Genomic DNA, 72,089 nt, shown 5'->3' with positions numbered 1-72,089 from the left:
TCACTCTCCCCCACATCCTCACTCCCCCCCACATCCTCACTCCCCCCCACATCCTCACTCTCCCCCCACATCCTCACTCCCCCCCACATCCTCACTCCCCCCCACATCCTCACTCCCCCCCACATCCTCACTCTCCCCCACATCCTCACTCTCCCCCCACATCCTCACTCCCCCCCACATCCTCACTCCCCCCCACATCCTCACTCTCCCCCACATCCTCACTCTCCCCCCCACATCCTCACTCCCCCCCACATCCTCACTCCCCCCCACATCCTCACTCCCCCCCACATCCTCACTCTCCCCCCACATCCTCACTCCCCCCCACATCCTCACTCTCCCCCACATCCTCACTCTCCCCCACATCCTCACTCTCCCCCCACATCCTCACTCCCCCCCACATCCTCACTCCCCCCCACATCCTCACTCTCCCCCACATCCTCACTCCCCCCCACATCCTCACTCCCCCCCACATCCTCACTCCCCCCCACATCCTCACTCTCCCCCCACATCCTCACTCCCCCCCACATCCTCACTCCCCCCCACATCCTCACTCTCCCCCACATCCTCACTCTCCCCCCACATCCTCACTCCCCCCCACATCCTCACTCCCCCCCACATCCTCACTCTCCCCCACATCCTCACTCTCCCCCCCACATCCTCACTCCCCCCCACATCCTCACTCCCCCCCACATCCTCACTCCCCCCCACATCCTCACTCTCCCCCACATCCTCACTCTCCCCCCACATCCTCACTCCCCCCCACATCCTCACTCCCCCCCACATCCTCACTCTCCCCCACATCCTCACTCCCCCCCACATCCTCACTCCCCCCCACATCCTCACTCCCCCCCACATCCTCACTCTCCCCCACATCCTCACTCTCCCCCCACATCCTCACTCCCCCCCACATCCTCACTCCCCCCCACATCCTCACTCTCCCCCCACATCCTCACTCTCCCCCCACATCCTCACTCCCCCCCACATCCTCACTCCCCCCACATCCTCACTCCCCCCACATCCTCACTCCCCCCCACATCCTCACTCCCCCCACATCCTCACTCCCCCCCACATCCTCACTCCCCCCCACATCCTCACTCCCCCCCACATCCTCACTCTCCCCCACATCCTCACTCTCCCCCACATCCTCACTCTCCCCCCACATCCTCACTCCCCCCCACATCCTCACTCCCCCCCACATCCTCACTCCCCCCCACATCCTCACTCCCCCCCACATCCTCACTCCCCCCCACATCCTCACTCTCCCCCCACATCCTCACTCTCCCCCCCACATCCTCACTCCCCCCACATCCTCACTCCCCCCCACATCCTCACTCCCCCCCACATCCTCACTCTCCCCCACATCCTCACTCTCCCCCCACATCCTCACTCCCCCCCACATCCTCACTCTCCCCCACATCCTCACTCCCCCCCACATCCTCACTCCCCCCCACATCCTCACTCCCCCCCACATCCTCACTCTCCCCCCACATCCTCACTCTCCCCCCACATCCTCACTCCCCCCCACATCCTCACTCCCCCCCACATCCTCACTCCCCCCCACATCCTCACTCTCCCCCACATCCTCACTCTCCCCCACATCCTCACTCTCCCCCCACATCCTCACTCCCCCCCACATCCTCACTCCCCCCCACATCCTCACTCCCCCCCACATCCTCACTCTCCCCCATTCTCTCCTAGGTGGCTGACAGAGGGATAATTCCATAGAAAGAGAATGACTAGAAGAACGATGAGTACCTAGAGACTGTTGATTGGTGGGAGGGGATCGGGGCCTTTTAATCAATGGACAGCCAGAGGCTTCAATACACTTGACACTTTATCACCTCAGCAGGCTGAAGACAACACCAAACACCAAGCTTTTTACTCCCGTCTCCTCAGATCAGAGCCACGTGTGCGTGTGCGTGTGCGCGTTTGTGTATGCGTGTGTAGGGGTAGATTTACAGCGTCGGACACAGAACATGGGGGTGTAATTCCCTGTCAATCAGGTCATTAAAACAGTAACTCATCTTGCATCCTGTACAGAACATCAGTAATGGGATTCAAATGTTAAACGAGGACAGATTCCAGAGAGCAATAAAAAAAACAGTCTATATTTTTTTGCAAGTAGCGAGCAGGAACAATCTCAGCCGCTAAGTTCTCTACTAAGTTCCAGACCCAGGCTCTACTAATTTTCCAGCCTCTACAAAAGTTCCAGCCTCTACTAAGTTCCAGCCTCTACTAAGTTCCAGCCTCTACTAAGTTCCAGCCTCTACTAAGTTCCAGCCTCTACTAAGTTCCAGCCTCTACTAAGTTCCAGCCTCTACTAAGTTCCAGCCTCTACTAAGTTCCAGCCTCTACTAAGTTCCAGCCTCTACTAAGTTCCAGCCTCTACTAAGTTCCAGCCTCTACTAAGTTCCAGCCTCTACTAAGTTCCAGCCTCTACTAAGTTCCAGCCTCTACTAAGTTCCAGCCTCTACTAAGTTCCAGCCTCTACTAAGTTCCAGCCTCTACTAAGTTCCAGCCTCTACTAAGTTCCAGCCTCTACTAAGTTCCAGCCTCTACTAAGTTCCAGCCTCTACTAAGTTCCAGCCTCTACTAAGTTCCAGCCTCTACTAAGTTCCAGCCTCTACTAAGTTCCAGCCTCTACTAAGTTCCAGCCTCTACTAAGTTCCAGCCTCTACTAAGTTCCAGCCTCTACTAAGTTCCAGCCTCTACTAAGTTCCAGCCTCTACTAAGTTCCAGCCTCTACTAAGTTCCAGCCTCTACTAAGTTCCAGCCTCTACTAAGTTCCAGCCTCTACTAAGTTCCAGCCTCTACTAAGTTCCAGCCTCTACTAAGTTCCAGCCTCTACTAAGATCCAGCCTCTACTAAGATCCAGCCTCTACTAAGATCCAGCCTCTACTAAGATCCAGCCTCTACTAAGATCCAGCCTCTACTAAGATCCAGCCTCTACTAAGATCCAGCCTCTACTAAGATCCAGCCTCTACTAAGTTCCAGCCTGCACTAGGTTCCGAGCCTGACGACCCCAACATTATACACGTGGTTTAGGGCCGGGTGGCGTCTGCTTTTTCATCAATAACTAGGGCAGGGCTTTGGTATCACTGACATTTGGAAGCTGAGCCGTTTGCCAGTGCTCTGCTGCACAGTACAGTCATATCTGACTAAGATCATAATATGGCCAAGCCTTAAATTTGGCAGAAGCAAATCGGGCCTGGGTAAGGTAGGGCCTGAACGTCACGGCCTGGGTAAGGTAGGGCCTGAACGTCACGGCCTGGGTAAGGTAGGGCCTGAACGACACGGCCTGTGTAAGGTAAGGCATGAACGTCACGGCCTGGGTAAGGTAGGGCCTGAACGACACGGCCTGTGTAAGGTAGGGCCTGAACGTCACGGCCTGGGTAAGGTAGGGCCTGAACGACACGGCCTGTGTAAGGTAAGGCATGAACGTCACGGCCTGGGTAAGGTAGGGCCTGAACGACACGGCCTGTGTACGGTAGGGCCTGAACGTCACGGCCTGTGTAAGGTAGGGCCTGAACGTCACGGCCTGGGTAAGGTAGGGCCTGAACGTCACGGCCTGGGTACGGTAGGGCCTGAACGTCACGGCCTGGGTACGGTAGGGCCTGAACGTCACGGCCTGGGTAAGGTAGGGCCTGAACGTCACGGCCTGGGTAAGGTAGGGCCTGAACGTCACGGCCTGGGTAAGGTAGGGCCTGAACGTCACGGCCTGGGTAAGGTAGGGCCTGAACGTCACGGCCTGGGTAAGGTAGGGCCTGAACGTCACGGCCTGGGTACGGTAGGGCCTGAACGTCACGGCCTGGGTAAGGTAGGGCCTGAACGTCACGGCCTGGGTAAGGTAGGGCCTGAACGTCACGGCCTGGGTAAGGTAGGGCCTGAACGTCACAGCCTGGGTAAGGTAGGGCCTGAACGTCACGGCCTGTGTAAGGTAGGGCCTGAACGTCACGGCCTGTGTAAGGTAGGGCCTGAACGTCACGGCCTGGGTAAGGTAGGGCCTGAACGTCACGGCCTGGGTACGGTAGGGCCTGAACGTCACGGCCTGGGTACGGTAGGGCCTGAACGTCACGGCCTGGGTAAGGTAGGGCCTGAACGTCACGGCCTGGGTAAGGTAGGGCCTGAACGTCACGGCCTGGGTAAGGTAGGGCCTGAACGTCACGGCCTGGGTAAGGTAGGGCCTGAACGACACGGCCTGTGTAAGGTAAGGCATGAACGTCACGGCCTGGCTAAGGTTCGGGCTTAAAATTCATACCCGTGCAGGGATCTAATCCCCGGCCTCCAACCCATTCACCAGACCCAGTTTCGTGTCGGAACGAGGAAGCTGAAATTTCCCGACTTGCTAACTGGCTGTAGAAAGATGGTCCCAAGTTTCCCACCTGAAAAAAAGTCTCAGAATCAACCAATAGGAGGCTCTACGCTAATAACTTACGCTCATTTTAACTCCGAGGTTCTGAGTTTCTGACGCGAACACGGCATTAGCCCCAAACCTCAGCCCCCCCACACCTCAGCCCCCCCACACCTCAGCCCCCCCACACCTCAGCCCCCCCACACCTCAGCCCCCCCAAACCTCAGCCCCCCTCCCCAGCCTCAACCGCCATCACACGCACCATGTGGGTTCCCGAGTCTAAGGCACTGCATCTCTGTGCTACAGGCATCACTACAGTCCCTGGTTCGAAATCCAGGCTGTATCACATCCGGCCGTGATTGGGAGCCCCAATACTAATGAACAGTGGGACATACTACCTCCATCAAGACTAATGAACAGTGGGACATACTACCTCCATCAAGACTAACGAACAGTGGGACATACTACCTCCATCAAGACTAATGAACAGTGGGACATACTACCTCCATCAAGACTAATGAACAGTGGGACATACTACCTCCATCAAGACTAATGAACAGTGGGACATACTACCTCCATCAAGACTAATGAACAGTGGGACATACTACCTCCATCAAGACTAATGAACAGTGGGACATACTACCTCCATCAAGACTAATGAACAGTGGGACATACTACCTCCATCAAGACTAACGAACAGTGGGACATACTACCTCCAAGACTAATGAACAGTGGGACATACTACCTCCATCAAGACTAATGAACAGTGGGACATACTACCTCCAAGACTAATGAACAGTGGGACATACCACCTCCATGAAGACTAATGAACAGTGGGACATACTACCTCCATCAAGACTAATGAACAGTGGGACATACTACCTCCATCAAGGCTAATGAACAGTGGGACATACTACCTCCATCAAGACTAACGAACAGTGGGACATACTACCTCAATCAAGACTAATGAACAGTGGGACATACTACCTCCAAGACTAATGAACAGTGGGACATACTACCTCCATCAAGACTAATGAACAGTGGGACATACTACCTCCATCAAGACTAATGAACAGTGGGACATACTACCTCCAAGACTAATGAACAGTGGGACATACTACCTCCATCAAGACTAATGAACAGTGGGACATACTACCTCCAAGACTAATGAACAGTGGGACATACTACCTCCATGAAGACTAATGAACAGTGGGACATACTACCTCCATCAAGACTAATGAACAGTGGGACATACTACCTCCATGAAGACTAATGAACAGTGGGACATACTACCTCCATCAAGACTAATGAACAGTGGGACATACTACCTCCATCAAGACTAATGAACAGTGGGACATACTACCTCCAAGACTAATGAACAGTGGGACATACTACCTCCAAGACTAATGAACAGTGGGACATACTACCTCCATCAAGACTAATGAACAGTGGGACATACTACCTCCAAGATTAATGAACAGTGGGACATACTACCTCCATCAAGACTAATGAACAGTGGGACATACTACCTCCAAGACTAATGAACAGTGGGACATACTACCTCCAAGACTAATGAACAGTGGGACATACTACCTCCATCAAGACTAATGAACAGTGGGACATACTACCTCCATCAAGACTAATGAACAGTGGGACATACTACCTCCATCAAGACTAATGAACAGTGGGACATACCACCTCCATCAAGACTAATGAACAGTGGGACATACTACCTCCATCAAGACTAATGAACAGTGGGACATACTACCTCCATCAAGACTAATGAACAGTGGGACATACTACCTCCAAGACTAATGAACAGTGGGACATACTACCTCCAAGACTAATGAACAGTGGGACATACTACCTCCATCAAGACTAATGAACAGTGGGACATACTACCTCCATCAAGACTAATGAACAGTGGGACATACTACCTCCATCAAGACTAATGAACAGTGGGACATACCACCTCCATCAAGACTAATGAACAGTGGGACATACTACCTCCATCAAGACTAATGAACAGTGGGACATACTACCTCCATCAAGACTAATGAACAGTGGGACATACTACCTCCAAGACTAATGAACAGTGGGACATACTACCTCCAAGACTAATGAACAGTGGGACATACTACCTCCATCAAGACTAATGAACAGTGGGACATACTACCTCCATCAAGACTAATGAACAGTGGGACATACTACCTCCATCAAGACTAATGAACAGTGGGACATACTACCTCCATCAAGACTAATGAACAGTGGGACATACTACCTCCAAGACTAATGAACAGTGGGACATACTACCTCCATCAAGACTAATGAACAGTGGGACATACTACCTCCATCAAGACTAATGAACAGTGGGACATACTACCTCCATCAAGACTAATGAACAGTGGGACATACTACCTCCATCAAGACTAATGAACAGTGGGACATACTACCTCCAAGACTAATGAACAGTGGGACATACTACCTCCATCAAGACTAATGAACAGTGGGACATACTACCTCCATCAAGACTAATGAACAGTGGGACATACTACCTCCATCAAGACTAATGAACAGTGGGACATACTACCTCCATCAAGACTAATGAACAGTGGGACATACCACCTCCATCAAGACTAATGAACAGTGGGACATACTACCTCCATCAAGACTAATGAACAGTGGGACATACTACCTCCATCAAGACTAATGAACAGTGGGACATACTACCTCCATCAAGACTAATGAACAGTGGGACATACCACCTCCATCAAGACTAATGAACAGTGGGACATACTACCTCCAAGACTAATGAACAGTGGGACATACTACCTCCAAGACTAATGAACAGTGGGACATACCACCTCCACCAAGACTAAAAGTGTCCCAAATGGCACCCTATTCCCTATATAGTGCACTACATTTGACCAGAGCTATATGGGCATGCAAACAGTATCTGAGGAATAACACAACGCTACAGAATGAATCTAGTATGATTCAAATATATCTCCTGTTATACATCATGTACAGTACAGTATACATTATGTATGCCTTTTAATGATCACATGTACAGTACAGTATACATTATGTACGCCTATTCCTGATCACACGTACAGTACATTACTGATCACATGTACATTACTGATCACATGTACAGTACATTACTGGTCACATGTACAGTACTGATCACATGTACATTACTGATCACATGTACAGTACCTTACTGGTCACATGTACATTACTGATCACATGTACAGTACATTACTGGTCACATGTACAGTACTGATCACATGTACATTACTGATCACATGTACATTACTGATCACATGTACAGTACCTTACTGGTCACATGTACAGTACCTTACTGGTCACATGTACAGTACCTTACTGGTCACATGTACAGTACATTACTGGTCACATGTACAGTACTGATCACATGTACATTACTGATCACATGTACATTACTGGTCACATGTACAGTACCTTACTGGTCACATGTACAGTACCTTACTGGTCACATGTACAGTACCTTACTGGTCACATGTACAGTACCTTACTGGTCACATGTACAGTACTGATCACATGTACATTACTGATCACATGTACATTACTGATCACATGTACATTACTGATCACATGTACAGTACCTTACTGGTCACATGTACAGTACCTTACTGGTCACATGTACAGTACATTCCTGATCACATGTACAGTACCTTACTGGTCACATGTACAGTACCTTACTGGTCACATGTACAGTACCTTACTGGTCACATGTACAGTACTATACACGTGATCAGTAATGTACTGTACAAGATGGACTGTCATTTCCCGTTGCCTATTTGAGCTGTTCTTGCCATAATGTGGACTTGTTCTTTACCAAATAGGGCTCTTCTGTATACCCCCCTACCTTGTCACAACACAACTGATTGGCTCAAACACATTCAGAAGGTTAAGAAATTCCACAAATTAACTTTTAAGAAGGCACACCTGTTAATTGAAATGCATTCCAGGTGACTACCTCATGAAGCTGGTTGAGAGAATATTTTGATTTGGTTAACACTTTTTTGGTTACTACATGAGTTCATGTGTTACTTCATAGTTTTGATGTCTTCACTATTATTCTACAATGTACAAAAATAGTAAAAATAAAGAAAAACTCTTGAATGAGTAGGTGTGTCCAAACTTTTGACTGGTACTGTTTCTTAATAGACAGTTACTCAAGTAAAAGTGAGTCACCCAGTAAAATACTACTTGAGTAAATGTCTAAAAGTATTTGGTTTGAAATATACTTAAGTATTAAAAGTAAAATAAAACATTTAAAAAATCCTTATATATTAAAGAAAACCAGACGACACAATTTCCTAGTTTCTTATTTATTGACGGATAGCCAGGGTCACACTCCAACACTTAGACATAATTTACAAACGAAGCATGTGTGTTTAAGTGAGTCCACCCGGAACAGAGGCTGTAGGGATGACCAGGGATGTTCTCTTGATAAGGGTGTGAATCTGACCATTTTCCTGCCAAAATGTAACGAGTACTTTTGGGTGTCGGGGAAAATGTAATGGAGTGAAAAGTACATTATTTTCTTTAGGAATGTAGTGAAGTAAAAGTTGACAAAAATATAAATAGTAAAGTACAGACACCCCAGAAAACGAATTAAGTAGTACTTTAAAGTATTTTTACTTAAGTACTTTACACCACTCATATTCCTCTTATCTAGGTGAGGGCAATTGAGATTGCGTCGTCTATGCATCTGTTGGGGGCGGTATGCAAATTGGAGTGGAGAGCTACCATCCTGTAGGTTTTCAGTCCAACCCTGTTCCTGGAGAGCTACCATCCTGTAGGTTTTCAGTCCAACCCTGTTCCTGGAGAGCTACCATCCTGTAGGTTTTCAGTCCAACCCTGTTCCTGGAGAGCTACCGTCCTGTGGGTTTTCAGTCCAACCCTGTTCCTGGAGAGCTACCATCCTGTAGATTTTCACTCCAACCCTGTTCCTGGAGCGCTACCATCCTGTAGGTTTTCAGTCCAACCCTGTTCCTGGAGAGCTACCATCCTGTAGATTTTCACTCCAACCCTGTTCCTGGAGCGCTACCATCCTGTAGGTTTTCAGTCCAACCCTGATCTAGTTCCCCCCCGATTCTAATAATTAGCTGGTTAATAAGTTGAATCCGGTTAGTTACAACTGGGGTTGGAGGGAAAACGTACAGGATTGTAGCTCTCCAGGAACAGGGCTGGAGACCCCTGGTCTACGGTGTCTGGGATGATGGAAGTTGATGTGTGCCATAACCAGCCTCTCAAAGCACTTCCTGATTACAGATGTGACTGCTACAGGGTGGTCGTCATTGTGGCATTGAAGCCTTCAGAGTTGTTGGGAACATGAATGGTGGTGGTTATAAGACATGAGCGTGTTACAGACTGGGACAAGGAAAGGTTGAAAATAACCCTGAATAGGCCTTGCCAGTTGAACTGCGCATACTCTGAGAACGCTCCCTGGAATACCTTCTAGCTCCTCGTTAACCTGATTAAACACCTTAACCTCGCGCCGGGCCTCGGAGAGCGGGATCACCCAGTCCTCTGGGTCGGTGGGGGCACTCACGGCACTGTTATTGTCGAAGCATCAAATACATTGCCTTTTGTCTGGTAGAGAGGCATCGTTTGGCGGATCACGGCTGGGTCTTCCTTTGTAACCCGTAATAGAGACTGTAGCCCCTGACACATGGGCGAGCATCACAGCCTATGTAATATGATTCCACCTTATTCCTATATTGTCCTTTTGCTAGTTTGATGACTCCGCGGAGGTCGTAGCAGGACTTCCTGTACTTGTTCCTGTCCTCAGTCGTAGCCTCTTGGTAAGCAACTCCAGTGTATATTTGGTCTTGTGTTTCAGAAAGGTGAATTTGTCTCCCAGTGTCTGTTGGAAAGCAGACTGAACCAAGTTTTCCGCTAGGATTTTGCCTATCCTTAGCTGTATTCTGTTTCTTTTTATCCTAAAACTCCCTATTCCTTGCCAATGACAAGCATACCCATAACATGATGCAGCCACCACCATGCTGGTACTCAGTGATGTGTTGGATTTGCCCCAAACATAACGCTTTGTAGTCAGGACAAAAAGTGCATTTCTTTGTCACATTTTTTTGCAGTTTTACTTTAGTGCCTTGTTGCAAACAGGATGCAGTGGGGTTGCCACACTGATAAAAAAAAAAAAAAATGTTTTATCTAAAATACAAATACAGGTTATTGTATGGGACTATCAACTTTTTGAGAAAGATAATTAGAAAAATAAATTTAAAAAATAAATGTTTTTGTCAGGGGTTTTTATGTGTAGGTTAGGTGGGCTAATGCTGAGGGGGACTACTGTGAGGCTAATGTAAACTAACTTGCAAAAACAGAGAAAGGCAAAAAATGTACCGATTTCTCATTCCAAAGGAAAATTCAGCAGCGACACAAGAAACGCCAGTGGTACAATAAACTTTTCAACATAGGAGGGAAAATAAAATACCTTGATGTTTTCCTTGAATACGGATTTAACTCCGTCGAAGTAAGTGGTGGGGAGCAGAGGCCTCACTGTCTCATATGCTCAGTGACTCTGGTCAATGAGAGAATGTAGCCAACGAAATTACAGCGGCATTTGGGAAACCAAGCATGGGGCATCTGGTTGGCAAAACAAGATACTTTGTGGACTACAAATAACAGGGGATGGATTGTCAGGCGTGATATGGAATGTGGCCTGTATACCAACAAGTGTCCCATCTCACCTCCAAGCCGTACTCTATTGGGGAATAGCTTGTCCTGCAGGCTGCCATTGACATAGTTAGGACAGTGTATAGGAGACAGCGCAGTGTCAGATACGTCCAAAGATGTACACGAGCAGCCGATGTCCCGATTAAGGGAGGCCGAGTTTGCCATACATTTGGATGAGGCAACGGATGTGGTGAAGGAGGCCTAATTTTTGTTTGCTTTTGTGAGGTACACGCACAATGCTAAATCAGGAAAATGTTTTGTTCTGTAAATCAATCAAAAAGGGAGGGCAACTGGGTATGAGTTTTTTTTTTTTTATCCTGAATGATTTTTTTCCTTGAGAATGATTTGAAGTGGGATGCCTGCGGTGTTATCTACACAGATGGAGCCCCCGCTATTACTGGGGGCGCAGGGAGGATTAAAAGCAAAAATAATGACTCGTAATGTGCAGTGGAACCACTATATAATCCACCGGGAAGCACTTGCCACTCGGATAATGGAAGAAGAGATGATATCAGATATCTTTGAAAAGCTGAACTCCCTGAATCTGTCTCTGCAATTGTCAGAAGGGTTTTTTAAATGATCCCGAAAGATAGCCACTCTCAAGAAACAAAAGGTAGAGCTATGGAATACATCTCGCTAGTGAACGACGCCATTGGCGATATTGAGTGATTACTTGACAACCTTGAAGTCCAGTCTGGGAAAAAATACTTCCCAGAGAACAGCTCCCAAGATTCCGATCACTCACCCCTTTCTGGTGGACATCATCTCTCATCTCCCCGTGGAAATCCAGGAGCAGCTAGATCTGTGAACGTCGGTTGCAAAGACAACGAGTTCTGGTTGAAAGTTCTCCTGCCATTCGAATCATCCTGTGTGAGCTTTGGCTTCTAAATGTTTTGGCTGTGTTAAAAACCAAGTACAGATCCAGGCTTGAAGTGGAGGACAACCAGAGACTTCCTGTATCCAAAATATCTCCTCAAATCACCAAACTGTCTGCGCAATTGAACTCTAGTTTTTTAACATGATAATTGTCCCACCATTAGTAGTAGTAGTAACACCAATGAGACATTTTTGATATATGAGGATTTTCTGAATGAGGCCATACATGCTCAAATATGAGGTCATCAAACCTTTAAATTTAATTTACTAAAAGTGATATGATTAATCATTTTGCTCAAAATGCCAAGAGTGTGCAAAGCTGTCATCAAGGCAAAGGGTGGTTACTTTGAAGAATCTAAAATATATGTTGATTTGTTTAACACTTTTTTGGTTACTACATGATTCCATATGTGTTATTTCATAGTTTTGATGTCTTCACTATTATTCTACAGCGTAGAAAATAGTAAATATAAGAAAAACCCTTGAATGTGTAGGTGTGTCCAAACTTTTGACTGGTACTGTATTTGCTAACCACATCATGATATAGCCATCCGATGCCTGACTGCACAGTCGACGATGTGGCAGGAAACCATTGGTTGATACATCTAGTCGGGTAGGAACTCGGACCAGTGTGTGAGGTGTACCATTTCTGCTTCCATTTCCCCCAGAAAGTACCTGGCTTCCTCCTTCTTTTGGTTCATCTGAGGATCGTTATAACATTCATAACAGATCAAAACTGAATAAAATGAGTTTATTTTCAAAGGGACAAAGTTTCTAGACCATACATCCAAGTGGATAAATAAAAGAACACAACAATACTCTCCGTTTTCCATTTTATTTGGGTCTGATGTCCAACACACTCAAACCGACCACAGGACAGGAAGTAAGGTACAGTAGTCTCTATACCAGCCGTCGTCTGAACTCAGTTCTGGGGATCTCAACGTGTTTTTGGTCCTGGCACTAATATATACCATTTCAGCGGACGCTTTTATCCCGCGCGTGCATACATTTTACGTATGAGTGGTCCCGGGAATCGAACCCACTACCCTGGCGTTTACAAGCGTCACGCTCTACCAACTGAGCTACAGAGCACTACACACAGCTGATTCAAATAAGCAAAGCTTGATAATGTGTTGATTATTTGAAATAGTCTGTAATGCTAGGGCAACGACCAAAAGGTGGACCCCGTTGGGGTCCTCGGGACAGAGATTGTGATCCAGGGCCAGGTATGTTTTCATTCCCCTAAAAGGTTAAGATTGAGGGTTTACAGTCATCTTACTAGGCAAACAACGGGTTAATCAACGTTGTTTCAACAACAACTAAATCTATGTGATGACATTGAATCAACGATGTGGAAAATGACTTCCCTTCAGGGTTGGGGGCAAATTCCATATCAACTCCAGTCAAATCAGGAAGTACGTTGAAATTTCAATTCTTGCCAATGACAAACATTTGGAATTTGATTTACTTTCGGAATTGAAACGGAATTGAGGCCAACCCTGCTTCCCTACAGGTCGGTAAAGACTACAACCCTGCTTCCCTTCAGGTCAGTACAAAGACTACAACCCTGCTTCCCTACAGGTCGGTAAAGACTACAACCCTGCTTCCCTACAGGTCGGTACAAAGACTACAACCCTGCTTCCCTACAGGTCGGTAAAGACTACAACCCTGCTTCCTTTCAGGTCAGTAAAGACTACAACCCTGCTTCCTTTCAGGTCGGTAAAGACTACAACCCTGCTTCCCTACAGGTCGGTAAAGACTACAACCCTGCTTCCCTACAGGTCGGTAAAGACTACAACCCTGCTTCCCTACAGGTCGGTAAAGACTACAACCCTGCTTCCCTACAGGTCGGTAAAGACTACAACCCTGCTTCCCTACAGGTCGGTAAAGACTACAACCCTGCTTCCCTACAGGTCGGTAAAGACTACAACCCTGCTTCCCTACAGGTCGGTAAAGACTACAACCCTGCTTCCCTACAGGTCGGTAAAGACTACAACCCTGCTTCCCTACAGGTCGGTAAAGACTACAACCCTGCTTCCCTACAGGTCGGTAAAGACTACAACCCTGCTTCCCTACAGGTCGGTAAAGACTACAACCCTGCTTCCCTACAGGTCGGTAAAGACTACAACCCTGCTTCCCTACAGGTCGGTACAAAGACTACAACCCTGCTTCCCTACAGGTCGGTAAAGACTACAACCCTGCTTCCTTTCAGGTCAGTAAAGACTACAACCCTGCTTCCTTTCAGGACGGTAAAGACTACAACCCTGCTTCCCTACAGGTCGGTAAAGACTACAACCCTGCTTCCCTACAGGTCGGTAAAGACTACAACCCTGCTTCCCTACAGGTCGGTAAAGACTACAACCCTGCTTCCCTACAGGTCGGTAAAGACTACAACCCTGCTTCCCTACAGGTCGGTAAAGACTACAACCCTGCTTCCCTACAGGTCGGTAAAGACTACAACCCTGCTTCCCTACAGGTCGGTAAAGACTACAACCCTGCTTCCCTACAGGTCGGTAAAGACTACAACCCTGCTTCCCTACAGGTCGGTAAAGACTACAACCCTGCTTCCCTACAGGTCGGTAAAGACTACAACCCTGCTTCCCTACAGGTCGGTAAAGACTACAACCCTGCTTCCCTACAGGTCGGTAAAGACTACAACCCTGCTTCCCTTCAGGTCGGTAAAGACTACAACCCTGCTTCCCTACAGGTCGGTAAAGACTACAACCCTGCTTTCCTTCAGGTCGGTAAAGACTACAACCCTGCTTCCCTTCAGGTCGGTAAAGACTACAACCCTGCTTCCCTACAGGTCGGTAAAGACTACAACCCTGCTTCCCTACAGGTCGGTAAAGACTACAACCCTGCTTCCCTTCAGGTCGGTAAAGACTACAACCCTGCTTCCCTTCAGGTCGGTAAAGACTACAACCCTGCTTCCCTTCAGGTCGGTAAAGACTACAACCCTGCTTCCCTACAGGTCGGTAAAGACTACAACCCTGCTTCCCTACAGGTCGGTACAAAGACTACAACCCTGCTTCCCTACAGGTCGGTAAAGACTACAACCCTGCTTCCCTACAGGTCGGTAAAGACTACAACCCTGCTTCCCTACAGGTCGGTACAAAGACTACAACCCTGCTTCCCTTCAGGTCGGTAAAGACTACAACCCTGCTTCCCTACAGGTCGGTACAAAGACTACAACCCTGCTTCCCTACAGGTCGGTACAAAGACTACAACCCTGTTTCCCTTCAGGTCGATAAAGACTACAACCCTGCTTCCCTACAGGTCGGTAAAGACTACAACCCTGCTTCCCTACAGGTCGGTACAAAGACTACAACCCTGCTTCCCTACAGGTCGGTACAAAGACTACAACCCTGCTTCCCTACAGGTCGGTACAAAGACAGTATATGAGTGAGAGAAGACATGCAACACTTCTGATTTTATAAAACAGGCAAAAGGACAAAAATTGTTCAACACGGACTGTGTTGTAAGACAAACGCAAATGATTTAAGTTCGGACATACTCTTAACAATTATGATTTATTTTTTTGGTATCGTTCTCTCACTTTGCTACCTTGTATGAGAGGAGAGAAACACGTCATCGGTTAATACAAAACATAATTTGTAAATTCATGAGTTCTCTTTTCATAACAGTTTTAGGCAGATACGAGGCTAGTCCAGGCCAATAACAAAACTAAAAACGGCAACTGTCATTTACAGCAATACTGCTACCCAGTACATAAAAACACCTTCATCACGTACTGTCTAAGACAAACGATGAACAGAAATACTGAGGTCACATTGTCTCTTTCACTGACTGGTTAACGGCCTGCCTGTATGACACACAAAAAAACTGATTTGACATCACCAGAGACGGAGACGGAGAGAGAAACACATAAAAAGAGAGGTATAGGATGCATGCCGTGCAGCTGTTAAGTTTAGTAGATTTTTTTTTTTTGACCCAGGGTTTGGAGAATAACTATTGCTCTCGCCCTCCTCACTCCTCCTTACTCCTTCTTCTTCTTCTCCTCACTCCTTCTCCTCCTCACTCCTCCTCCTCCTCCTCCTCTCCTCCTTCTCCTCCTCCTCCTCACTCCTCCTCCTCCTCCTCACTCCTTCTTCTACTTCTTCTCCTCCTCTCCTTCTCCTCCTCCTCCTCCTCACTCCTTCTTCTTCACCTCCTCCTTACTTCAGCTCCACCACCTCTTGTTTGACCTCTGTTACGTAGTGGTGATCCTTCCCATGAGCCACTTCCATGATGGCGATCGCCTGGACAGGAAATCAGGAAGTGACACGTTACCTATCAACGTTTGTTGGTCGTCACTATCTGACCAAAATACAAAGACATAAACCCTGCCTATTTCTAAAAATTATATAAAAAAATTAAAAAAAAGATTTTAAACCTAACCTTACCCACACTATGGAAAATATTTTTTAGTTTTTCATAAATTTGTACGATTTAGCCAATTTTTAGTTTTCAGCTTGGACATCTAGTGGGAACCCTAGATCAGGGATATCTGACTATGCCAGAGAGCTACAGCAATGCAAACCCTGGGTATTCCATCTCTGCAGTAACACACCCGATTCAATTGATCAATGTGTGTGTGTGTGTGTGTGTGTGTGTGTGTGTGTGTGTGTGTGTGTGTACTTCCTGAATGCGCTGGTGAATGACAGGGCGTTACCTTCTTTAATGCCTTGACTCCCTGGGTCTTCCTCTCCAGTCCCAGGTAGAGACGGCCCAGTTTCAGGTACATGGAGGCCACGTTCAGAGAATAGGCCGGGTAGTGGACACTGAACACACAGGAGAGATGAACCAATCAGAGAACGGGCTGGGTAGTGGACACTGGACACACAGGAGAGATGAACCAATCAGAGAATAGGCCGGGTAGTGGACACTGAACACACAGGAGAGATGAACCAATCAGAGAACAGGCTGGGTAGTGGACACTGAACACACAGGAGAGATGAACCAATCAGAGAACAGGCTGGGTAGTGGACACTGGACACACAGGAGAGATGAACCAATCAGAGAACAGGCTGGGTAGTGGACACTGGACACACAGGAGAGATGAACCAATCAGAGAATAGGCTGGGTAGTGGACACTGGACACACAGGAGAGATGAACCAATCAGAGAACAGGCTGGGTAGTGGACACTGGACACACAGGAGAGATGAACCAATCAGAGAACAGGGTGGGTAGTGGACACTGGACACACAGGAGAGATGAACCAATCAGAGAATAAGCTGGGTAGTGGACACTGGACACACAGGAGAGATGAACCAATCAGAGAATAAGCTGGGTAGTGGACACTGGACACACAGGAGAGATGAACCAATCAGAGAACAGGCTGGGTAGTGGACACTGAACACACAGGAGAGATGAACCAATCAGAGAACAGGCTGGGTAGTGGACACTGGACACACAGGAGAGATGAACCAAACAGAGAACAGGCTGGGTAGTGGACACTGGACACACAGGAGAGATGAACCAATCAGAGAACAGGCTGGGTAGTGGACACTGGACACACAGGAGAGATGAACCAATCAGAGAACAGGCTGGGTAGTGGACACTGGACACACAGGAGAGATGAACCAATCAGAGAACAGGCTGGGTAGTGGACACTGGACACACAGGAGAGATGAACCAATCAGAGAACAGGCTGGGTAGTGGACACTGGACACACAGGAGAGATGAACCAATCAAAGAACAAGCTGGGTAGTGGACACACAGGAGAGATGAACCAATCAGAGAACAGGCTGGGTAGTGGACACTGAACACACAGGAGAGATGAACCAATCAGAGAACAGGCTGGGTAGTGGACACTGAACACACAGGAGAGATGAACCAATCAGAGAACAGGCTGGGTAGTGGACACTGGACACACAGGAGAGATGAACCAATCAGAGAACAGGCTGGGTAGTGGACACTGGACACACAGGAGAGATGAACCAATCAGAGAATAGGCTGGGTAGTGGACACTGGACACACAGGAGAGATGAACCAATCAGAGAACAGGCTGGGTAGTGGACACTGGACACACAGGAGAGATGAACCAATCAGAGAACAGGGTGGGTAGTGGACACTGGACACACAGGAGAGATGAACCAATCAGAGAATAAGCTGGGTAGTGGACACTGGACACACAGGAGAGATGAACCAATCAGAGAATAAGCTGGGTAGTGGACACTGGACACACAGGAGAGATGAACCAATCAGAGAACAGGCTGGGTAGTGGACACTGAACACACAGGAGAGATGAACCAATCAGAGAACAGGCTGGGTAGTGGACACTGGACACACAGGAGAGATGAACCAAACAGAGAACAGGCTGGGTAGTGGACACTGGACACACAGGAGAGATGAACCAATCAGAGAACAGGCTGGGTAGTGGACACTGGACACACAGGAGAGATGAACCAATCAGAGAACAGGCTGGGTAGTGGACACTGGACACACAGGAGAGATGAACCAATCAGAGAACAGGCTGGGTAGTGGACACTGGACACACAGGAGAGATGAACCAATCAGAGAACAGGCTGGGTAGTGGACACTGGACACACAGGAGAGATGAACCAATCAAAGAACAAGCTGGGTAGTGGACACACAGGAGAGATGAACCAATCAGAGAACAGGCTGGGTAGTGGACACTGAACACACAGGAGAGATGAACCAATCAGAGAACAGGCTGGGTAGTGGACACTGAACACACAGGAGAGATGAACCAATCAGAGAACAGGCTGGGTAGTGGACATTGGACACACAGGAGAGATGAACCAATCAGAGAACAGGCTGGGTAGTGGAATGTAAACGCTGTTTACGCACCTTTTTTTGGTGGGGGTGGGCGTGTTTACCCAGCTTTTGAGGAAAAATGCATTGAAAGTAAAGGGAGCCTTCCTTTACTCAGAGAGGGAGCTTTCCTTTACTCAGAGAGGGAGCGTTCCTTTACTCAGAGAGGGAGCCTTCCTTTACTCAGAGAGGGAGCGTTCCTTTACTCAGAGAGGGAGCGTTCCTTTACTCAGAGAGGGAGCCTTCCTTGTACACATGACTAAGTCTCTTTGGATAAAAGCGTCGTCTGTATGTTTTGGTCACCTGTATGGTTGAATGATCTTCTCTCCGTAGCTCATGGCTCCGTCCCAGTCCTGCATGTACAGACAGACTCCCATGGCCTGGTACATCATGTGAAGGATGTACACGTTAGTGTCGGCAAATATAGAGCTCATCTTCTCCTGGCTGAACTCGCAGATCTCCAGCAGGTCACTAGGGGGTGCTAGAGGGTCAAGGACTCAATACAACAGATTTTTATTTCACCTTTATTTAACCAGGTAGACCAGTTGAGAACAAGTTCTCATTTACAACTGCGACCTGGCCAAGATAAAGCAAAGCAGTGCGACACAAACAACAACACAGAGTTACACATGGAGTAAACAAAACATACAGTCAATAACACAATAGAAAAATCTATAATACAGTGTGTGCAGATGTAGTAAGGTTTGGGAGGTCAGGCAATAGGGGTGAAACAATTACAATTTAGCATTAACACTGGCGTGATAGATGTGCAGAAGATGAATGTGCAAGTAGAGATACTGGGGTGCAAAGGAGCAAAAAAACAAAATGGGGATGAGGAAGTTGGGAGTGCTATTTACAGATGGGCTGTGTACAGGTGCAGTGATCGGTAAGCTGCTCAGATAGCTGATGTTTAAAGTTAGTGAGGGAAATGTAAGTCTCCAGCTTCAGTGATTTTTGCAATTCGTTCCAGTCATTGGCAGCAGAGAACTGGAAGGAAAGGCGGCCAAAGGGGGAGTTGGCTTTGGGGGTGACCAGTGAGATATACCTACTGGAGCGCGTGCTACGGGTGGGTGTTGTTATGGTGACCAGTGAGCTGAGATAAGGCGGGGCTTTACCTAGCAGATACTTGTAGATAACCTGGAGCCAGTGGGTTTGGCGATGAATATGAAGCGAGGGCCAGCCAACGAGAGCATACAGGTCGCAGTGGTGGGTAGTATATGGGGCTTTGGTGACAAAACGGATGGCACTGTGATAGCAAATTGGATGCAGTCTGAGTAGAGTGTTGGAGGCTATTTTGTAAATGACATCACCGAAGTCGAGAATCGGCAGGATAGTCAGTTTTACGAGGGTATGTTTGGCAGCATGAGTGAAGAAGGCTTTGTTGCAAAAATAGAAAGCCGATTCAAGATATAATTTTGGATTGGAGATGTTTGATGTGAGTCTGGAAGGAGAGTTTACAGTCTAACCAGACATCTAGGTATTTGTAGTTGTCCACATATTCTGAGTCAGAACCGTCCAGAGTAGTGATGCTAGTCGGGCGGGCGGGCGGGTGCGGGCAGCGATCGGTTGAAGAGCATGCATTTAGTTTTACTAGTATTTAAGAGCAGTTGGAGGCCACGGAAGGAGAGTTGTATGGCATTGAAGCTCGTCTGGAGGTTTGTTAACACAGTGTCCAAAGAAGGGCCAGAAGTATACAGAATGGTGTCGTCTGCATAGAGGTGGATCAGAGAATCACCAGCAGCAAGAGCGACATCATTGATATATACAGAGAATTGAACCCTGTGGCACCCCCATAGAGAATGCCAGAGGTCCAGACAACAGGCCCTCCGATTTGACAAACTGAACTCTATCTGAGAAGTAGTTAGTGAACCAGGCGAGGCAGTCATTTGAGAAACCAAGGCTGTTGAGTCTGTCGATAAGAATACGGTGATTGACAGAGTCGAAAGCCTTGGCCAGGTCGATGAAGACGGCTACACAGTATTGTCTTTTATCGATGGCGGTTATGATATCTTTAGGACCTTGAGCGTGGCTGGAGGTGCACCCATGACCAGCTCTGAAACCAGATTGCATAGCGGAGAAGGTACGGTGGGATTAGAAATGGTCGGTGATCTGTTTGTTCACATGGCTTTCGAAGACTTTAGAAAGGCAGGGCAGGATGGATATAGGTCTATAACAGTTTGGGTCTAGAGTGTCTCCCCCTTTGAAGAGGGCGATGACCGCGGCAGCTTTCCAATCTTTAGGGATCTCAGACGATACGAAAGAGAGGTTGAACAGGCTAGTAATAGGGGTTGCAACAATTGCGGTGGATAATTTTAGAAAGAGAGGGTCCAGATTGTCTAGCCCGGCTGATTTGTAGGGGTCCAGATCTTGCAGCTCTTTCAGAACATCAGCTATCTGGATTTGGGTGAAGGGGGAGGCTTGGGCAAGTTGCTGTGGGGGGTGCAGGGCTGTTGACCAGAGTAGGGGTAGCCAGGTGGAAAGCATGGCCAGCCGTAGAGAAACGCTTCTTGAAATTCTCGATTATCGTAGATTTATCAGTGGTGACAGTGTTTCCTAGCCTCAGTGCAGTGGGCAGCTGGGAGGAGGTGCTCCTATTCTCCATGGACTTTACAGTGTCCCAGAACTTTTTGGAGTTTGTGCTACAGGATGCAAATCTCTGTTTGAAAAAGCTAGCCTTTGCTTTCCTAACTGCCTGTGTATTTGTTCCTGACTTCCCTGAAAAGTTGCATATCACGTGGACTATTCGATGCTAATGCAAAACGCCACAGGATGTTTTTGTGCTGGTCAAGGGCAGTCAGGTCTGGAGTGAACCAAGGGCTATTTCTGTTCTTAGTTCAACATTTTTTGAATGGGGCTTATTTAAGATGGTGAGGAAAGCACTTTAAAAGAGTAACCAGGCATCATCTACTGACGGAATGAGGTCAATATCATTCCAGGATACCCCGGCCAGGTCGATTAGAAAGGCCTGCTCGCTGAAGTGTTTTAGGCAGCGTTTGACAGTGATGGGGGGTGGTCCGCGGACCCATTACGGACGCAGGCAATGAGGCAGTGATCGCTGAGATCCTGGTTGAAGACAGCAGAGGTGTATTTAGAGGGCCGGTTGTTCAGGATGATATCTATGAAGGTGCCCGTGTTTACGGATTTAGGGTTGTACCTGGTAGGTTCCTTGATTTGTGTGAGATTGAGGGCATCTAGCGTAGAATGTAGGACGGCCTGGGTGTTAAGCATATTAACTTTACGCTATTGATAAGCTTTGCTAATTAACTTTCCGCTGTTGATAAGCTTTGCTAATTAACTTTACACTGTTGATAAGCTTTGCTAATTAACTTTACGCTGTTGATAAGCTTTGCTAATGAACTTTACGCTGTTGATGAGCTTTGCTAATTTATTTTACGCTGTTGATGAGCTTTGCTAATTTACTTTACGCTGTTGATAAGCTTTGCTAATTTATTTTACGCTGTTGATAAGCTTTGCTAATGTACTTTACGCTGTTGATAAGCTTTGCTAATTTATTTTACGCTGTTGATAAGCTTTGCTAATTTATTTTACGCTGTTGATTAACTTTGCTAATTTATTTTACGCTGTTGATAAGCTTTGCTAATTTATTTTATTTCTTGCTGTTGAGGAAGAGAGGCAATTAAGCATTTCACTTTACCATTACCACTCACTATATTGTGGCACGTGACAAATAAACTGCTTTGATTTGAGCGGTTAAAAGGGAGAAGGTGAGAGGGAGAGAAGGAGGTAGATAAATTGAGTGTGGGGATGGAGAGAGCGAAGGATGTGTAGAAACGAAGAGGTGTACAGTAGGGAAAAGGATATTCTTGTAGTGCTTAGCTCTACGGAACTCTTCAATAACATTCCTGGCGTAGTGAACCATCTTTCTGACCTCCTCTGGCTGTGGGGGAGAGCTCAACTTCTGAAGAGCCATCTTACCTCCATCCTAGAGACAGAGAGAGACAGAAGAGAGAGAGACAGAGAAAGAGAAAGAGAGAGACAGAGAAAGAGAGAGACAGAGAAAGAGAGAGACAGAGAAAGAGAGAGACAGAGAAAGAGAGAGACAGAGAAAGAGAGAGAAAGAGAGAGAGACAGAGAAAGAGAGAGAGACAGAGAAAGAGAGAGAGACAGAGAAAGAGAGAGACAGAGAAAGAGAGAGACAGAGAAAGAGAGAGACAGAGAAAGAGAGAGACAGAGAAAGAGAGAGACAGAGACAGAGACAGAGAGAGACAGAGACAGAGAGAGACAGAGACAGAGAAAGAGAGAGACAGAGAAAGAGAGAGAAAGAGAGAGAGACAGAGAAAGAGAGAGAGACAGAGAAAGAGAGAGAGACAGAGAAAGAGAGAGAGAGAGAGAAAGAGAGAGAGACAGAGAGACGATGTAATTGAAGACTCCATAGACTCTAACCAATTCTGGGAAAATTGGAAAACACTAAACAAACAACAACACGAAGAATTATCTATCCAAAATGGAGATGTATGGGTAAACCACTTCTCCAATCTTTTTGGCTCTATAACAAAGAATAAAGAACAAAAACATATACATGATCAAATACAAATCCTAGAATCAACTATTAAAGACTACCAGAACCCATTGGATTCTCCAATTACCTTGAATGAGTTACAGGACAAAATAAAAACCCTCAAACCCAAAAAGGCCTGTGGTGTTGATGGTATCCTTAATGAAATGATCAAATATACAGACAACAAATTCCAATTGGCTATACTAAAACTCTTTAACATCGTCCTTAGCTCTGGCATCTTCCCCAATATTTGGAACCAAGGACTGATCACCCCAATCCACAAAAGTGGAGACAAATTTGACCCCAATAACTACCGTGGAATATGCGTCAACAGTAACCTTGGGAAAATACTCTGCATTATCATTAACAGCAGACTCGTACATTTCCTCAATGAAAACAATGTACTGAGCAAATGTCAAATTGGCTTTTTACCAAATTACCGTACAACAGACCATGTATTCACCCTACACACCCTAATTGACAACCAAACAAACCAAAACAAAGGCAAAGTCTTCTCATGCTTTGTTGATTTCAAAAAAGCCTTCGACTCAATTTGGCATGAGGGTCTGCTATACAAATTGATGGAAAGTGGTGTTGGGGGTAAAACATACGACATTATAAAATCCATGTACACAAACAACAAGTGTGCGGTTAAAATTGGCAAAAAACACACACATTTCTTCACACAGGGTCGTGGGGTGAGACAGGGATGCAGCTTAAGCCCCACCCTCTTCAACATATATATCAACGAATTGGCGCGGGCACTAGAACAGTCTGCAGCACCCGGTCTCACCCTACTAGAATCCGAAGTCAAATGTCTACTGTTTGCTGATGATCTGGTGCTTCTGTCACCAACCAAGGAGGGCCTACAGCAGCACCTAGATCTTCTGCACAGATTCTGTCAGACCTGGGCCCTGACAGTAAATCTCAGTAAGACCAAAATAATGGTGTTCCAAAAAAGGTCCAGTCACCAGGACCACAAATTCCATCTAGACACCGTTGCCCTAGAGCACACAAAAAACTATACATACCTCGGCCTAAACATCAGCACCACAGGTAACTTCCACAAAGCTGTGAACGATCTGAGAGACAAGGCAAGAAGGGCCTTCTATGCCATCAAAAGGAACATAAATTTCAACATACCAATTAGGATCTGGCTAAAAATACTTGAATCAGTCATAGAGCCCATTGCCCTTTATGGTTGTGAGGTCTGGGGTCCGCTCACCAACCAAGATTTCACAAAATGGGACAAACACCAAATTGAGACTCTGCATGCAGAATTCTGCAAAAATATCCTCCGTGTACAACGTAGAACACCAAATAATGCATGCAGAGCAGAATTAGGCCGATACCCACTAATTATCAAAATCCAGAAAAGAGCCGTTAAATTCTACAACCACCTAAAAGGAAGCGATTCCCAAACCTTCCATAACAAAGCCATCACCTACAGAGAGATGAACCTGGAGAAGAGTCCCCTAAGCAAGCTGGTCCTAGGGCTCTGTTCACAAACACAAACACACCCCACAGAGCCCCAGGACAACAGCACAATTAGACCCAACCAAATCATGAGAAAACAAAAAGATAATTACTTGACACATTGGAAAGAATTAACAAAAAAACAGAGCAAACTAGAATGCTATTTGGCCCTAAACAGAGAGTACACAGTGGCAGAATACCTGACCACTGTGACTGACCCAAACTTAAGGAAAGCTTTGACTATGTACAGACTCAGTGAGCATAGCCTTGCTATTAAAAAAAGGCCGCCGTAGGCAGACATGGCTCTCAAGAGAAGACAGGCTATGTGCACACTGCCCACAAAATGAGGTGGAAACTGAGCTGCACTTCCTAACCTCCTGCCCAATGTATGACCATATTAGAGAGACATATTTCCCTCAGATTACACAGATCCACAAAGAATTTGAAAACAAATCCAATTTTGATAAACTCCCATATCTACTGGGTGAAATTCCACAGTGTGCCATCACAGCAGCAAGATTTGTGACCTGTTGCCACAAGAAAAGGGCAACCAGTGAAGAACAAACACCACTGTAAATACAACCCATATTTATGTTTATTTATTTTAACTTGTGTGCTTTAACCATTTGTACATTGTTACAACACTGCATATATATAATATGACATTTGTAATGTCTTTATTGTTTTGAAACTTCTGTATGTGTAATGTTTACTGTTCATTTTTATTGTTTATTTGACTTTTGTATATTACCTACCTCACTTGCTTTGGCAATGTTAACACATGTTTCCCATGCCAATAAAGCCCCTTGAATTGAATTGAGACAGAGACAGAGACAGAGACAGAGACAGAGAGAGAGAGAGAGAGAGAGAGAGACAGAGAGAGAGACAGAGAGAGAGACAGAGAGAGAGACAGAGAGAGAGACAGAGAGAGAGACAGAGAGAGAGACAGAGAGACACAGAGACAGAGAGACAGAGACAGAGAGACAGAGAGACAGAGAGACAGAGAGACAGAGAGACAGAGAGACAGAGAGACAGAGAGACAGAGAGACACAGAGAGACAGAGAGACAGAGAGACACACAGAGACAGAGAGACAGATCTGAGACTTAAAGAAATGAGGGCTTGTGGTAAAACAGGGCTAGCATGGCTCCAGAGGGGATTGCATGTATTCTAGTTTTCACACGAGGACACTCAGACCAATAACTAACACACACACACACAGCTGCAGTCTTCTTTACTGCAGTGCGTCCCACACCTTTTCTGCAGTCACAGTGTGTGACCCACCCAGTTTTAAGAGTTGTCCTTGTCTTGTATGGAGAGGCAAGAAGAGAAGGTTAGCCCTGTTCCTGGAGAGCTACCCTCCTGTAGGTTTAAACCAGGGCTCTCCAACCCTGTTCCTGGAGAGCTACCCTCCTGTAGGTTTAAACCAGGGCTCTCCAACCCTGTTCCTGGAGAGCTACCCTCCTGTAGGTTTAAACCAGGGCTCTTCAACCCTGTTCCTGGAGAGCTACCCTCCTGTAGGTTTAAACCAGGGCTCTCCTAACCCTGTTCCTGGAGAGCTACTCTCCTGTAGGTTTACACCAGGGTTCTCCAACCCTGTTCCTGGAGAGCTACCCTCCTGTAGGTTTAAACCAGGGCTCTCCAACCCTGTTCCTGGAGAGCTACCCTCCTGTAGGTTTAAACCAGGGCTCTCCAACCCTGTTCCTGGAGAGCTACCCTCCTGTAGGTTTAAACCAGGGCTCTCCAACCCTGTTCCTGGAGAGCTACCCTCCTGTAGGTTTAAACCAGGGCTCTCCAAACCTATTGCTGTAAACCTGTTAATGGTTGTGAAATAGTAGTATCAGTAGTATTGGTAGAAATAGTACTGGAAGTAGTAGTAGCAATGGTAGTAATAGTATTGATAGTAGTAGTAGTAGTACTGGTAGGCGTAGTAGCATTGATAGTAATCGTATTGATAGTAGTAGTAGTACTGGTAGTACTAGTTGTAGTAGTAGTAGCAATAGTATTGATAATAGCAGAAGTAGTATCTGTAGTAGTAGTAGTAGTAGTAGTAATAGTAGTAGTAGTAATATTAGTAATAATAGTAGTAGTATTAGTAATAGTAATAGGTGTAGTAGTAGTGATAACAGTATTGATAGTAATAATAGTATTGGTACTATTGGAAGTAATAGTAGTGGTAGTAGTAGTGGTAGTAGCAGCAGTAGTAGTAATATAAGTAGTAGTAGTACTAATAGTACTAGAATTAGTACTAATAGTACTAGAAGTAGTAGTAGTAGTAGTAATATAAGCAGTAGTAGTAGTAGTAGTAGTAATATAAGCAGTAGTAGTAGTAGTAATATAAGCAGTAGTAGAAGTAGTAGTAGTAGTAGTAATAGTACTAGAAGTAGTAGTACTAATAGTACTAGAAGTAGTAGTAGTAGTCATAGAAGTAGTAATAGTAGTAGTATTGGTAGTACTAGTTATAGTAGTAATAGTACTGGCAGGCGTGGTATCATTGGTAGTAATAGTATTGGTAGTAGCTGTAGTAGTATTGGTAGTACTAGTTGTAGTAATACTATTATTGATAATAGTAGTAGTATTGATGGTATTGGCAGTAGTAGTAGTAATAGTATTGGTAGTACTAGTATTGATAGCAGTAGTAGTAGTAGTTGTAGTAGTATTGGTAGCACTAGTTGTAGTAGTAGTAATACTAGTATTGATAGTATTGGTTGTACTATAAGTAGTAGTAGTAGTAATAGATGTAGTAGTAGTAGTAGTAATAGTAATATAAGTAGTAGTAGTAGCAGTAGTAATAGAATTAGTAATAGAAGTAGCAATAGTAATATAAGTCGTAGTAGTACTAGTAGTATTGGTAGTACTAGTAGTAGTAGTAATAGAAGCAGTAGTAGTAGTAGTAATAGAAGTAGTAACAGTAATATAATTAGTAGTAGTGGTAGTAGTAATAGTAGTAGTTGTGGTAGTACTAGTTGTAGTAGTAATAGAAGCAGAAGAAGTAGTAGTAGTAACAGTAATACATTAGTAGTAGTGGTAATAGTAATAGTAGTAGTAATTAGTAGTAGTGTTGGTAGTACTAGTTGTAGTAGTAATAGTACTGGTAGTCGTGGTATCATTGGTAGTAATAGTAGTAGTATTGGTAGTAATAGTATTGATAGTGGTAGAAGTATTGATAATACTGGTAGTACTAGTTGTGGTAGTAATAGTAGTAGTAGTAGTGGTAGTACTAGTTGTGGTAGTAATAGTAGTAGTAGTAGTGGTAGTACTAGTTGTAGTAGTAGTAGTAATAGTAATAGTATTGATAGTGGTAGAAGTAGTAGTACTGGTAGTACTAGTTGTGGTAGTAATAGTAGTAGTAGTAGTGGTAGTACTAGTTGTAGTAGTAGTAGTAGTAGTAATAGTATTGATAGTGGTAGAAGTAGTAGTACTGGTAGTACTAGTTGTGGTAGTAATAGTAGTAGTAGTAGTGGTAGTACTAGTTATATAATAGTTATAATAGTTTTGATAGTAGTAATAGTAATAGTATTGGCAGTAGTAGCAGTAGTAGTAGTAATATAATCAGTAGTAGTAGTAGAAGTAGTAGTAGTAATAGAAGTAGTAGTAGTAGTAGTAATAGAAGTAGTAGTAGTAGTAATAGTATTGGTAGTACTAGTTGTAGTAGTAATAGTAATAGTATAAATAGCATTGGTAGTAATAGTAGTAGTATTGGTAGTAATAGTGGTAGTGGTAGTTAAATAAGTAGCAGTAGTAGTATTGGTGGTAGTAGTAATATAATTGGTAGTAATAGTAGTGGTATTAGTTGTATTGATATTGGTATGAGTCGTATTGGTAGTAGTAGTGCTAGTAGTAGTAGTAGTAGTAGTAGTAGTAGTAGTAGTAGTAGTAGTAGTAGTAGTATTGTTAGTAGTAGTAGTAATATAAGTAGTAGTAGCAGTAGTAGTAGTGGTAATATAATCAGTAGTAGTAGAAGTAGTACTAGTAATAGAAGTAGTAGTAGTAGTAGTAGTAGTAGTAGTAGTACTAGTTGTAGTAGTAGTAATAGTACTGGTCGCCGTGGTATCATTGGTAGTAATAGTATTGATAGTAGTAGTAGTATTGATAATAGTAGTAGTATTGGTAGTACTAGTTGTAGTAGTAGCAGTAATATTTTTGATAATAGTATTACTAGCAATATTATTGGTAGTAGTAGTAGTAGTATTGGTAGTAGTAATAGTATTGGTAGTGATAGTAGTAATAGTATTGGTAGTAATAGTAGTAGTATTGGTAGTAGTAGAAGTAGTACAATAAGTAGCAGTATTGGTAGTAGTAGTAGTGGTATTAGTTGTATTGGTAGTAGTAGTAGTAGTAGTATTATTGGTAGTAGTAGAAGTAATTGTAGTAGAAGTAATAGAAGTAGTAGCATTAGTAGTAGTAATAGAAGTCGTATAAGTAGTAGTAGTACTATTAGTAGTAGTAATAGAAGTAATAGTAGTAGTAATAGAATTGGTAGTAATAGTAGTGGTATTGGTATTAGTAGTATTGTTATTAGCAGTAATAGTATCGGTAGTATTGGTAGTAATAGTGGGATTAGTAGTATTGGTAGTATTAGTATTGGTAGTAGTAGTAGTAGTGATAGTAGTAATAGTTGTAGTAGTATTAGTAGTAATAGTAGTAGTAGTAGTAGTATTGGTAGCAGTAGTAATAGTATTGGTAGTAGTGGTAATATGATTGGTAGTAGCAGTAATAGTATTGGCAGTAATAGTATTGGTAGCAATAGTAGCGTAGTAATATTGGTAGTAGTATTATTGGTAGTATTAGTAGTATTTGTTGTATTAGTAGTATTTGTAGAATTGGTAGTAGCAGAATTAGTATTGGTAGCAGTATTGGTGGTAGTAGTAGTAGTATTGGTATTAGTAGTAGTAGTAGCAGTGGTAGTAGTAGTAGTATTGGTAGTAGTAATAGTATTGGTAGTACTAGTAGTAATAGTATTGGTTGTAGTATTGGTAGAAACAGTGTTGTCATAGGCAATGTGCTAGTTACAGTGACCTAGAATGGCCTGGTTTGTACGTCTGTGGTTATTAAGTTATTGTACTCTACCTCAGACCGGGGCTGTACTCTACCTCAGACCGGGGCTGTACTCTACCTCAGACCGGGGCTGTACTCTACCTCAGACCGGGGCTGTACTCTACCTCAGACCGGGGCTGTACTCTACCTCAGACCGGGGCTGTACTCTACCTCAGACCGGGGCTGTACTCTACCTCAGACCGGGGCTGTACTCTACCTCAGACCGGGGCTGTACTCTACCTCAGACCGGGGCTGTACTCTACCTCAGACCGGGGCTGTACTCTACCTCAGACCGGGGCTGTACTCTACCTCAGACCGGGGCTGTACTCTACCTCAGACCGGGGCTGTACTCTACCTCAGACCGGGGCTGTACTCTACCTCAGACCGGGGCTGTACTCTACCTCAGACCGGGGCTGTACTCTACCTCAGACCGGGGCTGTACTCTACCTCAGACCGGGGCTGTACTCTACCTCAGACCGGGGCTGTACTCTACCTCAGACCGGGGCTGTACTCTACCTCAGACCGGGGCTGTACTCTACCTCAGACCGGGGCTGTACTCTACCTCAGACCGGGGCTGTACTCTACCTCAGACCGGGGCTGTACTCTACCTCAGACCGGGGCTGTACTCTACCTCAGACCGGGGCTGTACTCTACCTCAGACCGGGGCTGTACTCTACCTCAGACCGGGGCTGTACTCTACCTCAGACCGGGCTGTACTCTACCTCAGACCGGGGCTGTACTCTACCTCAGACCGGGGCTGTACTCTACCTCAGACCGGGGCTGTACTCTACCTCAGACCGGGCTGTACTCTACCTCAGACCGGGCTGTACTCTACCTTAGACCGTGTGGCACACTCATTACACACGCAGGTAAAGAAGTAAGAATCCCTCAGTCTCTCGTTCCTGTCGTCCGTCGGGTAGAGCAGGTCAATGTAACTGTTGAAGATCTACACAGAGAGAGAGAGAGGATTGGTTAACACGACCTCCTCAGAAAGAGAGGATTGGTTAACACGACCTCCACAGAGAGAGGAAGGGTTAACAGGACCTCCAAAGAGAGAGGAAGGATTAACAGGACCTCCACAGAGAGAGGAAGGGTTAACACGACCTCCACAGAGAGGAAGGGTTAACACGACCTCCACAGAGAGAGAGGAAGGGTTAACACGACCTCCACAGAGAGGAAGGGTTAACAGGACCTCCACAGACAGAGGAAGGGTTAACAGGACCTCCACAGAGAGAGAGGAAGGGTTAACACGACCTCCACAGAGAGAGAGGAAGGGTTAACACGACCTCCACAGAGAGAGAGGAAGGGTTAACACGACCTCCACAGAGAGAGAGGAAGGGTTAACACGACCTCCACAGAGAGAGGAAGGGTTAACACGACCTCCACAGAGAGAGGAAGGGTTAACACGACCTCCACAGAGAGAGAGGAAGGGTTATCACGACCTCCACAGAGAGAGAGGAAGGGTTAACACGACCTCCACAGAGAGAGGAAGGGTTAACACGACCTCCACAGAGAGAGAGGAAGGGTTAACACGACCTCCACAGAGAGAGAGGAAGGGTTAACACGACCTCCACAGAGAGAGAGGAAGGGTTAACACGACCTCCACAGAGAGAGAGGAAGGGTTAACAGGACCTCCACACAGAGAGGAAGGGTTAACACGACCTCCACAGAGAGAGAGGAAGGGTTAACACGACCTCCAGAGTGTCAGCGTGTGTGTGTGTCAGCGTGTGTGTCAGCGTGTGTGTGTCAGCGTGTGTGTGTGTCAGCGTGTATGTGTGTGTGTGTGTGTCAGCGTGTATGTGTGTGTGTGTGTGTGTATTCAGGCCAGGTCTCACCTCGTCTCCAGGCTGGATGTCCTGCACGGCTCGTACCTCAGCCTCTGTCCCCTTATAGGTGACGATGACGTTAGGACTACAGCTATGGTTCATCAATGCTACACTAGAGGGAGGAGAGAGGGAGGGAGAGAGGGAGGGGAGAGGAGAGAGGGAGGGAGAGAGGGAGGAGCGAGAGAGGGGGGGAGAGAAATGAAGATAATGATAACGTCTCCATTCTCAATGATTGTGATTCTATACTCCTCTTTCCGATCAGTTATTAATATCTCAATGTTCAAAATGTCAAATCCAACAGAACAGTTCCTGTACTGCCATTGCATTGGTGTGAACAGTTCCTGTACTGCCATTGCATTGGTGTGAACAGTTCCTGTACTGCCATTGCATTGGTGTGAATGGGTCCTATACTGCCATTGGTGTGAACAGTTCCTGTACTGCCATTGGTGTGAACAGTTCCTGTACTGCCATTGCATTGGTGTGAACAGTTCCTGTACTGCCATTGGTGTGAACAGTTCCTGTACTGCCATTGGTGTGAACAGTTCCTGTACTGCCATTGCATTGGTGTGAACAGTTCCTATACTGCCATTGGTGTGAACAGTTCCTGTACTGCCATTGGTGTGAACAGTTCCTGACAGTGACGACGTTGTGGACTTACTCAGGGAACACAGCAGAGCCCAGGTGAGACAGCTCCTCATCCTCTATGGTGAAGCCATTACAGTTTACCTACAGGGGGAGGTAGAGAGACAGGTAGGAGAAGGTTGAGGGGGGGTTGAAGGGGTACAGGGGGGAGGTAGAGAGAGGTGGGAGAAGGTGAGGGGGGGGGGTTGAAGGGGTACAGGGGGGAGGTAGAGAGACAGGTGGGAGAAGGTGAGGGGGGGTTGAAGGGGTACAGGGGGAGGTAGAGAGACAGGTGGGAGAAGGTGAGGGGGGGGGTTGAAGGGGTACAGGGGGAGGTAGAGAGACAGGTGGGAGAAGGTGAGGGGGGTTTGAAGGGGTACAGGGGGAGGTAGAGAGACAGGTGGGAGAAGGTGGGGGGGGGTTGAAGGGGTACAGGGGGGAGGTAGAGAGACAGGTAGGAGAAGGTGAGGGGGGGTTGAAGGGGTACAGGGGGAGGTAGAGACAGGTGGGAGAAGGTGAGGGGGGGTTGAAGGGGTACAGGGGGGAGGTAGAGAGACAGGTGGGAGAAGGTGAGGGGGGGTTGAAGGGGTACAGGGGGAGGTAGAGAGACAGGTGGGAGAAGGTGAGGGGGGGTTGAAGGGGTACAGGGGGGAGGTAGAGAGACAGGTGGGAGAAGGTGTGGGGGGGTTGAAGGGGTACAGGGGGAGGTAGAGAGACAGGTGGGAGAAGGTGAGGGGGGGTTGAAGGGGTACAGGGGGGAGGTAGAGAGACAGGTGGGAGAAGGTGAGGGGGGGTTGAAGGGGTACAGGGGGAGGTAGAGAGACAGGTGGGAGAAGGTGAGGGGGGGTTGAAGGGGTACAGGGGGGAGGTAGAGAGACAGGTAGGAGAAGGTGGGGGGGGGGGGGTTGAAGGGGTACAGGGGGAGGTAGAGAGACAGGTGGGAGAAGGTGAGGGGGGGTTGAAGGGGTACAGGGGGAGGTAGAGAGACAGGTGGGAGAAGGTGAGGGGGGGTTGAAGGGGTACAGGGGGGTGGTAGAGACAGGTGGGAGAAGGTGAGGGGGGGGGGGGTTGAAGGGGTACAGGGGGAGGTAGAGAGACAGGTGGGAGAAGGTGAGGGGGGGTTGAAGGGGTACAGGGGGGAGGTAGAGAGACAGGTAGGAGAAGGTGAGGGGGGGTTGAAGGGGTACAGGGGGGTGGTAGAGACAGGTGGGAGAAGGTGAGGGGGGGGGGGTTGAAGGGGTACAGGGGGAGGTAGAGAGACAGGTGGGAGAAGGTGAGGGGGGGGTTGAATGGGTACAGGGGGGAGGTAGAGAGACAGGTAGGAGAAGGTGAGGGGGGGTTGAAGGGGTACAGGGGGAGGTAGAGACAGGTGGGAGAAGGTGAGGGGGGGTTGAAGGGGTACAGGGGGGAGGTAGAGAGACAGGTGGGAGAAGGTGAGGGGGGGTTGAAGGGGTACAGGGGGAGGTAGAGAGACAGGTGGGAGAAGGTGAGGGGGGGTTGAAGGGGTACAGGGGGGAGGTAGAGAGACAGGTGGGAGAAGGTGAGGGGGGGTTGAAGGGGTACAGGGGGAGGTAGAGAGACAGGTGGGAGAAGGTGAGGGGGGGGGTTGAAGGGGTACAGGGGGAGGTAGAGAGACAGGTGGGAGAAGGTGAGGGGGGGTTGAAGGGGTACAGGGGGGAGGTAGAGAGACAGGTGGGAGAAGGTGCGGGGGGGTTGAAGGGGTACAGGGGGAGGTAGAGAGACAGGTGGGAGAAGGTGAGGGGGGGTTGAAGGGGTACAGGGGGGAGGTAGAGAGACAGGTAGGAGAAGGTGAGGGGGGGTGGGGGGTTGAAGGGGTACAGGGGGAGGTAGAGACAGGTGGGAGAAGGTGAGGGGGGGGGGTTGAAGGGGTACAGGGGGAGGTAGAGAGACAGGTGGGAGAAGGTGAGGGGGGGTTGAAGGGGTACAGGGGGGAGGTAGAGAGACAGGTAGGAGAAGGTGAGGGGGATTGAAGGGGAACAGGGGGAGGTAGAGAGACAGGTAGGAGAAGGTGAGGGGGGGTCGAAGGGGTACAGGGGGGAGGTAGAGAGACAGGTAGGAGAAGGTGAGGGGGGGTTGAAGGGGTACAGGGGGGAGGTAGAGAGACAGGTAGGAGAAGGTGAGGGGGGGTCGAAGGGGTACAGGGGGGAGGTAGAGAGACAGGTAGGAGAAGGTGAGGGGGGGGGTCGAAGGGGTACAGGGGGGAGGTAGAGACAGGTGGGAGAAGGTGGGGGGGGGGTCGAAGGGGTACAGGGGGGAGGTAGAGAGACAGGTGGGAGAAGGTGAGGGGGGGTCGAAGGGGTACAGGGGGAGGTAGAGAGACAGGTAGGAGAAGGTGAGGGAAGGGTCGAAGGGGTACAGGGGGGAGGTAGAGAGACAGGTAGGAGAAGGTGAGGGGGGGTCGAAGGGGTACAGGGGGGAGGTAGAGAGACAGGTGGGGGAAGGTGAGGGGGGGTTGAAGGGGTACAGGGGGAGGTAGAGAGACAGGTGGGAGAAGGTGAGGGGGGGGGTTGAAGGGGTACAGGGGGAGGTAGAGAGACAGGTGGGAGAAGGTGAGGGGGGGTTGAAGGGGTACAGGGGGGAGGTAGAGAGACAGGTGGGAGAAGGTGCGGGGGGGTTGAAGGGGTACAGGGGGAGGTAGAGAGACAGGTGGGAGAAGGTGAGGGGGGGTTGAAGGGGTACAGGGGGGAGGTAGAGAGACAGGTAGGAGAAGGTGAGGGGGGGTGGGGGGTTGAAGGGGTACAGGGGGAGGTAGAGACAGGTGGGAGAAGGTGAGGGGGGGGGGTTGAAGGGGTACAGGGGGAGGTAGAGAGACAGGTGGGAGAAGGTGAGGGGGGGTTGAAGGGGTACAGGGGGGAGGTAGAGAGACAGGTAGGAGAAGGTGAGGGGGATTGAAGGGGAACAGGGGGAGGTAGAGAGACAGGTAGGAGAAGGTGAGGGGGGGTCGAAGGGGTACAGGGGGGAGGTAGAGAGACAGGTAGGAGAAGGTGAGGGGGGGTTGAAGGGGTACAGGGGGGAGGTAGAGAGACAGGTAGGAGAAGGTGAGGGGGGGTCGAAGGGGTACAGGGGGGAGGTAGAGAGACAGGTAGGAGAAGGTGAGGGGGGGGGTCGAAGGGGTACAGGGGGGAGGTAGAGACAGGTGGGAGAAGGTGGGGGGGGGGTCGAAGGGGTACAGGGGGGAGGTAGAGAGACAGGTGGGAGAAGGTGAGGGGGGGTCGAAGGGGTACAGGGGGAGGTAGAGAGACAGGTAGGAGAAGGTGAGGGAAGGGTCGAAGGGGTACAGGGGGGAGGTAGAGAGACAGGTAGGAGAAGGTGAGGGGGGGTCGAAGGGGTACAGGGGGGAGGTAGAGAGACAGGTGGGGGAAGGTGAGGGGGATTGAAGGGGTACAGGGGGAGGTAGAGAGACAGGTAGGAGAAGGTGAGGGGGGGTTGAAGGGGTACAGGGGGGAGGTAGAGAGACAGGTAGGAGAAGGTGAGGGAAGGGTCGAAGGGGTACAGGGGGGAGGTAGAGAGACAGGTAGGAGAAGGTGAGGGGGGGTCGAAGGGGTACAGGGGGGAGGTAGAGAGACAGGTAGGAGAAGGTGAGGGGGGGGTCGAAGGGGTACAGGGGGGAGGTAGAGACAGGTGGGAGAGAGAGAGCAGACGTGTATTGCCAAATATCTCTACTCCTCGTGGTAGCAGACAATAAACGTTAGTAGGCTGTCCTGACTAATGTAATGAAACTAAAGGTTAAAGGTCAGGTCCCTCAGGGCTGTCCTGACTAATGTAATGAAACTAAAAGGTTAAAGGTCAGGTCCCTCAGGGCTGTCCTGACTAATGTAATGAAACTAAAAGGTTAAAGGTCAGGTCCCTCAGGGCTGTCCTGACTAATGTAATGAAACTAAAGGTTAAAGGTCAGGTCCCTCAGGGCTGTCCTGACTAATGTAATGAAACTAAAAGGTTAAAGGTCAGGTCCCTCAGGGCTGTCCTGACTAATGTAATGAAACTAAAGGTTAAAGGTCAGGTCCCTCAGGGCTGTCCTGACTAATGTAATGAAACTAAAAGGTTAAAGGTCAGGTCCCTCAGGGCTGTCCTGACTAATGTAATGAAACTAAAAGGTTAAAGGTCAGGTCCCTCAGGGCTGTCCTGACTAATGTAATGAAACTAAAAGGTTAAAGGTCAGGTCCCTCAGGGCTGTCCTGACTAATGTAATGAAACTAAAGGTTAAAGGTCAGGTCCCTCAGGGCTGTCCTGACTAATGTAATGAAACTAAAAGGTTAAAGGTCAGGTCCCTCAGGGCTGTCCTGACTAATGTAATGAAACTAAAAGGTTAAAGGTCAGGTCCCTCAGGGCTGTCCTGACTAATGTAATGAAACTAAAGGTTAAAGGTCAGGTCCCTCAGGGCTGTCCTGACTAATGTAATGAAACTAAAAGGTTAAAGGTCAGGTCCCTCAGGGCTGTCCTGACTAATGTAATGAAACTAAAGGTTAAAGGTCAGGTCCCTCAGGGCTGTCCTGACTAATGTAATGAAACTAAAAGGTTAAAGGTCAGGTCCCTCAGGGCTGTCCTGACTAATGTAATGAAACTAAAAGGTTAAAGGTCAGGTCCCTCAGGGCTGTCCTGACTAATGTAATGAAACTAAAAGGTTAAAGGTCAGGTCCCTCAGGGCTGTCCTGACTAATGTAATGAAACTAAAGGTTAAAGGTCAGGTCCCTCAGGGCTGTCCTGACTAATGTAATGAAACTAAAAGGTTAAAGGTCAGGTCCCTCAGGGCTGTCCTGACTAATGTAATGAAACTAAAGGTTAAAGGTCAGGTCCCTCAGGGCTGTCCTGACTAATGTAATGAAACTAAAAGGTTAAAGGTCAGGTCCCTCAGGGCTGTCCTGACTAATGTAATGAAACTAAAGGTTAAAGGTCAGGTCCCTCAGGGCTGTCCTGACTAATGTAATGAAACTAAAAGGTTAAAGGTCAGGTCCCTCAGGGCTGTCCTGACTAATGTAATGAAACTAAAAGGTTAAAGGTCAGGTCCCTCAGGGCTGTCCTGACTAATATAATGAAACTAAAAGGTTAAAGGTCAGGTCCCTCAGGGCTGTCCTGACTAATGTATTGAAACTAAAGGTTAAAGGTCAGGTCCCTCAGGGCTGTCCTGACTAATGTAATGAAACTAAAGGTTAAAGGTCAGGTCCCTCAGGGCTGTCCTGACTAATGTAATGAAACTAAAGGTTAAAGGTCAGGTCCCTCAGGGCTGTCCTGACTAATGTAATGAAACTAAAGGTTAAAGGTCAGGTCCCTCAGGGCTGTCCTGACTAATGTAATGAAACTAAAAGGTTAAAGGTCAGGTCCCTCAGGGCTGTCCTGACTAATGTAATGAAACTAAAGGTTAAAGGTCAGGTCCCTCAGGGCTGTCCTGACTAATGTAATGAAACTAAAAGGTTAAAGGTCAGGTCCCTCAGGGCTGTCCTGACTAATGTAATGAAACTAAAAGGTTAAAGGTCAGGTCCCTCAGGGCTGTCCTGACTAATATAATGAAACTAAAAGGTTAAAGGTCAGGTCCCTCAGGGCTGTCCTGACTAATGTATTGAAACTAAAGGTTAAAGGTCAGGTCCCTCAGGGCTGTCCTGACTAATGTAATGAAACTAAAGGTTAAAGGTCAGGTCCCTCAGGGCTGTCCTGACTAATGTAATGAAACTAAAGGTTAAAGGTCAGGTCCCTCAGGGCTGTCCTAACTAATGTAATGAAACTAAAAGGTTAAAGGTCAGGTCCCTCAGGGCTGTCCTGACTAATGTAATGAAACTAAAGGTTAAAGGTCAGGTCCCTCAGGGCTGTCCTGACTAATGTAATGAAACTAAAGGTTAAAGGTCAGGTCCCTCAGGGCTGTCCTGACTAATGTAATGAAACTAAAGGTTAAAGGTCAGGTCCCTCAGGGCTGTCCTGACTAATGTAATGAAACTAAAGGTTAAAGGTCAGGTCCCTCAGGGCTGTCCTGACTAATGTAATGAAACTAAAGGTTAAAGGTCAGGTCCCTCAGGGCTGTCCTGACTAATGTAATGAAACTAAAAGGTTAAAGGTCAGGTCCCTCAGGGCTGTCCTGACTAATGTAATGAAACTAAAGGTTAAAGGTCAGGTCCCTCAGGGCTGTCCTGACTAATGTAATGAAACTAAAAGGTTAAAGGTCAGGTCCCTCAGGGCTGTCCTGACTAATGTAATGAAACTAAAGGTTAAAGGTCAGGTCCCTCAGGGCTGTCCTGACTAATGTAATGAAACTAAAGGTTAAAGGTCAGGTCCCTCAGGGCTGTCCTGACTAATGTAATGAAACTAAAAGGTTAAAGGTCAGGTCCCTCAGGGCTGTCCTGACTAATGTAATGAAACTAAAGGTTAAAGGTCAGGTCCCTCAGGGCTGTCCTGACTAATGTAATGAAACTAAAAGGTTAAAGGTCAGGTCCCTCAGGGCTGTCCTGACTAATGTAATGAAACTAAAGGTTAAAGGTCAGGTCCCTCAGGGCTGTCCTGACTAATGTAATGAAACTAAAGGTTAAAGGTCAGGTCCCTCAGGGCTGTCCTGACTAATGTAATGAAACTAAAGGTTAAAGGTCAGGTCCCTCAGGGCTGTCCTGACTAATGTAATGAAACTAAAGGTTAAAGGTCAGGTCCCTCAGGGCTGTCCTGACTAATGTAATGAAACTAAAGGTTAAAGGTCAGGTCCCTCAGGGCTGTCCTGACTAATGTAATTAAACTAAAAGGTTAAAGGTCAGGTCCCTCAGCGCTGTCCTGACTAATGTAATGAAACTAAAAGGTTAAAGGTCAGGTCCCTCAGCGCTGTCCTGACTAATGTAATGAAACTAAAGGTTAAAGGTCAGGTCCCTCAGGGCTGTCCTGACTAATGTAATGAAACTAAAAGGTTAAAGGTCAGGTCCCTCAGGGCTGTCCTGAGTGGGTGAGAAGTCTGGTGTCATGGAGGCATTCAGGGGATTATGTCTGTGTGTTAACAAGACAGGTGGAGAGAGAGAGAGAGGGGGGGAGGGGAGAGAGAGATATACAGTGGAGAGAGAGTGGAGAGAGAGAGTGGAGAGAGAGAGTGGAGAGAAGAGTGGAGAGAAGAGTGGAGAGAAGAGTGGAGAGAAGAGTGGAGAGTAGAGAGTGGAGAGTAGAGAGAAGAGTAGAGAGAAGAGTAGAGAGAAGAGTGGAGAGAAGAGTGGAGAGAAGAGTGGAGAGAAGAGTGGAGAGAAGAGTGGAGAGAAGAGTGGAGAGAAGAGTGGAGAGAAGAGTGGAGAGAAGAGTGGAGAGTGGAGAGTGGAGAGTGGAGAGTGGAGAGAGAGAGAGAGAGAGAGAGAGAGAGAGAGAGAGAGAGAGAGATTGGCTGTCAGCTGTTGACAGCCAATCCAGAGCAACCAGGATGCCAAAGCGCTGACATTGCACAGTGAGGCCACCTGCGAGTTAGTCTGTCTAACAACAAACTCAAAGTCTTCCTGACTTCAGAGTCTGTAAGGCTCCTTGATGTTGTAGGCGTTGATAATGAAGGGGGCTGTGATTTTTTTTACTGATTGGTTCTCCTCTATGTCTCTCACTCAAACAACCAACATAGACAACCACACACACAATCTAAACAAAGTGAGGTCTCAACCCGCAGGAAAGAAACATGTAGAGAGAACTAATCAGAGATCGGCTCATTTCAGTTTGAATACTGCATTTACATCGGCCTCCTGTCCAGATCAGTGCGTCACAGCTCTCCAACCCGTGGACCGCCTGAGTCGCGTCAGCCAGGCTACCCGTGGACCGCGTGAGTCGCGTCAGCCAGGCTACCCGTGGACCGCCTGAGTCGCGTCAGCCAGACACCCGTGGACCGCGTGAGTCACGTCAGCCAGGCTACCCGTGTCCCGCGTGAGTCGCGTCAGCCAGGCTACCCGTGGACCGCGTGAGTCGCGTCAGCCAGGCTACCCGTGGACCGCGTGAGTCGCGTCAGCCAGGCTACCCGTGGACCGCGTGAGTCGCGTCAGCCAGGCTACCCGTGGACCGCGTGAGTCGCGTCAGCCAGGCTACCCGTGGACCGCGTGAGTCGCGTCAGCCAGGCTACCCGTGGACCGCGTGAGTCGCGTCAGCCAGGCTACCCGTGGACCGCGTGAGTCGCGTCAGCCAGGCTACCCGTGGACCGCGTGAGTCGCGTCAGCCAGGCTACCCGTGGACCGCGTGAGTCGTGTCAGCCAGGCTACCCGTGGACCGCGTGAGTCGCGTCAGCCAGGCTACCCGTGGACCGCGTGAGTCGCGTCAGCCAGGCTACCCGTGGACCGCGTGAGTCGCGTCAGCCAGACACCCGTGGACCGCGTGAGTCGCGTCAGCCAGGCTACCCGTGGACCGCGTGAGTCGCGTCAGCCAGGCTACCCGTGGACCGCGTGAGTCGCGTCAGCCAGGCTACCCGTGGACCGCGTGAGTCGCGTCAGCCAGGCTACCCGTGGACCGCGTGAGTCGCGTCAGCCAGGCTACCCGTGGACCGCGTGAGTCGCGTCAGCCAGGCTACCCGTGGACCGCGTGAGTCGCGTCAGCCAGGCTACCCGTGGACCGCGTGAGTCGCGTCAGCCAGGCTACCCGTGGACCGCGTGAGTCGCGTCAGCCAGGCTACCCGTGTCCCGCGTGAGTCGCGTCAGCCAGGCTACCCGTGGACCGCGTGAGTCGCGTCAGCCAGGCTACCCGTGGACCGCGTGAGTCGCGTCAGCCAGGCTACCCGTGGACCGCGTGAGTCGCGTCAGCCAGGCTACCCGTGGACCGCGTGAGTCGCGTCAGCCAGGCTACCCGTGGACCGCGTGAGTCGCGTCAGCCAGGCTACCCGTGGACCGCGTGAGTCGCGTCAGCCAGGCTACCCGTGGACCGCCTGAGTCGCGTCAGCCAGGCTACCCGTGGACCGCGTGAGTCGCGTCAGCCAGGCTACCCGTGGACCGCGTGAGTCGCGTCAGCCAGGCTACCCGTGGACCGCCTGAGTCGCGTCAGCCAGGCTACCCGTGGACCGCCTGAGTCGCGTCAGCCAGGCTACCCGTGGACCGCGTGAGCCGCGTCAGCCAGGCTACCCGTGGACCGCGTGAGTCGCGTCAGCCAGGCTACCCGTGGACCGCCTGAGTCGCGTCAGCCAGGCTACCCGTGGACCGCCTGAGTCGCGTCAGCCAGGCTACCCGTGGACCGCGTGAGTCGCGTCAGCCAGGCTACCCGTGGACCGCGTGAGTCGCGTCAGCCAGGCTACCCGTGGACCGCGTGAGTCGCGTCAGCCAGACACCCGTGGACCGCGTGAGTCGCGTCAGCCAGGCTACCCGTGTCCCGCGTGAGTCGCGTCAGCCAGGCTACCCGTGGACCGCCTGAGTCGCGTCAGCCAGGCTACCCGTGGACCGCGTGAGTCGCGTCAGCCAGGCTACCCGTGGACCGCGTGAGTCGCGTCAGCCAGGCTACCCGTGGACCGCCTGAGTCGCGTCAGCCAGGCTACCCGTGGACCGCCTGAGTCGCGTCAGCCAGGCTACCCGTGGACCGCCTGAGTCGCGTCAGCCAGGCTACCCGTGGACCGCGTGAGTCGCGTCAGCCAGGCTACCTGTGACTGTGACCACAGCATTAGTGATGATGCAGAGCTGCTGTAACATAGATGTATAAAAACTAGATCCTATCCTCCTTACCTGTCCAAAGAGCACAGTGAGGGTTTGGTCATCAGGGAAGTCTATGTGTTTAGAGTAGAAATGATGCAGTGCTGCTATATCTGTCTGGTTCATCTCATTCTTCTCACTGTCCAACTTATCCAGGTCTGAGAGAGAAAGGGGAGAGGTGAGAGAGGAGGTGGTGGTGGAGGGGAAGGAGAGAGAAAGGGGAGAGAGGAGGTGGTGGTGGAGGGGAAGGAGAGAGAAAGGGGAGAGAGGAGGTGGTGGTGGAGGGGAAGGAGAGAGAAAGGGGAGAGAGGAGGTGGTGGTGGAGGGGAAGGAGAGAGAAAGGGGAGAGAGGAGGTGGTGGTGGAGGGGAAGGAGAGAGAAAGGGGAGAGAGGAGGTGGTGGTGGAGGGGAAGGAGAGAGAAAGGGGAGAGAGGAGGTGGTGGTGGAGGGGAAGGAGAGAGAAAGGGGAGAGAGGAGGTGGTGGTGGAGGGGAAGGAGAGAGAAAGGGGAAGGAGAGAGAAAGGGGAAGGAGAGAGAAAGGGGAGAGAGGAGGTGGTGGTGGAGGGGAAGGAGAGAGAGGAGGTGGTGGTGGAGGGGAAGGAGAGAGAAAGGGGAGAGAGGAGGTGGTGGTGGAGGGGAAGGAGAGAGAAAGGGGAGAAAGTGGTGGTGGAGGGGGAGGACAGAGAAAGGGGAGAGAGGAGGAGGAGAGAGGAGGAGGAGAGAGAAAGGAGGTGGTGGAGGGGAAGGCGAGAGAAAGGGGAGAGGGGAGAGAGGAGGTGGAGGGGAAGGCGAGAGAAAGGGGAGAGGGGAGAGAGAAGGTGGAGGGGAAGGCGAGAGAAAGGGGAGAGGGGAGGTGGAGGGGAAGGAGAGAGAAAGGGGAGAGAAAGGGGGAGGTGGAGGGGAAGGAGAGAGAAAGGGGAGAGAAAGGAGGTGGTGGAGGGGAAGGAGAGAGAAAGGGGAGAGAGGAGGTGGAGGGGAAGGAGAGAGAAAGGGGAGAGAGGAGGTGGAGGGGAAGGAGAGAGAAAGGGGAGAGAGGAGGTGGTGGAGGGGAAGGAGAGAGAAAGAAGAGAGAAAGGGGAGAGAGGAGGTGAAGAAGGGGAAGGAGAGAGAAAGGGGAGAGAGGAGAGAGGAGGTGGAGGGGAAGGAGAGAGAAAGGGGAGAGAGGAGGTGAAGGGGAAGGAGAGAGAAAGGGGAGAGAGGAGGAGGAGAGAGAAAGGGGAGAGAGGAGGAGGAGAGAGAAAGGGGAGAGAGGAGGAGGAGAGAGAAAGGGGAGAGAGGAGGAGGAGAGAGAAAGGGGAGAGAGGAGGAGGAGAGAGAAAGGGGAGAGAGGAGGTGGTGAAGGGGAAGGAGAGAGAAAGGGGAGAGAGGAGGTGAAGGGGGTGGAGAGAGAAAGGGGAGAGAGGAGAGAGGAGGTGGAGGGGAAGGAGAGAGAAAGGGGAGAGAGGAGGTGGTGGAGGGGAAGGAGAGAGAAAGGGGAGAGAGGAGGTGGTGGAGGGGAAGGAGAGAGAAAGGGGAGAGAGAGGAGGTGGAGGGGAAGGAGAGAGAAAGGGGAGAGAGAGGAGGTGGAGGGGAAGGAGAGAGAAAGGGGAGAGAGGAGGTGGTAGAGGAGGGGAAGGAGAGAAAAAGGGGAGAGAGGAGGCGGGGGAGGAGGGGACGGAGAGAGAAAGGGGAGAGAGGAGGTGGTGGAGGGGAAGGAGAGAGAAAGGGGAGAGAGAGGAGGTGGAGGGGAAGGAGAGAGAAAGGGGAGAGAGAGGAGGTGGAGGGGAAGGAGAGAGAAAGGGGAGAGAGGAGGTGGTAGAGGAGGGGAAGGAGAGAAAAAGGGGAGAGAGGAGGTGGGGGAGGAGGGGAAGGAGAGAGAAAGGGGAGAGAGGAGGTGGTGGTGGAGAGGCAGAGAAACATTAATCTTCCCATTTCAGGTCATACACTGAACAACAATATAAACTCTACTTGTAAAGTGTTGGTCCCATGTTTCATGAGCTGAAATAAAAGATCCCAAAATTTTTCCATACGTACAAAAAGCTTATTTCGCTCAAATGTTTGTGCACAAATTAGTTTACATCCCTGTTTGTGAGCATTTCTAATTTGTCAAGATAATCCATCCACCTGACAGGTGTCGCATATCAAGAAGCTGATTAAACAGCATGGTCATTACACAGGTGCACCTTGTGCTGGGGACAATAAAAGGCCACTTTAAAGTGTGCAGTTTTGTCACACAACACAATGCCACAGATGTCTCAAGTTGAGGGAGCCTGCAATTGGCATGCTGACTGCAGGAATGTCCACCATAACTGTTCACAGAGAATTTAATGTTAATTTCTCTACCATAAGCCGCCTCCAACGTTGTTTTAGAGAATTTGGCAGTACGTCCAATCAGCCTCACAACCGCAGACCACCTGTAACCACGCCAGCCCAGGACCTCCACATCTGGCTTCTTCACCTGCGGGATCATCTGAGACCAACCACCAGGACGAAACTGTAGGTTTGCGCAACTTAAGAATTTATACACAAACTGTCAGAAACCGTCTCAGGGAAGCTCATCTGCGTGTTCGTTGTCCTCCCCGGGGTCTTGACCTGACTGTAGTTCAGCGTTGTAACCAACAGTGGGTAAATGCTCACCTCTGACGGCCACTGGCACACTGAAGTGTGTAAATGCTCACCTCTGACGGCCACTGGCACACTGAAGTGTGTAAATGCTCACCTCTGACGGTCACTGACACACTGAAGTGTGCTCTTCATGGATGAATCCTGGTTTGAACTGTACCGGACAGATGGCTGACAGCGTGTATGGAGTTGTTTATGCGAGAGGTTTGCTGACGTCAACGTTGTGAACAGAGTGCCCCATAGTGGTGGTGGGGTTATGGTATAGGCAGGCATAAGCTACGGACAATGAACACAATTTCATTTTATCAATGGCAATTTTAATGCATAGAGATACCGTGACGAGATCCTGAGGCCCATTGTCGTGCCATTCATCTGCCGCCATCACCTCATGCTTCAGCATGATAATGCACGGCCCCATGTCGCAAGGATCTGTACACAATGCTGAAAATGTCCCACTTCTTCCCTGGCCTACATACACACCAGACATGTCACCCAATGAGCATGTTTGGGATGCTCTGGATCGACGTGTACGACAGCGTGTTCCAGTTCCCACCAATATCCAGAAACTTCACACGGCCATTAAATAGGAGTGGGACAACATTCCACAGGCCACAATCAACAGCCTGATCAACTCTATGTGAAGGAAATGTGTCACGCTGAATGAGGCAAATGATGGTCACACCAGATACTGACTGGTTTTCTGATCCACGCCCCTACCTTTTTGTTAAGGTATCTGTGACCAACAAGATGCATATCTGTATTCCCAGTCATGTGATATCCATAGATGATTAGGGCCTAATGAATTTATTTTTTAAAAAAATGGACAGATTTCCTTATATGAACTGTAACTCAGTAAAATCTTTGAAATTGTTTGGTTTATATCTTTTGTTCAGTGTACTATAGTCGTCTGGGAACACAACATATGAGTCAGATGTTTTCTTGTTGGCACAATGAGGACAGACCTAGACTAGCCTGGATCCAGATCTGGCGGGGCCCTTGTCAACTACATTGCTGTCGGCATAAAGTCCCTCTGGATCAGAGCCTGCACTATTGGTTAGAGCCTGTAAGTAAGCATTTCACTAGGCAGACAGGCTAGGACAGACAGACAGGCTAGGACAGACAGACAGACAGCCAGGCTAGGACAGACAGACAGCCAGGCTAGGACAGACAGACAGCCAGGCTAGGACAGACAGACAGGCTAGGACAGACAGACAGCCAGGCTAGGACAGACAGACAGCCAGGCTAGGACAGACAGACAGCCAGAATAGGACAGACAGACAGACAGACAGACAGACAGCCAGGCTAGGACAGACAGACAGACAGCCAGCCAGGCTAGGACAGACAGCCAGGCTAGGACAGACAGACAGACAGACAGCCAGGCTAGGACAGACAGACAGACAGCCAGGCTAGGACAGACAGACAGGCTAGGACAGACAGACAGACAGCCAGGCTAGGACAGACAGACAAGACAGCCAGGCTAGGACAGACAGACAGAGCTGTGAGAACCTAGAAGTCTGCTGAGCCAGCCTAAAGCACTACCAGTTCTGTGGTTCAGTTCTTTTAGCCACGTGCTGCCATCAGTCAGGGGGGATACGTTCTTGGAATGGGGGGGCTGGAGGCTGTGCACCTGCTAGGCCATGTGACTGGTGTGAGGGGTCATGATATATGCCAGCAGCCTGTTGTCTGAGCAGAAACCCTACAGGCCTCCAACTCTATGTACAGCTAGACTAGAGGAACGGAGAGGCCTCCTCCATGTTGGTTCAGTCCCACACAGACTCTGTCCTCCGCTCTCTCAGTATGTACAGGCCAGGATACAAGTGTGTGTGTCTGTGTGTGTGTGTGTCCTCTCCTTCCTCATTTGGCAGTACTATAGATCATCTATTAATAGTTCTACTGCAGGTCACACCACGTGACTAGCTCTAGTTCTACTGCAGGTCACACCACGTGACTAGCTCTAGTTCTACTGCAGGTCACACCACGTGACTAGCTCTAGTTCTACTGCAGGTCACACCACGTGACTAGCTCTAGTTCTACTGCAGGTCTAGCTCTAGTTCTACCGCAGGTCACACCACGTGACTAGCTCTAGTTCTACTGCAGGTCACACCACGTGACTAGCTCTAGTTCTACCGCAGGTCACACCACGTGACTAGCTCTAGTTCTACCGCAGGTCACACCACGTGACTAGCTCTAGTTCTACCGCAGGTCACACCACGTGACTAGCTCTAGTTCTACCGCAGGTCACACCACGTGACTAGCTCTAGTTCGACCGCAGGTCACACCACGTGACTAGCTCTAGTTCGACCGCAGGTCACACCACGTGACTAGCTCTAATTCGACCGCAGGTCACACCACGTGACTAGCTCTAGTTCGACCGCAGGTCACACCACGTGACTAGCTCTAGTTCTACCGCAGGTCACACCACGTGACTAGCTCTAGTTCTACCGCAGGTCACACCACGTGACTAGCTCTAGTTCTACCGCAGGTCACACCACGTGACTAGCTCTAGTTCTACCGCAGGTCACACCACGTGACTAGCTCTAGTTCTACCGCAGGTCACACCATGTGACTAGCTCTAGTTCTACCGCAGGTCACACCACGTGACTAGCTCTAGTTCTACAGCAGGTCACACCACGTGACTAGCTCTAGTTCTACCGCAGGTCACATCAAACAGCAATCACTAACTCAGAGAGGCTGCTGCCTACATTGAGACCCAATCACCGGCCACTTTAACAATGTTGACATTTCTGACATTACTCATAAATGTATATACTGTATCTATTGCACTTTGACTATGCCGCTCGGCCATCGCTCATCCATATATTTATATGTACATATTCTCATTCACCCCTTTTAGGTTTGTGTGTATTACGTATTTGTTGGGGAACTTGCTAGATATTACTGCACGGTCGGGAACTAAAAGCACAAGCATTTCGCAACACTCGCATTAACATCTGCTAACCATGTGACCAATAACATCTGCTAACCATGTGACCAATAACATCTACTAACCATGTGACCAATAACATCTGCTAACCATGTGACCAATCACATCTGCTAACCATGTGACCAATATCATCTGCTAACCATGTGACCAATATCATCTGCTAACCATGTGACCAATATCATCTGGTAACCATGTGACCAATAACATCTGCTAACCATGTGACCAATATCATCTGCTAACCATGTGACCAATATCATCTGCTAACCATGTGACCAATAACATCTGCTAACCATGTGACCAATAACATCTGCTAACCATGTGACCAATAACATCTGCTAACCATGTGACCAATAACATCTGCTAACCATGTGACCAATAACATCTGCTAACCATGTGACCAATAACATCTGCTAACCATGTGACCAATAACATCTGCTAACCATGTGACCAATAACATTTGATGACATCTATACAAGCATTATGCTCCGATTTTTACCTCAACATAGTGTGACATACAGTTGAAGTCGGAAGTTCACATACCCTTAGGTTGGAGTCATTAAAACTCGTTTTTCAACCACTCCACAAATTTCTTGGCAAGTCTGTTAGGACATCTACTTTGTGCATGACACAAGTAACTTCTCCAACAATTGTTTACAGACAGATTATTTCACTTATAATTAATTCACTGTATCACAATTCCAGTGGGTCAGAAATTTACAAACACTAAGTTGACTGTGCCTTTAAACAGCTTGGAAAATTCCAGAAAATTATGTCATGGCTTTAGAAGCTTCTGATAGGCTAATTGACATAATTTGAGTCAATTGGAGGTATACCTGTGGATATATTTCAAGGCCTACCTTCAAACCCAGTGCCTCTTTGGTTGACATCATGTGAAAATCAAAATAAATCAGCCAAGACCTCAGAAAAATATTGTAGACCTCCACACGTCTGGTTCATCCTTGGGAGCAATTTCCAAACACCTGAAGGTTCCACGTTCATCTGTACAAACAATAGTATGCAAGTATAAACACCATGGGACCACACAGCCGTCATACCGCTCAGGAAGGAGACGTGTTCTGTCTCCTAGAGATGAACGTACTTTGGTGCGGAAAGTGCAAATCAATCCCAGAACAACAGCAAAGAACCTTGTGAAGATGCTGGAGGAAACAGGTACAAAGTATCTATATCCACAGTAAAACGAGTCCTATATCGACATAACCTGAAAGGCCGCTCAGCAAGGCAGAAGCCACTGATCCAAAACCGCCATAAAAAGCCAGACTACGGTTTGCAACGGCACATGGGGACAAAGATCGTACTTTTTGGAGAAATGTCCTCTTGTCTGATGAAACAAAATTAGAACTGTTTGGCTATAATGACCATCTTTATGTTTGGAGGAAAAAGGGGGAGGCTTGCAAGCCGAAGAACACCATCCCAACCGTGAAGCACGGGGGTGGCAGCATCATGTTGTGGGGGTGCTTTACTGCAGGAGGGACTGGTGCACTTCACAAAATAGATGGCATCATGAGGGAGGAAAGTTATGTGGATATATTGAAGCAAAATCTCAAGACATCAGTCAGAAAGTTAAAGCTTGGCCGCAAATGGGTCTTCCAAATGGACAATGACCCCAAGCATACATCAAAGTTGTGGCAAAATGGCTTAATTAAGGACAACAAAGTCAAGGTATTGGAGTGGCCATCACAAAGCCCTGACCTCAATACTATAGAACATTTGTGGGCAGAACTGAAAAAGCATGTGCGAGCAAGGAGGCCTACAAACCTGACTCAGTTACACCAACTCTGTCAGGAGGAATGGGACAAAATTCACCCAACTTATTGTGGAAGGCTACCCAAAACCTTTGACCCAATTTAAACAATTTAAAGGCAATGCTACCAAATACAAAAATTGAGTGTATGTAAACTTCTGACCCACTGGGAATGTGCTGAAAGAAATAAAAGCTGAAATAAATCATTCTCTCTACTATTATTCAGACATTTCACATTCTTTAAAATAAAGTGGTGATCCTAACTGACCTAAGACAGGGAATTTTTACTAGGATTAAATGTCAGGAATTGTGAGAAAAAAAGAAAAAAAAAATGTATTTGGCTAAGGTGTATGTAAACTTCCGACTTCAACTGTAAGTACTATGTGAGGTGTATTCTGGGAATTTCCCCCAAATTCCCTGGTTTTCCAGAAATCCTGGTCGGAACACTCTGGAATTCCTGTTTATTCCCTCATGATTCCGGGAATATTTCAACTAGGTTTTCTGAAAACCCTTTGGGGAGTTTTAGTACTATGTCTCTAATCTGTGTACTTACGGGCTTCAAACTCGCTGAGGAGTAACAGCCTCTCTGACTGCGTCCGTTCCGTTGTGACTTTCTGGAGAAGACACAGACAAAGCAGAAGACATTTAGGGGGAATAGATCCACACACCCATCCACCAACCCACCCATCCACCAACCCACCCACCCACACCCACCTACACCCCCATCCACCTACACCCCCACACCCACCCACACACCAACCCACCCATCCACACACCCACCCACCCACCTACACCCCCATCCACCCACCCACCCACCCATCCACACCCCCACCCATCCACCAACCCACCCACAGACCCACCCACCAACCCACCCACCAACCCACCCACACCAACCCACCCACCAACCCACCCACACCAACCCACCCACAGACCCACCCACCCACCCACCCACCCACCAACCCACCCACACCAACCCACCCACAGACCCACCCACCAACCCATCCACCCACCCACCCACCCACCAACCCACCCACACCAACCCACCGACCCATCCACCAACCCACCCACCGACCCACCCACCCACCCACCAACCAACCCACCCACACCAACCCACCCACAGACCCACCCACACCAACCCACCCACCAACCCACCCACACCAACCCACCCACAGACCCACCCACCAACCCATCCACCCACCCACACCAACCCACCCACAGACCCACCCACCCACCCACCCACCCACCCACCCACACCAACCCACCCACAGACCCACCCACCAACCCACCCACCCACAGACCCACCCACCAACCAACCCACCCACACCAACCCACCCACACCAACCCACCCACAGACCCACCCACCAACACACATACATACCTACCCACCTGCTTCATGATGATCCTGGCCACCAATCTGACGGTCTCTGAGGGACACCAGTTTTCCCCATAGGAACACATGGCTGTACACTCCAACTTGTGCATCGGCCAGTCTCCCTTCTACAGGTACACAGGTGTGTGTGTGTAAAGAGAGGCAGACAGAATATATTAGAGACGTGCTTTACTCAAGGACACAGAACACGAGTCTGCAGGCAAGCCATCTGATGTGTGCCCCCCCCCTTGCCTTGGCAAACAAACTACTATCTATTCAAAACGCTTTCTGACAGAGAGCCAGAGGCATTGTAGATCGTCATGGCAACTACCAGAACTATTTATTGTCTGATTCACATATTCCTAAATGCTGTACTAATTATTATTATTATATTTTAGCAGAAGTTGTTATCTAGACTTCTTCAGTATATATGGCCTACTCTGGAATCAAATTCACAACCTTTACCCTACACCTGTTCCTGGAGAGAAACCCTCCTGTAGGTTTTACCTCCAACCCTGTTCCTGGAGAGATATCCTCCTGTAGGTTTTCACTCCAACCCTGTTCCTGGAGAGATATCCTCCTGTAGGTTTTAACTCCAACCCTGTTCCTGGAGAGATACCCTCCTGTAGGTTTTAACTCCCAACCCTGATCCTGGAGAGAAACCCTCCTGTAGGTTTTAACTCCAATCCTGTTCCTGGAGAGAAACCCTCCTGTAGGTTGTAACTCCAACCCTGTTCCTGGAGAGATATCCTCCTGTAGGTTTTCACTCCAACCCTGTTCCTGGAGAGCCACCCTCCTGTAGGTTTTACCTCCAACCCTGTTCCTGGAGAGATATCCTCCTGTAGGTTTTCACTCCAACCCTGTTCCTGGAGAGACACCCTCCTGTAGGTTTTACCTCCAACCCTGTTCCTGGAGAGATACCCTCCTGTAGGTTTTAACTCCAACCCTGTTCCTGGAGAGCTACCCTCCTGTAGGTGTTCACTCTAGAGGTCGACCGATTAATCGGAATGGCCGACTAATTAGGGACGATTTCAAGTTTTCATAATCAGAAATCGTAAAAAAAAAAAAAATTATTTAACTAGGCAAGTCAGTTAAGAACACATTCTTATTTTCAATGACGGCCTAGGAACAGTGGGTTAACTGCCTTGTTCAAAGGCAGAACGACAGATTTTTACCTTGTCAGCTCGGGGATTCAATCCTGCAACCTTCCGGTTACTAGTCCAACGCTCTAACCACCTGCCTTACATTGCACTCCACGAGGAGCCTGCGTAGCAGGCTGACTACCTGTTACGCGAGGGCAGCAAGAAGCCAAGGTAAGTTGCTAGCTAGCATTAAACTTATCTTATAAAAAAACAATCAATCTTAACATAATCACTAGTTAACTACACATGGTTGATGATATTACTAGTTTATCTAGCGTGTCCTGCGTTGCATATAATCGATGTGGCGCCTGTTAATTTATCATTGAATCACAGCCTACTTGATTTAGCACTGTCGTTGCACCAAACCTAACCTTTCTTTAAAATCAATACACAAGTATATATTTTTAAACCTGCCTATTTAGTTAATATTGCCTGCTAACATGAATTTCTTATCATTAGGGAAATTGTGTCACTTCTCTTGCGTTCCGTGCAAGCAGTCAGGGTATATGCAGCAGTTTGGGCCACCTGGCTCTTTGTGAAGTCCATTTATTCCTAAAAAAGACCGTAATTAATTTGCCAGAATTGTACATAATTATGACAACAATGAAGGTTGTACAATGTAACAGCAATATTTAGACTTAGGGATGCCACCCGTTAGATAAAATACGGAACGGTTCCGTATTTCACTGAAATAATAAATGTTTTGTTTTCGAAATGATAGTTTCCGGATTCGACCATATCAATGACCAAAGGCTCGTATTTCTGTGTGTTATTATGTTATAATTAAGTCTATGATTTGATATTTGATAGAGCAGTCTGACTGAGCGGTGGTAGGCAGCAGGCTCGTAAGCATTCACTCAAACAGCACTTTCGTGCGTTTGACAGCAGCTCTTCGCAGTGCTTCAAGCATTGCACTGTTTATGACTTCAAGCCTATCAACTCCCGAGATTAGGCTGGTGTAACCGATGTGAAATGGCTAGCTAGTTAGCGGGGTGCGCGCTAATAGTGTTTCAATCGGTGACGTCACTTTCTCTGAGACTTGGAGTAGCTGTTCCCCTTGCTCTGCGAGGGCCGCAGCTTTTGTGGAGCAATGGGCAATGATGCTTCGAGGGTGGCTGTTGTCGATGTATTCCTGGTTCGAGCCCAGGTAGGGGCGAGGAGAGGGACGGAAGCTATACTGTTACACTGGCAATATTAAAGTGCCTATAAGAACATCCAATAGTCAAAGGTATATGAAATACAAATGGTATAGAGAGAAATAGTCCTATAATAACTACAACCTAAAACTTCTTACCTGGGAATATTGAAGACTCATGTTAAAAGGAACCACCAGCTTTCATATGTTCTCATGTTCTGAGCAAGGAACTTAAACGTTAGCTTTTTTACATGGCACATATTGCACTTTTACTTTCTTCTCCAACACTTTGTTTTTGCATTATTTAAACCAAATTGAACATGTTTCATTATTTATTTGAGGCTAAATAGATTTTATTGATGTATTATACTAAGTTAAAGTGTTCATTCAGTATTGTTGTAATTGTCATTATTACAAATAAATAAAATTGCAAAACGTTTGCAAAAACATTTTTTTTTAAATTATTATTATTATTTTTTTTTTTTTTATCGACCGATTAATTGGTATCGGCTTTTCTGGTCCTCCAATAAATCGGTATCGGCTTTTTTGGACCTCCAATAAATCGGTATCGGCGTTGAAAAATCATAATCGGCCGACCTCCAGTTCACTCCAACCCTAGTTGTAACTAACCTGGTTCATCTTATCAACCAGCTTATTATTATGATCAGGTGAACTAGATTAAGGTTGGAATGAACACCTACAGGAGGGTAGCTCTCCAGGAACAGGGTTGGAGAGCCCTGGTTTAAACCTACAGGAGGGTAGTTCTCCAGGAACAGGGTTGGAGAGCCCTGGTTTAAACCTACAGGAGGGTAGTTCTCCAGGAACAGGGTTGGAGAGGCCTGGTGTAAACCTACAGGAGGGTAGCTCTCCAGGAACAGGGTTGGAGAGCCCTGGTGTAAACCTAAAGGAGGGTAGCTCTCCAGGAACAGGGTTGGAGAGCCCTGGTGTAAACCTACAGGAGGGTAGCCCTCCAGGAACAGGGTTGGAGAGCCCTGGTGTAAACCTACAGGAGGGTAGCTCTCCAGGAACAGGGTTGGAGAGCCCTGGTGTAAACCTACAGGAGAGTAGCTCTCCAGGAACAGGGTTGGAGAGCCCTGGTGTAAACCTACAGGAGGGTAGCTCTCCAGGAACAGGGTTGGAGAGCGGTGGGCCAGGTTTCCCAAAAGCATCTTAAGGCCAAGTTAATCTTTAAAACCTTCGTAGGAGCATCGTTAAATCTCCAAGCATTTCCCCCGAAACCATCGTTATTAAATGTAGCACTTGAAAACCCTGCTAAATCCAACGCCCGCCTCAGGCCACCCCGGCGCCCGCCTCAGGCCACTCCCGGCGCCCGCCTCAGGCCACTCCCGGCGCCCGCCTCAGGCCACTCCCGGCGCCCGCCTCAGGCCACTCCCGGCGCCCGCCTCAGGCCACCCCGGCGCCCGCCTCAGGCCACTCCAACGGCTAAGTGCGTCTTTAGATCCTTTTTTTGCCATGACACTTCATACACAGATCTCCGCTAAACATGGATAAACCATGCGATTCTTTCTGAGACCGGGGAGGGGGGGCAGACCTACATCTCCTTGGAAACCACCCACTCATCGACTTTCCCGACTCAGACAGACTGAAATCATCCCAGGGGAGATCTTGTGGAATGCACTGTTAGAATTCAAGACTAAACGATTAAGTTTTTACAATCCATCCCGGGGCTGGGATCAGAGGAACTATTCACTGCGGGAAAAAGCTGTAAAAGACATTACTTTCCTGGACTGAGAACAGAGGCAACACCGACATACAGTAATATACACCTAGTACATTATTCATTTCCTCTGAAAGTGGCGCTGTGATTGTGTAAAGTGGTGGAAGTCAATGAGTATCGTAAGATGGCAAGTCTAATTTACAAACCCACTATCAATACTATCCCCGGCACCGTCAACATCGGATGCTAATTGGTATCCTAGTTCATGTCTATTCCTGGTTGGTGATCTCTATAGTTTCAGGATTGTGAAAGCCTGTGTTGAAATAGTCCTCTCTCCCATTTGATATTTTTATGAATAAGATCATGTCATTGTCAGAAGTCCTGTGTTGTTGTATTTCCCAGAGGCCCAGTGCTGTTGAACACAGTTCTGCACAAGGTGCACCTGTGGAATGATCATGAATCACTACACTATCAACAATTCCTCTGTTTAACACAGCTCTGTTTCAGAGGGAGGGCCAGTGCTGTTTAACACAGCTCTAGTTTTCGAGGGAGGTCCAGTGCTGTTTAACACAGCTCTAGTTTCAGAGGGAGGCCCAGTGCTGTTGAACACAGCTCTGTTTCAGAGGGAGGCCCAGTGCTGTTGAACACAGCTCTGTTTCAGAGGGAGGCCCAGTGCTGTTGAACACAGCTCTGTTTCAGAGGGAGGCCCAGTGCTGTTTAACACAGCTCTGTTTCAGAGGGAGGCCCAGTGCTGTTTAACACAGCTCTGTTTCAGAGGGAGGCCCAGTGCTGTTTAACACAGCTCTAGTTTCAGAGGGAGGCCCAGTGCTGTTTAACACAGCTCTAGTTTCAGAGGGAGGCCCAGTGCTGTTTAACACAGCTCTAGTTTCAGAGGGAGGCCCAGTGCTGTTGAACACAGCTCTGTTTCAGAGGGAGGCCCAGTGCTGTTTAACACAGCTCTAGTTTCAGAGGGAGGACCAGTGCTGTTTAACACAGCTCTGTTTCAGAGGGAGGTCCAGTGCTGTTTAACACAGCTCTAGTTTCAGAGGGAGGACCAGTGCTGTTTAACACAGCTCTGTTTCAGAGGGAGGCCCAGTGCTGTTTAACACAGCTCTGTTTCAGAGGGAGGCCCAGTGCTGTTTAACACAGCTGTTTCAGAGGGAGGACCAGTGCTGTTTAACACAGCCTAGTAGTTGTGCTACACTGGTTGTGTGGGTTCACTATGACCTTTCCTTAGGGGGATCCATTTCTCTGGAACACACAAGCGCCACACACACACTTTCCCTGGGGCCTCATTTATAAACGTTGTGTACTTACAAAATATACTCCAAAACATGCGCCAGATCAGGGAAAAAGTTGGCATTTATCAAAACTGAAATTGACGAGAGCGTGTGTTTAGCTCTATGGTCTTTAGACCGTATGCAAACAGTAGCATGATCACATGCTTATTCATTACAACAACAACAGGTAAATAAGATAAGATGCAATCATTCGCCATTATTGAGTAGAGCTATTTTCTTCCATTTTTTTTTTGCACTCTAAAATAGTTGGAAATAAGCATCCATTTAATTTCCACGATCATTGCAGAATAAATCCCTCACCTTTTTCTGACCGGGATGGTTTCATACTCCAGAAGTAGCCTACAGGCCCTACAGCTTCCCAGCTTCTCATTTAGTTTAAACCCATTTTACAATAGAAAAATAGATAAAACTACTTCAAGTATTTTTTTCTCTATTCGATCCGGAGCGCAGTTTAAAACGGTTTTAAAAAACGGTAGAATGGAAGATTCCCATTTATGTTATTTTTTTTATTTAAAAAAATATATATATATCCCATTTTCTCCCCAATTTTCGTGGTATCCAATCGCTAGTAATTACTATCTTGTCTCATCGCTACAACTCCCGTACGGGCTCGGGAGAGGCGAAGGTCGAAAGCCATGCGTCCTCCGAAGCACAACCCAACCAAGCCGCACTGCTTCTTAACACAGCGCGCCTCCAACCCAGAAGCCAGCCGCACCAATGTGTCGGAGGAAACACCGTGTACCTGGCCCCCTCGGTTAGCGCGCACTGCGCCCGGCCCGCCACAGGAGTCGCTGGAGCGCGATGAGACAAGGATATCCCTACCGCCCAAACCCTCCCTAACCCGGACGACGCTAAGCCAATTGTGCGTCGCCCCACGGACCTCCCGGTCGCGGCCGGCTGCGACAGAGCCTGGGCGCGAACCCAGACTCTGGTGGCGCAGCATAGCACTGCGATGCAGTGCTCTAGACCACTGCGCCACCCGGGAGGCCCGAGAGCCGGAATTCTTACTGGTTGGTAGGTGATCAAATACTTATGTCATGCAATAAAATGCAAATTAATTACTTAAAAATCATACAATGCCACCCAGAGACTCTGGTGGCGCCACCCGGGAGGCCCCCCATTTATGTTTTTGTCGACATCTGAAATAACATCTCAAGTAAACAATATTTCATTTCGAATACATAGGCTATTTTTATAACCATTGCAGAATGTACTTACTTCGTATTTCATATTTCTTGTGTTTTTCTTCTAGTAATACATCGCTATTGAGCATTGCATTGTTGGGTTTGGAGTTTGCATAAAGGCATTTCACTGTACTTGTGACATTAAAACCTGAAACTGAAACTTTTTAAATTCCTCACCACCTTTTCTGGCTGTTGGTTCCTCTTCCAGAAGAACCTTTAGCCTACAACAAATGGCCGTGTACATCTCTCATTTCATTGGGGCTATCAGGGAGGCTATTATTTCCAAGTATTAGGCTCTGTGCATCCGATAGGGGAGTGTGGCTTATAATACACAGTACAATTTAACAGAGGAACAGACAGTTGGATCTTTTGCTTTGAAGTGTGTAGGCTACCACTGTAAGCAGGCCCACTGTAAGAAGGCCCACTGTAAGCAGGCCCACTGTAAGCAGGCCCTCTGTAAGCAGGCCCTCTGTAAGCAGGCCCTCTGTAAGCAGGCCCTCTGTAAGCAGGCCCACTGTAAGAAGGCCCACTGTAGTTTAATATTTTGTTGGGGGATTATACATACTAGACAAGGTTTCAGATTTAGCGGGCAGCGAAGCATATTTAGGTTCAGGAAAAAAGTAAACGCAAAACATTATTGAATTCAAACGATCTATTAATTAACAAGTGTTTGTAATTGTTTATTGAATTACAACATAGTGCTTTCAGAAAGTATTCAGACCCCTTGACTTTTTAAAAAAATGTTATATATAGCCTTAATCTAAAATTGATTAAATTGTTTGTTTTTTACCACCTAATCAATCTACACACACACAAACACCCCATAATTACAAAGCAAAAACCGGTAGACATTTTTGCTAATTTATTAAAAATTAAAAAATATCACATTTACATAAGTATTCAGACTCTTCACTCAGTACTTTGTTGAAGCACCTTTGGCGGCAATTACAGCATCGAGTCTTCTTGGGTATGACGCTACAAGCTTGGCACACCTGTATTTGGGGAGTTTCTCCCATTCTTGATGCTGCCACCACCACCACCATGCTTCACCGTCGGGATGGTGCCGGGTTTCCTCCAGACGTGACGCTTGGCATTCAGGCCAAAAAGTTCAAAAAGGTTCAATCAGACCAGAGAATCTTGTTTCTCCTGGTCGGAGAGTCATTAGATGCATTTTGGCAAACTCCAAGCAGGCTCTCATGTGCCTTTTACTGAGGAGTGGCTTCCGTCTGGCCACTCTACCATAAAGACCTGATTGGTGGAGAGCTGCAGGGATGGGGGACCCTTCCAGAAGGACAACCATCTCAAAAGAGGAACTCTGGAGCTCTGTCAGAGTGACCATCGGGTTCTTTGTTCACCTCCCTGACCAAGGCCCTTTTCCCCCCGATTGCTCAGTTTGACCGGGCGTCCAGCTCTAGGAAGAGTATTGGTGGATCCAAACTACTTTCTTTTAGGAATGGAGGCCACTGTGTTCTTGGGGACCTTCAATGCAGCAGAAATGTTTTGGTACCCTTCCCCAGATCTGTCCTTCAACACAATCCTGTCTCGGAGCTCTACGGACAATTCCTTCGACCTCATGGCTTGGTTTTTGCTCTGACGTGCACTGTCATCTGTGAGACCTTATATAGACAGGTTGTGTGCCTTTCCAAATCATGTCCAATCAATTGAATTTTCCACAGGTGGACTCCAAGTTGTAGAAACATCTCAAGGATGATCAATGGAAACAGGATGCACCTGAGCTCAATTTCGAGTCTCATAGCAAAGGGTCTGAATACTTATGTAAATAAGGTATGGGTTAAAAAATATATATAAATGTGCTAAAATGTCCAAAAAAACTGTTTTTTGCTTTGTCATTATGGGGCATTGTGGGTAGATTAATGAGGAAAAAAAATAAAATGTTATCCATTTTAGAATAAGGCTGTAACATAAAATGTGGAAAACATCAAGAGGTCTGAATACTTTCCGAATGCACTGTATATGTGACTCGTTTCAGGAAACTACGTCACTACTTCACAGGAGAGGCACAGTTGAACATAAATGTGTATTCAAAATGTGTTTTTTTGGGCAGAAATGCCTTCTGGAACATGTGAACTTTCATGTGCCTTAATAACAAATGAGTATTCCATCCATAAATACAAAACACAATTGTTAAATTACGAGCCTAGTTGGTTTAGCCACGGAAAAAGTCAGGAACCTTCCCACTTGCCATGATTGGCTGAGATAATGGATGAGCTGGACATGCCGGGAGTTTGGATTGGTCCGCCATGTAGCATGCTCTGTCTGTAACGTGAGCTCTTCCGTATGTGTTGATAGTCCTGTCTACAACGTCTTTTGAAAGATATAATGTTAGCCATCGAGAACTACAAAAGTTTTTCTACTTTTCTCAACAACATTGATACCCTGAATTTAGCGGGCTCTATCGCCTACCTACCTACCCAAAAGACTCCACTTCCGACAGATTATTACGTGACCCATCAAATTAGCCTGCTGTGTCTCTCGCACATTTTATCTGAAACATCACAGCACAGTTGACAAATATACAGCAACATGGAAAACATAAAATGGCGGTTTCCAGTTCTAGGTGGGATGGACCGAGTAGCTAAGGTGTGAGATTAACACCTCATGTTCTATAATAGTTATGACTGAAAACAGATTGTAGCATGTATAAGTACTATCTATCCAGATGTAATGTATATCAAATTACTTTATTCTTGCTATGTAAGGACTGTGGGGGGGGGGGCGACATCAAATGTGTGTAGAATGTAACAAAATAAAAAGCTGAAACAACTGAGCTAGTGGATGGGACCAAAGTTTGTAACACATTTAAAAACTAATTTAAAAATGCCTAAAAATGTGCTAAATGCTAAACGCTAAGGTTTGCTAATTTTGTAGCCAGTTCGCTATCTAGTTAAGTACTTAGCTTCTTGCTAAATTAAATGTTGCTTGGTAACAGCAGAGAATCTCCTCCTGGATCAAGAGCCTTGCGGTCTAATATTAGTTTTGTTTTTGGCGTGCAGCAAACTGGGAGTAGCATTTTTCTGTTACGTGTATAACTTTATGAGATGGGATGTCCTGCAAAAATTGTCCTAAAAATTGTTGGTAATGCGTTAGCATTTGCTTTGGGATTTGACATGTACATGTTTTTTTTATATTTTTTCTCCCCAATTTTCGTGGTATCCAATCGCTAGTAATTACTATCTTGTCTCATCGCTACAACTCCCGTACGGGCTCGGGAGAGACGAAGGTCGAAAGCCATGCGTCCTCCGAAACACAACCCAACCAAGCCGCACTGCTTCTTAACACAGCGCGCCTCCAACCCAGAAGCCAGCCGCACCAATGTGTCGGAGGAAACACCGTATACCTGGCGACCTGGTCAGCGTGCACTGCTCCCGGCCCGCCACAGGAGTCGCTAGTGCGCGATGAGACAAGGATATCCCTACCGGCCAAACCCTCCCTAACCCGGACGACGCTAGGCCAATTGTGCGTCGCCCCACGGACCTCCCAGTCGCGGCCGGCTGCGACAGAGCCTGGGCGCGAACCCAGAGTCTCTGTTGGCACAGCTAGCGCTGCGATGCAGTGCCCTAGACCACTGCGCCACCCTGGAGGCTGACATGTAGTTGTTAGCGTTGCTAACATTCGGTTCTCAGAGGATCAGTGGGGTTTGAAAATAGCACCCTTTGTGTTCAGTGCCTGTATTGCCGAATATCCTGGGGATGTTACAGGTCAACATTACACTGTTCATACACCGTCATATAGTAAGCATAGTAACCACAAACACACTATACCTGGCAGTCGATCTCACAGTAGTAAGCTTGTTTACACTTTCCACATTTGGAGAGGCCTTCCCTCCTGCAGAGAGAGAGAGAGGAGAGAGAGAGGAGAGAGAGGAGAGAGAGAATGTTGTCAAATGTTGTTGTTGAAAGTTGAGATGAGCGAGACATCAAGGATAGCAAGATATTACCTACACCCTATGCTCTCACTCTCTCAAACACACACACACTCTAGTGTGGGTTCTCATCCATCTCTCTGTTAAGGGCAGATGGTGCAAAGAAAGGTCACTTTCTATATATATAAATAAACCTGGGCATGTCTCCAGAAACAAGTGAGGCTGTGGTGTGTGTGTCCGTGTCTGTGTCGGCTACATATAAAAGGCCTGTCCTAGAGAGAGTCAGGAATGCCACTACTAAAGCAGTGTCCGCTCCACTCTCTCAGCCTCACAACAAACTAAAGGAGTGTCCGCTCCACTCTCTCAGCCTCACGGTGTGTCACAACAAACTAAAGCGGTGTCCGCTCCACTCTCTCAGCCTCACAACAAACTAAAGTAGTGTCCACTCCACTCTCTCAGCCTCACAACAAACTAAAGTAGTGTCCGCTCCACTCTCTCAACCTCACAACAAACTAAAGTAGTGTCCGCTCCACTCTCTCAGCCTCACAACAAACTAAAGTAGTGTCCGCTCCACTCTCTCAGCCTCACGGTGTGTCAAAACAAACTAAAGTAGTGTCCACTCCACTCTCTCAGCCTCACGGTGTGTCACAACAAACTAAAGCAGTGTCCGCTCCACTCTCTCAGCCTCACGGTGTGTCACAACAAACTAAAGCAGTGTCCGCTCCACTCTCTCAGCCTCACAACAAACTAAAGCAGTGTCCGCTCCACTCTCTCAGCCTCACAACAAACTAAAGCAGTGTCCGCTCCACTCCCTCAGCCTCACGGTGTGTCACAACAAACTAAAGTAGTGTCCACTCCACTCTCTCAGCCTCACGGTGTGTCACAACAAACTAAAGCAGTGTCCACTCCACTCTCTCAGCCTCACAACAAACTAAAGTAGTGTCCACTCCACTCTCTCAGCCTCACAACAAACTAAAGTAGTGTCCGCTCCACTCTCTCAACCTCACAACAAACTAAAGTAGTGTCCGCTCCACTCTCTCAGCCTCACAACAAACTAAAGTAGTGTCCACTCCACTCTCTCAGCCTCACAACAAACTAAAGTAGTGTCCGCTCCACTCTCTCAGCCTCACGGTGTGTCACAACAAACTAAAGTAGTGTCCACTCCACTCTCTCAGCCTCACGGTGTGTCACAACAAACTAAAGTAGTGTCCACTCCACTCTCTCAGCCTCACGGTGTGTCACAACAAACTAAAGTAGTGTCCACTCCACTCTCTCAGCCTCACAACAAACTAAAGTAGTGTCTGCTCCACTCTCTCAGCCTCACGGTGTGTCACAACAAACTAAAGTAGTGTCCACTCCACTCTCTCAGCCTCACAACAAACTAAAGTAGTGTCTGCTCCACTCTCTCAGCCTCACGGTGTGTCACAACAAACTAAAGTAGTGTCCACTCCACTCTCTCAGCCTCACAACAAACTAAAGTAGTGTCCACTCCACTCTCTCAGCCTCACAACAAACTAAAGCAGTGTCCACTCCACTCTCTCAGCCTCACAACAAACTAAAGTAGTGTCCACTCCACTCTCTCAGCCTCACAACAAACTAAAGTAGTGTCCACTCCACTCTCTCAGCCTCACGGTGTGTCACAACAAACTAAAGTAGTGTCTGCTCCACTCTCTCAGCCTCACAACAAACTAAAGTAGTGTCCACTCCACTCTCTCAGCCTCACGGTGTGTCACAACAAACTAAAGTAGTGTCCACTCCACTCTCTCAGCCTCACGGTGTGTCACAACAAACTAAAGTAGTGTCCACTCCACTCTCTCAGCCTCACAACAAACTAAAGTAGTGTCCACTCCACTCTCTCAGCCTCACAACAAACTAAAAGTAGTGTCCACTCCACTCTCTCAGCCTCGCGGTGTGTCACAACAAACTAAAGTAGTGTCCACTCCACTCTCTCAGCCTCACAACAAACTAAAGTAGTGTCCGCTCCACTCTCTCAGCCTCACAACAAACTAAAGCAGTGTCCGCTCCACTCTCCGTCTCAGCCTGTAGCCTTCAGACCAAACAGACCAAACGGTGTCACAACAAACTAAAGCAGTGTCCGCTCCACTCTCTCAGCCTCACGGTGTGTCACAACAAACTAAAGCGGTGTCCGCTCCACTCTCTCAGCCTCACGGTGTGTCAAAACAAACTAAAGCAGTGTCCACTCCACTCTCTCAGCCTCACGGTGTGTCACAACAAACTAAAGCAGTGTCCGCTCCACTCTCTCAGCCTCACGGTGTGTCACAACAAACTAAAGTAGTGTCCACTCCACTCTCTCAGCCTCACGGTGTGTCACAACAAACTAAAGTAGTGTCCACTCCACTCTCTCAGCCTCACGGTGTGTCACAACAAACTAAAGTAGTGTCCACTCCACTCTCTCAGCCTCACGGTGTGTCACAACAAACTAAAGCAGTGTCCACTCCACTCTCTCAGCCTCACAACAAACTAAAGTAGTGTCCACTCCACTCTCTCAGCCTCACAACAAACTAAAGTAGTGTCCGCTCCACTCTCTCAACCTCACAACAAACTAAAGTAGTGTCCGCTCCACTCTCTCAGCCTCACAACAAACTAAAGTAGTGTCCACTCCACTCTCTCAGCCTCACAACAAACTAAAGTAGTGTCCGCTCCACTCTCTCAGCCTCACGGTGTGTCACAACAAACTAAAGTAGTGTCCACTCCACTCTCTCAGCCTCACGGTGTGTCACAACAAACTAAAGTAGTGTCCACTCCACTCTCTCAGCCTCACGGTGTGTCACAACAAACTAAAGTAGTGTCCACTCCACTCTCTCAGCCTCACAACAAACTAAAGTAGTGTCTGCTCCACTCTCTCAGCCTCACGGTGTGTCACAACAAACTAAAGTAGTGTCCACTCCACTCTCTCAGCCTCACAACAAACTAAAGTAGTGTCTGCTCCACTCTCTCAGCCTCACGGTGTGTCACAACAAACTAAAGTAGTGTCCACTCCACTCTCTCAGCCTCACAACAAACTAAAGCAGTGTCCACTCCACTCTCTCAGCCTCACAACAAACTAAAGTAGTGTCCACTCCACTCTCTCAGCCTCACGGTGTGTCACAACAAACTAAAGTAGTGTCCGCTCCACTCTCTCAGCCTCACAACAAACTAAAGTAGTGTCTGCTCCACTCTCTCAGCCTCACAACAAACTAAAGTAGTGTCCACTCCACTCTCTCAGCCTCACGGTGTGTCACAACAAACTAAAGTAGTGTCCACTCCACTCTCTCAGCCTCACGGTGTGTCACAACAAACTAAAGTAGTGTCCACTCCACTCTCTCAGCCTCACAACAAACTAAAGTAGTGTCCACTCCACTCTCTCAGCCTCACAACAAACTAAAAGTAGTGTCCACTCCACTCTCTCAGCCTCGCGGTGTGTCACAACAAACTAAAGTAGTGCCCACTCCACTCTCTCAGCCTCACAACAAACTAAAGTAGTGTCCGCTCCACTCTCTCAGCCTCACAACAAACTAAAGCAGTGTCCGCTCCACTCTCCGTCTCAGCCTGTAGCCTTCAGACCAAACAAGACCAGGGTTGGGTCAATATAACTCCAATAAATTCAGAAACTAAACCAAATTCCAATTCTTCCTCGTTGAGAAGCATTGAAGAGAATTGGGATTTCAGTGTACTTACTGATTTGGCTGAAATGACCCTGACCCTAAACAAGACCTCACCTATTTAGCATTTCTGAGAGTGACCCTGTGACTGATTTGATCAGTCCTGTAATGAAACTCACAATTGCTGCAATAAGTGATGCAGGTGCTGAGAGACAGAGAGACAGAGACAGACAGAGACAGAGACAGACAGTCTTCTCTAATAGCAGACTCGTACATTTCCTCAGTGAAAACTATGTACTGAGCAAATGTCAAATTGGCTTTTTATCAAATTACCGTACAACAGACCACGCATTCGCCCTACACACCCTAATTGACAAATAAACAAACCAAAACAAAAGGCAAAGTCTTCTCATGCTTTGTTGATTTCACAAAAGGCTCTACTCATGAGGGTCTGCTATACAAATTGATGGAAAGTGGTGTTGGGGGAAAAACATAAAATCCATGTACACAAACAACAAGTGTGCGGTTAAAATTGGCAAAAACCACACACACATTTCTTTCCACAGGGCGGTGGGGTGAGACAGGGATGCAGCTTAAGCCCCGCCCTCTTCAACACATATGTCAACAAATTGGCGAGGTCACTAGAACAGTCTGCAGCACCCGGTCTCACCCTACTAGAATCTGAAGTCAAATATCTACTGTTTGCTGATGATCTGGTGTGTCTGTCACCAACCAAGGAGGGCCTACAGCAGCACCTAGATCTTCTGCACAGATTCTGTCAGACCTGGGTCCTGACAGTAAATCTCAGTAAGATAAACATAACCGTTTTCAAAAAAAGGTCCAGTTGCCAAGACCAAATATAAATTCCATCTAGACACCGTTGCCCTAGAGCACACAAAAAAACGATACATACCTCGGCCTAAACATTAGCGCCACAGGTAACTTCCACAAAGCTGTGAACGAGCTGAGAGACAAGGCAAGAAGCGCCTTCTATGCCATCAAAAGGAACATAAAATTCGACATACCAATTAGGATCTGGCAAAAAATACTTGAATCCGTTATAGAACTCATTGCAGTCTGTGGTCCGCTCATCAACCAAGAATTCACAAAATGACAAACACCCAATTGAGACTCTGCATGCCGAATTATACAAAAATGATCCTCAAATAATGCATGATACCCGCTAATTATCAAAATCCAGAAAAGAGCCGTTAAATTCTACAACCACCTAAAAGGAAGCGATTCCCAAACCTTCCATAACAAAGCCATCACCTACAGAGAGATGAACCTAAGCAAGCTGGTCCTGGGGCTCTGTTCACAAACACAAACAGACTCCACAGAGCCTCAGGACAGCAACACAATTAGACCCAACCATATCGTGAGAAAACAAAAATAAATTACTTGACACAATGGAAAGAATTTACAACAAAAAAAAACTGAGCAAACTAGAGTGCTATTTGGCCCTAAACAGAGAGTACACAGTGGCAGAATACCTGACCACTGTGACTGACCCAAAATTAAGGAAAGCTTTGACTATGTACAGACTCAAATCAAACTTTGTCACATGCGGCAAATTCAACAGGTTACCGTGAAATGCTTACTTTACAAGCCCTTAACTCTATGTCTTGAACTTCACTGTTGGTTAAGAAAATATTTACCAAATAAACTAAAGTAAAAAAAATAAAAAAAATAAAAGAATTATTAATAATAAAAACACAATAAAATAAGAATAACGAGGCTATGGGTAGCGGTACCGAGTCAGTGTGTGGGGGTACAGGTTAGTTGAGGTAATTTGTACATGTAGGTAGGGGTGACGTGACTATGCATAGATAATAAACAGCGAGTAGCAGCAGTGTACAAAACAAATGGAGGGGGGGGGGGGGTCAATGTAAATAGTCCGGTGGCCATTTGATTAGATGTTCAGGAGTCTTATGGCTTGGGGGTAGAAGCTGATTAGGAGCCTTTTGGTCCAAGACTTGGCGCTCCGGTACCGCTTGTCGTGCGGTAGCAGAGAAAACAGTCTAGGACTTGGATGACTGGAGTCTCTGACAATTTTATGGGCTTTCCTCTGACACCACCTATTATATAGGTCCTGGATGGCAGGAAGCTTGGCCCCAGTGATGTCCTGGGCCGTACGCACTGCCCTCTGTAGCACCTTACGGTCGGAGGCTGAGCAGTTGCCATACCAGGCGGTGATGCAACAGGTCAGGATGCTCTCGATGGTGCAGCTGTAGGAACTTTTTGAGGATCTGGGGGCCCATGCCAAATCTTTTCAGTCTCCTGAGGGGGAGAAGGTGTTGTCGTGCCCTCTTCACGACTGTCTTGGTGTGTTTGGACCATAAGTTTGTTGGTGATATGGACACCAAGGAACTTGAAACTCTCGACCCGCTCCACTACAGCCCCATCGATGTTAATGGGGGCCTGTTCGGCCTGCCTTTTCCTGTAGTCCACGATCAGCTCCTTAGTCTTGCTCACATTGAGGGAGAGGTTGTTGTCCTGGCACCACACGGCCAGGTCTCTGACCTCCTCCCTATAGGCTGTCTCATCGTTGTCGGTGATCAGGCCTACCACTGTTGTGTTGTCAGCAAACTTAATGATGGTGTTGGAATCATGTTTGGCCACGCAGTTGTGGGTACACAGGGAGTACAGGAGGACACTAAGTACACACCCCTGAGGGGCCCCCGTGTTGAGGATCAGCGTGGCAGACGTGTTGTTGCCTACCCTTACCACCTGGGGGCGGCCCGCCAGGAAGTCCAGGATCCAGTTGCAGAGGGAGGTGTTTAGTCCCATGGTTCTTAGCTTAGTGATGAGCTTTGAGGCACTATGGTGTTGAACGCTGAGCTGTAGTCAATGAACAGCATTCTCACATAGGTGTTCCTTTTGTCCAGGTGGGAAAGGGCAGTGTATAGTGAGATTACGTCATCTGTGGATCTTTTGGGGCGGTACGCGAATTGGAGTGGGTCTAGGGTATCCTGGAGGATGCTGTTGATGTGAGCCGTGACCAGCCTTTCAAATCACTTCATGACTTCATGGCTACCGACGTGAGTGCTACGGGGCAGTAATCATTTAGGCTGGTTACCTTTGCTTCCTTGGGCATAGGGACTATGGTAGTCTGCTTGAAACATGTAGGTATTACAGACTTATTCAGGGAGAGGTTGAAAATGTCAGTGAAGACACTTGACAGTTGGTCCGCGCATGCTTTGAGAACACGTCCTGGTAATCCGTCTGGCCCAGCGGCTTTGTGAATGTTGACCTGTTTAAAGGTCTTGCTCACATCGGCTTCCGAGAGCTTTATCACACAGCTAGAGCTCTCATGCATGGTTCAGTGTTGCTTGTAGGGTTGCCCATTTTGGGGAATATTCCGAGGTGAAACCTTTCCGTGGGAATTAACGGGAATATATGGGAATTAACGGAAATATATGCAAATTTATATTAATACCATTTAAATGTAGAAGTTTTTTGCATTGGATATATTTACCATATAATATAGAGACAGAAACATAAACCTTTTACCTTATGATAGGTAGACATAATTGCAAATGATTAAATCCTTCCAATAGAAATTTTAAAATGAATTGAACTTTAATTAAATGAGTTGACTCTTCACATGGGATTTCAATATACATTTCACTGAACAACAAAAGGAAATATTGAATGATCCATCGCATCTCCAAAAAACACTCGAGGTACACATACTTTTTCTTGCCACTGTATGGAAACAGGTGAATTAACACTCCTCAGTTACCAGGCTCAAGAAAGCTAAAACTCACATGGTAGCAAAAACAAACTAACAGAAATTGTTAACAAGTTATACATGATTTAAACACACTTTGCTGTAGGCTACTACTTACTTGTTAACAAAAGAATCAAGTGTGTAATATAAAATATATTCACCCCATCCAGTATTGTAATCAAAACTTACCAGAAAGCATGTAGCCCTTGGCTCAGACAGTGTAGTAGTGTGGGCTCAATAGCATCTCATTAGTGTGCAAGATCTTGAGAATCAGCTGTACATGTGATGAAAGAATGCACTGTGCATGCAGAGGGTTGCAATTCCATTGAATTGGGGATAGTTTAACCAAAATATGCCACAAGACCTAGAATTGCCTTATGTGTATCCCACAAAAAAGCCTCACTGTTATAAGATAACTTTTTTGATGAAGGCATTTAGCTCATCTGGTAGGCTAGCGTCATTGGGCAGCTCCCGTCTGGGTTTCCCTTTCTAGTCCGTAAAAGTTTTAGCTCTGCCACATCCGACGAGCGTCAGAGCCGGTGTAGTAGGATTCAATCTTAATCCTGTATTGACGCTTTGCATGGAAAATCCCACCAGCTCTATATTATCCGTGTCGTCGTTTAGCCACGACTCGGTGAAACATAAGATTACAGTTTCTAATGTCCCGTTCCCTCAGATTACAAAGATCCACAAAGAATTCGAAAAAACAAATCCAACTCCCATAACTACTGGGTGAAATACCACAGTGTGGCATCATAGCAGCAATATTTGTGACCTGTCACCACAAGAAAAAGGCAACCAATGAAGAACAAACACCATTGTAAAATCAACCCATATGTTTTTATTTATTTTCCCCTTTTGTACATCATTACAACACTGTAACACATAATTTGACATTTTAAATATCTTTATTCTTTTGGAAATTTTGTGAGTAATATCTGTTAATTTTTTATTGTTTACTTAATTTTTTTGTTTATTATCCATTTCACTTGCTTTGGCAATGTAAACATATGTTTTCCATGCCAATAAAGCCCCTTAAATTGAATTGAGAGAGAGAGAGGGTGTGTCTGTCAAAGAGAGAAAGTTTTGTTTTTACGTCTTTTACATTCGGGTTTGTACACCAGCTTCAAATAGCTGAGAGAGAGAGATGAGGAGATAAAATAGAGAGAGAGATGTCTGTCTCTCTCGTCCATCTCGTTTCAATGGAATTAAGATGATCTTATCGCTATGATGCTTTTGGGAAACCCAACTGACAGCAAACTGTGTGTTTATCCTTTGTATTCAACTGAGTGTAAACAGAGAGGAAGAGGCGAAGCGAATGGACTTAATCCGCGCAAAATCTGTCCGCGTGAGATGAACCCCTTTTATGTATGGTCTCCGAGCGTGACGAATTACGTGGCAGCAGCTAATGTGTGATCCCTAATAAATACCAAAACAATACCTGATCTCGCCTGCCTTCAATGATTGAGGACATGTATTTCCATTGTTAGAGCGGTCACTCGGCCATCTTGTCACTATAATAGATATTATATGGGTGGTGATATTATGAGGGTGGTGCAGTCTGCACACCGCATTACCGGGGGAAAACTACCTGCCCTCCAGGACAACTACAGCACCCGATGTCACAGGAAGGCCAAACAAAACGATCATCAAGGACAACAACCACCCGAGCCACTGCCTGTTCACCCCGCTATCATCCAGAAGGCGAGGTCAGTACAGGTGCATCAAAGCTGGGACCAAGAGACTGAAAAACAGTTTCTATCTCAAGGCCCTCATACTGTTAAACAGCCACCACTAAAACAGAGAGGCTGCTGCCTACATACAGACTTTTAGTTTAGGACCAACAGCATTTCACTGTAAGGTCTACCTTAAGGCTAAATAGTCCGGTGGCCATTGATTAGATGTTCAGGAGTCTTATGGCTTGGGGGTAGAAGCTGTTAAGGAGCCTTTTGGTCCTAAAATTCATTAAAAATCCTACAATGTGATTTTCTGGATTTTCTTTTCTCATTTTGTCTGTCATAGTTGAAGTGTACCTATGATGAAAATTACAGGCCTCTCATCTTCTTAAGTGGGAGAACTGCCTGATGCCGCGTTCCCATACTTGTCAGAACTCGGAAAACGTCCGACTTGATGATTCGTTGTACGCGGCACGTGTATAATTACAACCAGTTAGTAAGTCGGAAATGCCCGAGTTTTCTAGTTCCAACTACTACGTGAACGCGGCACGCTACTGAATGGGCCTTCTCAGAACAAACAGCTGTGTAGTTTTGTCAGCTGCTGAAAGCCATACTGAACCCACATGTCAATGCCTTCCAGCATGTCGAATTATTTCTACAACGTTATTGGTATGGTTTGAGAACACCTTACTGTAGTAAAATCGACAACATAACAGCCGTATATCAAGTGACAATAGAGCGAAATATCCTATTCGTGCAGAATAAGGTTGGCCAACTAGCTTGATATAACCACAAACAGAACTCTTAAGATGTCATTTAATTTATATTATATAAACCCCAAACACGTCCGGTTCTGACAGTTGTCCAGTTCCATACCTGGTGAAGCAGTATTCACAGTGCGCTCCTCTTTCATTGACGGTCAGGACGTAGGAATAGGCAGGACAGGCAAACACGAGGTCTCCGACAGCAAAGTGCTTCACAGCTCGTAGTCCCCTGCCTTTCCCCGGGCTAGCGAACCTCTCCGTGCCCGCTATTCCCTCGTTCTTCATTATGCCATTCATCTTTAATGCCGTGGTCTGTTCACCTAGGTGACTAGCTACGCTACTTTTTACTTGCTTGTTGACTACCCGAGCGTGCTGACGTTAGCAAGACAGCGACCTAGATAACGTTGGTTGTGTCCTTTTGCAAAAAAATACAATGATCAGACTTGCTAGCGTTGTTTCTTGTCTGTCTGTGGCTAGCTGGCTTTTAGCTACACACACTGACTACAGCCTCTCACCAATACCAAACGGCAAGGCTGTCATTAGCTAGCCTAGCATCATATGGTTAGCGTGTCACTTCTACGACCAGTCCTTGACTACGACACAGAACTACAGGATACGGAGATCCTAATGCAACGTTCAAGTGCCAGTCGGAACGACGAAACTTTTCAGACTTGCTAACGAGTTGTAGTTATACACTTAAACACGTGCAGCGTTCAACCAGTTAGCAAGTCGGACATGCCCGAGTTTCCTATTTCTCGACTAGGTGTTGAACGTGGCATAATGCCCCGATAGCTTCAGTGTGAGGAAGCTCTCAGAATGGTTTCAGATGTTGCTGGAGATATCACACTCACTAGCCTCCCATTGGAAACGACATGGTGTGGTCTATCTTGGTAGGCAGGGTCACCCCGTTTAGTTGATTTCTGGTATATCATCATGGCACGTTTTTTGGACTAATTCAGCAGTTATTTACCTGATTTAGTACATTACCATTGGAAATTAATGTTGAAAGTTCAATTTATACTCCTAGAAAAATTATGCTGTGGCTGCTTCCTTTTGACAAGGCGTGTTGATAAATAGCCCAATGTCAAAACACAGTTTTAAAGTGTCCAAATCAATAAGTTGAAACAGTTGGTGATATATTGAAAACCTGAACATAAAATGTACTATCTACATAAAAAGTACCAGTCAAAAGTTTAGACACACCTACTCTTTCAAGGGTTTTTCTTAATTTTTTACTATTTTCAACATTGTAGAATAATAGTGAAGACATCAAAACTATGAAATAACACATATGGAATCATGTTGTAACCAAACAAATCAAGTTAAAGTTAAACAAATCAAAATATATTTTAGATTCTTCAAAGTAGCCACCCTTTGCCTTGACAGCTTGGCACTCTCTCAACCAGCTTCACCTGGAATGCTTTTCCAACATTCTTGAAGGAGTTCCCACATATGCTGAGCACTTGTTGGCTGCT

The 72,089-nt window shown here is 47.4% G+C and overlaps 1 protein-coding gene across 2 annotated transcripts; it reads right to left on the bottom strand.

The window, feature by feature from the left end:
* Nucleotides 1–15,490: 15,490 nt before the first annotated feature.
* Nucleotides 15,491–71,281, bottom strand: LOC139563440 (N-lysine methyltransferase SMYD2-A-like). Of its 2 annotated transcripts, XM_071382112.1 has the most exons (12): nucleotides 70,727–71,281; nucleotides 60,739–60,802; nucleotides 50,534–50,644; nucleotides 49,701–49,761; nucleotides 41,874–41,998; nucleotides 32,267–32,334; nucleotides 31,618–31,720; nucleotides 30,618–30,728; nucleotides 22,575–22,695; nucleotides 19,056–19,230; nucleotides 16,647–16,755; nucleotides 15,491–16,233 (listed from the first exon to the last, which is right to left on the bottom strand). In XM_071382112.1, the coding sequence occupies exons 1-12, from the start codon at nucleotides 70,909–70,911 to the stop codon at nucleotides 16,150–16,152; spliced, it is 1,317 nt and encodes a 438-aa protein (XP_071238213.1). In that variant the 5' UTR covers nucleotides 70,912–71,281; the 3' UTR covers nucleotides 15,491–16,149. The 2 variants fall into 2 exon arrangements, with proteins under 2 accessions (XP_071238213.1, XP_071238214.1); XM_071382113.1 differs by lacking the exon at nucleotides 41,874–41,998 and having other exon boundaries at nucleotides 50,526–50,644; nucleotides 70,727–71,259.
* Between the last annotated feature and the right edge of the window lie 808 nt (nucleotides 71,282–72,089).

Source organism: Salvelinus alpinus, chromosome 34, assembly GCF_045679555.1.
Source record: "Salvelinus alpinus chromosome 34, SLU_Salpinus.1, whole genome shotgun sequence".
NCBI lineage: Eukaryota > Metazoa > Chordata > Actinopteri > Salmoniformes > Salmonidae > Salvelinus > Salvelinus alpinus.
This window is presented reverse-complemented; position numbering and strand designations above follow the sequence as displayed.

Bases quoted from the DNA above. Each gene is read 5' to 3' on its own strand.
- LOC139563440 (XM_071382112.1), bottom strand. From the start codon at position 70,911: ATGAATGGCATAATGAAGAACGAGGGAATAGCGGGCACGGAGAGGTTC. The intron at 50,645-60,738 runs GTATAGTGTGTT...GTGTACCTGTAG, and splicing joins ACTGTGAGATCGACTGCCAG to AAGGGAGACTGGCCGATGCA. The intron at 32,335-41,873 runs GTAAGGAGGATA...CTCCCCCTGTAG, and splicing joins TCACTGTGCTCTTTGGACAG to GTAAACTGTAATGGCTTCAC.